The sequence below is a fragment of the Schistocerca cancellata genome, chromosome 5, assembly GCF_023864275.1.
Source record: "Schistocerca cancellata isolate TAMUIC-IGC-003103 chromosome 5, iqSchCanc2.1, whole genome shotgun sequence".
In the NCBI taxonomy this organism is placed as follows: Eukaryota; Metazoa; Arthropoda; class Insecta; order Orthoptera; family Acrididae; genus Schistocerca; species Schistocerca cancellata.
The window spans coordinates 194,992,325-195,064,413 of NC_064630.1; the positions used below are offsets into that span (position 1 = coordinate 194,992,325).

The 72,089-nt window shown below is 38.3% G+C and overlaps 1 protein-coding gene across 1 annotated transcript; it reads right to left on the bottom strand.

The window, feature by feature from the left end:
* Positions 1-24,150: 24,150 nt before the first annotated feature.
* On the bottom strand, positions 24,151-60,565 carry LOC126187566 (transmembrane protein 179). Its single transcript, XM_049928723.1, has 4 exons — positions 60,205-60,565; positions 59,942-60,118; positions 45,136-45,264; positions 24,151-24,999 (listed from the first exon to the last, which is right to left on the bottom strand). The coding sequence occupies exons 1-4, from the start codon at positions 60,312-60,314 to the stop codon at positions 24,717-24,719; spliced, it is 699 nt and encodes a 232-aa protein (XP_049784680.1). The 5' UTR covers positions 60,315-60,565; the 3' UTR covers positions 24,151-24,716.
* Positions 60,566-72,089: the final 11,524 nt, after the last annotated feature.

Consider the following 72,089-nt stretch of genomic DNA (forward strand, 5'->3'; position numbering starts at 1 on the left):
TGTACAGTGATGGTGTCAAGTGCATGGGAATAAAATTATATAATCATCTTCCAACTTTTATACAAGAAATCCAAGAAATAAATAAATTCAAACAGACAGTGAAATCTCTTTTAATAAAAGAATGCTTTTATACCATCCAGGAATATTTGGAATCAAAATTGTCTTAGTGCATGATAAAGTATCAAAGCTGAATGTTGTTAAGTCAGTTTTGTCACATCATGTAACAATTCTCTGTAAAGCTGTAACTTTAAGTAACATAATTTTGTAGGTAATGTAAAATAATCTTTCCTCTGTATTCTTGTTTACTATCTTAGACTCCTGTAAACTGTATATTTGTATTGACTTATCCCATATCAGTTGTACAAGCCATTGTACTGATTTGATCCACGGGACAAATAATAAATAAATAAATAAATAAACAAGGCCAGGGGAGATCATGACAGGTTAAGGAGGGAGAAGGGTAAAGAGAGGTGGGAAGTGGCAACAGACAACAGGAGAAACAGGCCTAGAACTTTGTCTGACAGCTTCATGGTGGATGTGGAAAATAAATTTGACCTGTTGCTTCAGTTAGAAGCTGGTGAGCCTCAAGCAGTTGCAGGTGATGACAGGGCACAACAAACTTTCAGCAGCATATTGAAAAGTAAGAATGTAGGGAAATCAGTAAGGAGAAAGAAAGTGTTGTTGTTAGGTAGTTCCCATGGAAGAGGTGTTGGCCAACTTTTGCAGGATGAACTAGGATCAGAATACCAGGTCACCAATTTTTTTAAACCTAGTGCTGGTCTGGAGCAGGTGACAGAGGATTTAGGATCACTTTGCAAAGATTTCACTAAGGAAGACACCGTGGTTATAGTGGGTGGGACAGGTAACAGTATTGACAGAGATCCTGGGTACAGTATAGAGTGTGACCTGGCGAAGATTGCATCAGCATCGAGGCATACAAGTGTTGAGTTTGTATCTGTTTTTGGGCGCCATGACCGACCTCATTTGAACTCTTCTGTCAAGAGAGTTAATTTGGAGCTGGAACGGCTGCTCATGTCGGGTGCGGGGTCACACATTGGTGTAGTTCATGTTGATTCTCTCAGTAGGTGGGATTATACTAGGCATGGCCTTCACCTCAACAGGAAGGGGAAGGGTAAATTGGCTGGGGAAATAGCAGGAAAGTTAAAGGGGGGAGGCACTGTCATGAGTGGTAAAATACCAGTGGTTATAGGGTTCAGAAAAGACCCTTTTTTAGGGTAGGGAAGACAGAAAGAAAGCAAATTTTAAGAGAGATTAGAACTGAGACAAACCTTCAGTTTGAGAAAGAAATCAAAAAACATAATTCCAGCTTATTACATCAGCATAAACAGCCATTGGTTAAGAATTTTCAAATGTCAGCAGATATTTTAACTCCACCCAATTTTAACTCAGTCAATGTGAAATGTCAGCTATCTTTATTGCATCAAAATATTTGAGGACTGAGGAATAAAATTAATGAGTTAATTATGTGCATAGATGAATTAGAGTCTTCAAAGCCAGCTGACAATCTGCCTCTCTGAACATCATGTGACCACTGGTATAGAACTTTTAAGTGTTACAGGGTTTAGGTTAACATCTCACTTTTGTATATCAGAAATGGAGAAAGGAGGAGTTGCCACATTCACAAGGAACTGTCATAAATTTAGAACATAGACATTCATAAATTTTGCCTAGAACAGCATATGGAAGCATGTGCAACAGAATTAGAATTTCACAAAAAATCCTTCATAATATTAAGTGTATATTGAGCACCTGCTGGTAACTTTAATCTGTTTCTAAACCACCTTGAAGCTGTACTGGCCCATTTAACAACCAAAAACAAAGAAATAGTGGTTGCTGGTGATTTAAATGTAGATTTCCTTAAAGAATCTCCCAATAAGAACTTATTTGAGTTAGTAACACTATCATTCAACTTAATTCCCACTGTAAAGTTCCCCACTAGGATAGCCACTTGCTCACAAACAGCCATTGATAATATCCTTATAGAAAAGTCCAATGAACAAAATTATATTACAAAACCAATAGTCAATGGCCTCTCAAACCATGACATGCAGTTCCTTCTGTTAAATGTTAATACTGAACAGGATATAAAATCTGTTAAATCTGAGCTCAAGAGGGTAATCAGTAAGCCAAAAATTGATTATTTTAGGACAATCCTCAGAGACATTCACTGGACTGATGTTTACAGTGCTCATGGCATGAATGAAAAATATAACATTTTTACTAATAAAGTGCTTACCTTATTCGAACACTGCTTTCCCCCACAACTTACCAAGGTAAGAGCAAAGTCTACAAAGAAGCCATGGATTACTCGAGGAATAGGGGTATCTTGTAAAACAAAAAGAAAACTGTATCTGTCAATCCGAAACATTTCCAATGTTGATGCTATAGCACGTTATAAGAAATACTGCAAAATATTAAAGACTGTAACACGGATGTCAAAGAAAATATATTACAAGGAAAAGATAGTCATATCAGATAACAAAATAAAGACAATATGGGATATAGTGAAGGAGGAGTCCGGTAGAACCAGACATGAAGAGGAACAAATAGCATTAAGAGTAAATGATACATTGGTGACAGACGAGTATAGTGTTGCAGCATTTTATAACTGTTACTGAAAAGATGGGGTTGTCAGGTTCGGTAGATGCTGCTGTGGATTACCTTAGACCAGACATATCAAGTAACTTCCATAATATGAATTTGACCCTCACTACCCCAACAGAAATAATGTCCATCATAAAATCTTTAAAATCAAAAACATCTAGTGGGTGTGATGAAATATCAACAAAGTTAATTAAGGAATGTGATTCTGAGCTAAGTAACATATTAAGCTAACTGTGTAACCAGTCGTTTATCAGTGGAATATTTCCTGAGTGGCTGAAATATGCTGAAGTTAAGCCACTGTTTAAGAAGGGAGATAAAGAAATAGCATCAAATTTCCGTCCAATTTCACTGTTGCCAGCATTCTCAAAACTTTTTGAAAAAGTAACGTACAGTCGTCTTTATAACCATCTTATCTCACATAACATACTGTCAAAGTCACAGTTTGGATTTCTAAAAGGTTCTGATATTGAGAAGGCTATCTACACTTACAGTGAAAATTTGCTTAATTCATTAGACAAAAAATTGCAGGCAACTGGTATATTTTGTGATCTGTCAAAGGCATTTGACTGTGTAAATCACAATATCCTTTTAAGTAAACTAGAATATTATAGTGTAACGGGAAATGCTGCAAAATGGTTCAAATCTTATATCTCTGGCAGGAAACAAAGGGTGTTATTAGGAAAGAGACATGTATCAAGCTATCAGGCATCATCCAACTGGGAACTAATTACATGTGGGGTCCCACAAGGTTCCATTTTGGGGCCCTTACTTTTTCTTGTGTATATCAATGACCTTTCATCAGTAACATTACCAGATGCCAAGTTTGTTTTGTTTGCCGATGATACAAACATTGAAATAAATAGCAAATCAAGTGTAGTCTTAGAAAGATCAGCCAATAAAATATTTGTGGACATTAATCACTGCTTCCTAGCCAATTCTTTGTAACTAAACTTTGAAAAATCGCACTACATGCAGTTCAGAACTTGTAAGGGGTGTCCCAAGAGTATATGTCTAACATATGATGACAAGAAGATAGAAGAAGTGGACAGTGTTAATTTCTTGGGATTACAGCTTGATATTAAATTCAACTGGGAGGAGCACACCACAGAACTGCTGAAGCGTCTTAACAAATCTCTGTTTGCAATGCGAACTTTGTCAGACATAGGGGATATAAAAATGAAAAAGCTGGCATACTATGCTTACTTTCATTCCATAATGTCATATGGGATTATTTTTTGGGGTAATTCATCAAGCCAAGCTAAAGTTTTCCAGGTGCAAAAACATGCAGTAAGAGTTATATGTGGTGTGAGCTCAAGAACATCCTGCAGAAGCCTGTTTAGGGAACTAGGGATACTAACTACTGCTTCCCAATATATTTATTCCTTAATGAAATTTGTCGTTAAAAATATATCACTTTTTCAAACCAACAGCTCAATTCATGGAATCAATACTAGAAATAAGAATAATCATCACAAGGATTTAAAGTCACTTAGTCTTGTATAAAAAGGTGTGCATTATTCAGGAACACACATTTTCAATAACTTGCCAGCAGCCATAAAAAGCTTAACAACCAATGAAATTCAGTTTAAGAGAAGCCTAAAGGATTTATTGGTGGCCAACTCCTTCTACTCCATTGATGAATTTCTTAGTAAAACCAACTGATTTGTATATAAGTACAACATAACTTCTGCACAATTTCAGTGCAGTAATGTGTTCATTGAAAATTTTGTGTGTGTGTGTGTGTGTGTGTGTGTGTGTGTATAATCTAACTTCTGCACCATTTCACTGCAGTAATGTGTTCATTGTAAATAAGTATTACAGTAGTTGTATTACATGTTTATTACCTTATAAATAAATAAATAACTTTTTTATTTTAAATTCAGTGCATTAGTATTTGTAAAATGATTCTTAGTGTTCATTAAAAAATGACGATCATTCCACTTGGGACGTGTGGAATGGTACATTAGCTTACTTGTTTTAGTTGTAAATATTTGTTGTGTATTGTTGTTTTTCTGACATGTTCCACATCCTGGAGGACCTCCTCACTACGGATCAATTGGAATGAAAGTAAATCTAATCTAATCTAAAAGGAAAAAACCTCAAGGCCTAAAAGCGATTCTCACAACAAACTGAACGACAAAGTATATAGTGGGACCCAAATGCATATGCAATAGTGCAACAAAGCAATTATGGTAATGTCATGCTATGCAACATCTGGTATATTAATCAGCAAACTACAATTGTGCAAGCATCACTTACCTTGACGGTTGGGTGTTGATGTGCAGTGTTCACCCCACTGAAAATAAGCATATGACAGAGAAGATCCTTCCCGGGGCATTTCAAAGGTGAATTATCTGCTGCAGCATCAGTTCTTGGAGAATAAATGCACTTGCACCGCACTCACAACGGAAGACCACGCCACAGCAAATTATTCGACTGATAGTATGGTACTCAGAGAGAAAATTACACTAAAAGTGCAAGTGGAAGTGCGGATGACCGTACCCAATAATATGTGGAACATATTGTTGTTGGTGCGCAGTCCACAAACATATTTAGCGTGCATGCGCACAGACACTAGCAATATTGCCGAAGACACAAGTAACCACTCTTGGAGCCCCCTCATGTAAATATGTGGTAAATTATTATTCCATATCTAAGTCAAGTGTTTTCCTTTAACATAAGGTATAATCAAAACAAGCTGACATATCCAACCCAAAAATACGAAGAGAAATACACTGACAAATAAAGGTCATTGTACCCCCTTCGGCACAAACTTAAATTTAAGCTGTACAAGTGTATACAAAACACTGTGCCTCCATTGCATGTCACCGCACAGTGCGGAGGCAATTGTATAGGTACATAAGGAAAAGCCCCAACAAGCTATGACAAAAATTTAAAACCAACGATAATAATTAGTAGCCCAGCCACTATAAGCATCAATATAGATATATTTTGCTACGCTGGAAGGCAAATAACAAATGATAAAAGAAACTCCTTTCAATTTTTTTGTCAATCTTTAGAGAGACTCTGTCTTTAGTTCTCGAGTGGAGAAGACTTATTTTTGTAAGATGTGTGTTTGAATAATTATTATTTGTGCAAAACCACAAAAGTTTTCTTTTCTTCCATGCATCATCTCAATGTCAGGTCCACAAGCGGCCTGCATTTGGAAGAAGCAGCCCGATTAAGAACTGTTATAGACACGGTCAACAGAAAAATATTCATGGTGGAAGAAGATGAATATAACCAAGGACATCAGAAGTAAGTTCACGTTAAAACGGACTCAAAGGAAAGAAATTATAAAAATCCAAAATTTGGGCATTTATGTACCCCTTATTATTGTTATTGCTATTTATATATGTATATGTATATATAAGAGGGAAACATTCCACATGGGAAAAATATATCTAAAAAGAAAGATGATGAGACTTACCAAACAAAAGCGCTGGCAGGTCGATAGACACACAAACAAACACAAACATACACACAAAATTCAAGCTTTCGCAAAAAACGGTTGCTTCGTCAGGAAAGAGGGAAGGAGAGGGAAAGACGAAAGGATGTGCCCCACCAACAAGCAACAGTACCTCCATTATGACAGCTGCCACCCATTCCACACCAAACGGTCCCTTCCCTACAGCCTAGGTCTTCGTGGCAAACAAATCTGCTCCAGTCCGGAATCCTTGAACCATTACACCAACAACCTGAAAACAGCTTTCGCATCCCGTAACTACCCTCCCGACCTGGTACAGAAGCAAATAACCAGAGCCACTTCCTCATCTCCTCAAACCCGGAACCTCCCACAGAAGAACCCCAAAAGTGCCCCACTTGTGACAGGATACTTCCCGGGACTGGATCAGATTCTGAATGTGGCTCTCCAGCAGGGATACGACTTCCTCAAATCCTGCCCTGAAATGAGATCCATCCTTCATGAAATCCTCCCCACTCCACCTAGAGCGTCTTTCCGCCGTCCACCTAACCTTCGTAACCTCTTAGTTCATCCCTATGAAATCCCCAAACCACCTTCCCTACCCTCTGGCTCCTACCCTTGTCACCGCCCCCGGTGTAAAACCTGTCCCATGCACCCTCCCACCACCACCACCTACTCCAGTCCTGTAACCCGGAAGGTGTACACGATCAAAGGCAGAGCCACGTGTGAAAGCACCCACTGATTTACCAACTGACCTGCCTACGCTGTGAACCCTTCTATGTGGGAATGACCAGCAACAAACTGTCCATTCGCATGAATGGACACAGGCAGACAGTGTTTGTTGGTAATGAGGATCACCCTGTGGCTAAACATGCCCTGGTGCACGGCCAGCACATCTTGGCACAGTGTTACACCGTCCGGGTTATCTGGATACTTCCCACTAACACCAACCTGTCAGAACTCCGGAGATGGGAGCTTGCCCTTCAGCATATCCTCTCTTCTCGCTATCCGCCAGGCCTCAATCTTCGCTAATTTCTAATTTCAATTTGCCGCCGCTCATACCTCACCTGTCTTTCAACAACATCTTTGCCTCTGTACTTCCGCCTCGACTGACATCTCTGCCCAAACTCTTTGCCTTTACAAATGTCTGCTTGTGTCTGTGTATATGCGGATGGATGTGTGTGTGTGTGTGTGTGTGTGTGTGTGTGTGTGTGTGTGTGTGTGTGGGCGCGCGCGCGCGCGAGTGTATACCTGTCCTTTTTCCCCCTAAGGTAAGTCTTTCCGCTCCCGGGATTGGAATGACTCCTTACCCTCTCCCTTAAAACCCACATCCTTTCGTCTTTCCCTCTCCTTCCCTCTTTCCTGACGAAGCAACCATTTGTTGCGAAAGCTTGAATTTTGTGTGTGTGTTTGTGTGTCTATCGACCTGCCAGCGCTTTTGTTTGGTAAGTCTCATCATCTTTCTTTTTAGATATATGTATATATATATAAAAACAAAGATTCTGTAACTTACCAAACCAAAGCGTTGGCACATTGATAGAGACAATAACAAACACAAACACACACACACACACACACACACACACACACACACACACACACACACACACACAAAATTCAAGCTTTCGCAACCAATGGTTGCTTCATCAGGAAAGAAGGAAGGAGAGGGAAAGACGAAAGGATGTGGGTTTTAAGGGAGAGGGTAAGGAGTCATTCCAATCCCAGGAGCGAAAAGACTCACATCCTTTCGTCTTTCCCTCTCCTTCCCTCTCCTGATGAAGCAACCGTGGGTTGTGAAAGCTTGAAATTTGTGTGTGTGTGTGTGTGTGTGTGTGTGTGTGTGTGTGTGTGTGTGTGTGTGTGTTTGTGTTTGTTATTGTCTCTATCAACGAACCAACGCTTTCGTTTGGTAAGTTACAGAATCTTTGTTTTTATATATATTTTTCCCCACGTTGAATGTTTCCCTCTATTATATATGTATATGTATATATGGTTATAATAGAAGGAAACATTCCACGAAGGAAAAATATACCTAAAAACAAAGATGATGTGACTTACCAAATGAAAGTGCTGGCAGGTCGACAGACAGACAAACGAACACAAACATACCGTATTTACTCAAATCTAAGCCACACTCGAATCTAAGCCGCACCTGAAATATGAGACTCGAAATAAGGGGAAAAAAAATTCCCAAATCTAAGCCGCACCTGAAATTTGAGACTCGAAATTCAAGGGGAGAGAAAACTTTTAGGCCGCACCTCCAAATCGAAACAAAGTTGGTCCATTGTAATATGAGACACAATTTAGGTCGAATGAATGACGATACAGCCACAGTCCAACATAACGTTAGACTGTGATACAGCTACAGTAGTTTGGTTCGAGTCGAAAGCTTAGCAGTTAAGCTTTACAAGGTAGCCATTGCTATGCGTCAGGCACTCCGTCCGTATTTATACGGATACCCTTCCTTTTTCACGTGCTTCGTCTGGTTTGAATCGATTGCTTATTTTGCTTTGATCTGATAAGTGCCGCTTTCAATGTTATAGGTGTTTATGTCAGTCACTCTAAGCTGAAAATGCATTACTATACTGTGTCATGCATTGTTTGTCGCATTCTGATAGTGCGTGTTTACGGCCTGTCGCTGCTCGCGGCATGGCTTGCTTTTGTGCGTGCTACCGCCGCCTACAATTAAAAAAAAGAGAGGAATCGTCACATTAGCGAAAAAATGGCAAGAGACTGCTATTTGTTGTTACTTACACTGCTGCTTTCTTTGATAATGATCAACAAGAACCAAATAATAGACTGCGTATGATATAACATGTTCTGAACGAGAGTTTGGCGAAAATTTTTCTCCGTTTGAAAATCTTTGCGGCCGCGTCTTTAGTACATCAAATTCTGCACAGAAATTAGTCATCTTAGATTTAAAAATCTAGTCAATTGCCGTGCTTCATTTCTGACTGTATCACTATTAGGCATAAGAGTAATACGAATATAAACATGACACGATACGTATATTCTTCCGCGTTTGCTGTTGTCTCACTCTAGTTTCGTAGTTCATTTGGCAGACAGGATTTAAATGAGATAGAAGCAAACACGAAAGAATACATGGCAAAATGTTTATATTCGTATTATTCTTGTGGTGAAGAGAATACTGCATGTGATTCAAATTTCATCAGGTTCCTATTAGCAACCATCTCTTCTCACAGGTAGGAAAAAATTCAGAACGTAGAGTTGGTCATATTGACAAAAATCCCAGTATTACCAGTCAGATTTTCGTAGTACATTGAAATTCGAAGTTGAACAATACGGAATTTGTATTTACTTCATTGGATAATGTATGAAAATGCAGTGGTCGAAACTCAGGCGGAGAAAAATGCTCGTCTTCCAATTTTTTTTTTATTTTATTTACTGACGCAGAGGTTTTGGCGCCAGTATTCATCTTTGTGCCTACAAGGGATGCCTGTGTAGCGCTACATACATTCGACGGCAGAAGTTAGTTGTGGCGGCACCTATGAACATTTTTCAGAACTTCCGCTTGCTTTGCACTCGATTCTAAGCCGCAGGCGGTTTTTTGGATTACAAAAACCGGAAAAAAAGTGCGGCTTAGATTCGAGTAAATACGGTACACACAAAATTCAAGCTTTCGCAACAAACTGTTGCCTCATCAGGAAAGAGGGAAGGAGAGGGAAAGACGAAAGGATGTGGGTTTTAAGGGAGAGGGAAAGGAGTCATTCCAGTCCCGGGAGTGGAAAGACTTACCTTAGGGGGAAAAAGGGACGGGTATACACTCGCACACACACACATATCCATCCACACATATACAGACACAAGCAGACATGTCTGCTTGTGTCTGTATATGTGTGGATGGATGTGTGTGTGTGTGTGTGTGTGTGTGTGTGTGTGTGTGTGTGTGTGTGTGTGTGCGCGCGCGCGAGTGTATACCCGTCCCTTTTTCCCCCCTAAGGTAAGTCTTTCCACTCCCGGCACTGGAATGACTCCTTTCCCTCTCCCTTAAAACCCACATCCTTTCGTCTTTCACTCTCCTTCCCTCTTTCCTGATGAGGCAACAGTTTGTTGCGAAAGCTTGAATTTTGTGTGTATGTTTGTGTTCGTTTGTCTGTCTGTCGACCTGCCAGCACTTTCATTTGGTAAGTCACATCATCTTTGTATATGTATATATAAATTTGCACACCAAAGAGTAGAGCAAATGAGACAGATTGCCCAATACTGCCCACAGATGGCTCACTATTTCCGAGCAGTGCAAAATATTTCAAAAGTTTTTGATATTCTCAATATTATTGCAGAGTTTCTCAATCTCACACCTACACATTCAATATTACTACGCTTCAGGAAATATCGTGCAATAGTATTGATCATCTGTGGTCCACTTAATGCCTTGCATCTCTCAATCTTCATTTGTTAAAAGTTATTGATATTCTCAATATTATTGCAGAGTTTCTCAATCTCACACCTATACATTCAATATTACTACACTTCAGGAAATATCGTGCAATAGTATTGATCATCTGTGGTCCACTTAATGCCTTGCATCTCTCAATCTTCATTTGTTAAAAGTTGAAATGCACCCATCACATGCAAAATTTCAGTGGGCTGGGTACGTAGCATACTACCAAGAGTCTGAAAGCAAAACAAAGTGAATTCAGTGTGCAAGATATTAGGTAAAAATTCGGAATGTGAGCTTCGGGTGAAAGTGAAGGAATCAGACCAATTGTGTGATTGGATTGAAGAGTTCCTAGATAACAGAAAACAGCATGTCATTCTCAATGGAGAGAAGTCATCTGAAGTAAGAGTGATTTCAGGTGTGCCGCAGGGGAGTGTCATAGGACCGTTGCTGTTCACAATATACATAAATGACCTCGTGGATGACATCGGAAGTTCACTGAGGCTTTTTGCAGATGATGCTGTGGTGTATCGAGAGGTTGTAACAATGGAAAATTGTACTGAAATGCAGGAGGATCTGCACGAATTGACGCATGATGCAGGGATTTGCAATTCAATCTCTATGTAGACAAGTGTAATGTGCTGCGAATACATAGAAAGATAGATCCCTTATCATTTAGCTACAAAATAGCAGGTCAGCAACTGGAAGCAGTTAATTCCATAAATTATCTGGGAGTACATATTAGGAGTGCTCCCTCCTACGTATATCTCGCGAAGAGACCATGAGGATAAAATCAGAGAGATTAGAGCCCGCACAGAAGCATACCGACAATCCTTCTTTCCATTAACAATACGAGACTGGAATAGAAGGGAGAACCGATAGAGGTACTCAGGGTACACTCCACCACACACCATCAGGTGGCTTGCGGAGTATGGATGTAGATATAGATGTAGAATTTGGAGTCAAACCTGATCCATACATTTATGAAGAATTAAAACAGTGCAAATCCAGGAAAGGGTATACAAATTGTTACATTTCCCAACATTTTGTTGGAGAGATTGACAATGTGGTGCATCATTTAAATTGCACGTATGCAAGTATCTGTATGAAGATCGACAAATATTGCATGCTAGCGTCAGAAGTACTTATATCACCATGGAGGCTGCTCGATTTGCTCCTGTCAGACAATCACAGGATATAACTGTTTTGTTGTCCAAACTTGTATACGCCACTGAAAAATATTAAAAATCTCAAGTTCAAAATCGAAAATACTAAAAATATTGCACATGCAGCAAAGCTAACATAAGCTGCATTAAAAATATCTGTAAAATGTGTCTCTTTCAGGATGGTCTGTTTAGATTTTATTTGGAGTTAGCTTTTGTTGTTATCTAGTAGTTGTTTATGAAAAAGAAAGTAGATATAATGTGTAAACAGTTTAGAGCACTTCATTAGGGAAACCTCAAACTGCACCTGATCCAGACTAATGGAGAAATCTCAGCACTTGAAAATGTAAATAAAAATTTCTAGAAAATTGGTAACAGTTCCTCTGGATTGTCACTGAAATTTGGACCAAAAACACTACATGCAGTTCTATACTGCACACTATCTGGTCACATTAGTAGAAATAATGCAGTAGTACTAATCAGTAAATGAAACAAAATATTCTAAATGTTTGTGTGTTTATACTGCTAAGTATTTGAATTAGAAATCAGATTTTATATATAATCTTAAACGCTTAAGCTCTGTAACTTTTGCTTTATGAATACTAGTATACTTTGGTGATGAAAATGTAAAGTAGTTCACATTTCCTACTTTCATTCATTACTACCTTATGATAGCATTTTGAGGCAACTCTTCATTGAAGAAGAACATGTGTATCCTCCAGAAGATTGTAATAAAGGCAATATGTAATGGCTAGTTTTGTACCTTTTCCAGACAGCTCAACAAACAGTTGTGCTTGCTGACAACGGCCTCAATACATTTACTGCTTATGAAGTTTGTTAACAATGAATACAATTAGAGGAAAATAGTAACATACATCACTATAACACTTGGAGAAATAACCCGCATTATCCATCACTCTGTCTTTATGTGGTACAGAACAGAGTAAGGTACTCAGCCATAACAATCTTTGGAATCACTCAACCAATGTAAAATATAGGTTGGAATAATAACAATATAAGGAAAAGGATAGACTGCTATTCACTCTAATGATGATATGCTGAGTTGCACATAGGCACAATGAAAATACTAAACAATGGAAATTCCAGGTAGGAAAAGATAGACTGCTACTTACCGTAAAGAAGGCATGTTAAGTTGCAGACAGGCACAATTAAAAGACACTTACACAAAACTTTTGGCCCCAAGCTTAATCAGCAAAAGAGAAAAACACACCATTTGTACACACAAGCAAGTACACTTCATGCACATATGACCGCCAACTCTGGTGGCTCGGCCAGAATGCAACTATCGCAACGGATGGAAGGAGTGACCTGGAGGGGGTGAGGAAGAGCTAATAGTGTTTGGGTGGGGTGACAGTGGGATGCTGTCTAGTAGAGGGTGCAGGGACTAGAATGCCAACAGGTTGTGGGGCAGGGAAGTGTGGAAAAGCGGATGAGTGCACTGGCAGAGGGCAAACAAAGAGTGTGAGATGAGAATGGGGAGCAGATGATAGGACAGAGGGATTGAAACTATTGGTTGGAGGGTGTGGGGACAGTATGTTACAGCAGGCTGAGGCCAGGATCATTATAGGAGTGGAGAATGTATTGTAAGGACAACTCCCATCTTCAGAAATGCTTGTGGTGGAACCCTAAAACAGACAAGCCTGGATCTAGAGCACAGGCAGTTCACATAGTGACAGTTGCCTTTGTGAGAATTTCTGAGAAGTCAGTCCGTAGAGATTCACGTGAGCTGCAGATTCTGAAGACATTAGTGTGCCACATCCTACATAAACAACTTCTTTTCCATGCACACCAAGTTCAGACTGTGCAGTCCATCCAAAAAATGGATTACAGGCTCATTATGACTTAGCTGTTGCCATGCTGGCTGAGATTGAGGTAGATGATGAATATGTGAAACGTGTCCTTTTCTCAGGTGAGGCTACATTTCATTTGAGCAGCACTGTCAACCAACACAGTCCTACGATCTGGGGATCCAAAGATTCACACGCTGTTTTTGAGACCATCAGAAACAGCCCTAAGCTGAATGTGCAGTGAGGTCTTATGTACAGCAAAATCATAGGACATTTCTTCTTCAGTGAAACATCACAGCCAATACCTATGTTGAAATGTTGCAGTTATTTGTTGTGCTACAGATTCAGGATGTTCTGGACTTAATTTTTTAACAAGATGGTGCACCACCCCATTGTAAGTTAGATGTTTGTGCCTATTAGGATACAAAATTTTCGGGAAGACGGATTGGGCATCACGGTTCTCAGCAACTGGCCTCTGCAATCAATGATATAACATCATTGGATTTCTTCCTTCGGCATTATGTCAGGGACCAGGTTTACCAAACAGCAGTGAACGGTGTCGCAGTATTACTGGTTGTGTAATATCTATGTCTCATGAAATGTTGACCAACAGATAGGTGGAATTGCAATATTGCCTGGATGTTCTTTGGGCAACGGAAGGAGCCCACCTCAAACAAAATGTACACAAAACTTTAACACAATACATGCACTTTGAGATAAACGTGTGTGTGTGTGTGTGTGTGTGTGTGTGTGTGTGTGTGTGTGTGTCATACGTTATGCATGTTTGTAATCAGGGAAAGACTTCTGGGACACCATGTATTATTCCTACTTTGGCCATTGTCAGTTACTTTGCTGCCCAAATATCAAAATTTATTTAGTACTTTTAGTTCTCATTTCCTTATCGAACTACCTCAGCATTGGCTGATTTTATTTGACTACATTCCATTAACATGGTTTTACTTTGGTTGATGTTCATCTTAATTTCTCTTTTTCAAGACACACACAAAATCTCTTCCAGGTTCTTTGCCAGCTCTGCCAGAATTATAATGTTCAGCATATCTCAGTTTTCATTTTTCCTCCATAACCCTAAATTCCACTTCCAAATTTCTCTTCAGCTTCCTTCACTGCTTCTCAGTGTGCAGATTGAATATCATTGGGGAAAGATTATATGCCTGTATCTCTCCCTATCAACTACAACTACCCTTTCATCTCCTCTCACTCTTATAACTGCAGTCTGTTTTATGCACACGTTGCAGATAATCTTCCAGCTGCGTGTATTTTATGTGTTTCATACGGAGAGGACGCGTACTCGTCATCACCAAATTTGTCCAAATTTATGGTACATGTAGGGTGTGGTGAGCCATGAAAGTGCCCCAAGTGGAAGCTCCAGATGGCCAAGCGTTTAGGAAATAAAAGGAATTTTGATACGGATCTATCACAATATGCACCTTATCAATTGTCCCTGCGACAATGTGTTTAGGAGGCAGAGTTAGGCTCAGCAGTAAGAGATCGGATTCGCATTGAAAGGGTCACAGCTTCAATGCTGCCCGGTGGCAAATATTTTTGTCCTCCTTGGCAATGCGCACACTAATGTCATCACTATTAACCGCAACATCATATAGGTTATTTTATTAATTTATATAGGCACAAAAAGTATAGGCAAAGGTTGAAATGCAGGACTGCAAACATTTTCGACCAAATCTTGCGCATGTTACAAATGCTGCCTTTTTGCAGTGACATGGTTTTTCTTTATTGTCTCCATAGAAAAACAAACTTTATTGACATTCTGAAAACAGCTTCTTTCTTCACACAGTCCAGCAGCAAACCATAAGTAATGCAGCATGTTACTGAATACATGCGAGGATAGCTGGTGATGTATAATGGAATGTAGTTTGATGCAAGCATCTCGGGAAGTGAATTCTTATTTCTTCTTCTTCTTTCTCGATGAAGTGCAGTTTTGACTTTTTTTATTGGGTTTTTTACCTGACAATAAAATATTACATCCCAGGCATGCACTAGTGGCATACATTTTGGGGGCGTGGAATTACTTTGATACTGCACAATGGCAATCCGACTTCATCTTGGAACAGTTCATCATAAATTTGCCAAGGAGCACAAAAATATTTGCCGGGGTGGAGTTGAACCCGTGACCCTTTCAATACAAATCCATTCGCTTACTGCTGAGCCAAACACCGCTTCCTAAACGTCTTGTCACAGGGACAACTGATAAGGTGCACATGGTGATAGATCTGTATCAAAATTCCTTTTATTTCCTAAATGCTTGGTCATCTGAAATTCGCACTTGGAGCACTCTCATGTCTCACTACGCCCTACATGTACCACGAATTTGGACAAATTCAGCGATGGCGAGCAGGCATCCTCTCCTTGTCAGGTGTATTCCAGTCAAGATTGTCAAAAGTGTTCTCTAAATCTGCACATGCTATAGACACAGATTTGCCTTTCTTTAACTTACTATCTAAGTTAAAGCATAGGGGCAGTACTGTATTGCAAGTTGTTATATTTACTTGGAGCCCAAATAGATCTTCCCTGAATCTGGTTTCCACCAATCTTTCCACTCTTCTGTAAATAATTTGTGGTAGCGTTTAGCAACCATAACTTATTAAATCAATGATTCTATAATATTCACACCTTGCAGTGACTTGCAGCTGTAATTATTATGTTAGACTTGAAGTCTGATGGTATTTCTCCTGTCTTGTATTTTGCATATTGGGTGAAATATTTTTGTAATGGTACATTCCCTCTAAGATCTCAATGATATCATCTCATCCAGATGCTTCATTTCAGTTGAGTCTTCCAGTGCTCTGTCAAATTTTTCTCACAGTATCCTACAACACATCTGATCTTCATTTTACTTGGTCCACCACTGCTCCTATACAGTAAGGGAATATCTAGAGAAAGAAAACTGCCTCACCAATTAAGACTGTTTTTATGAAATGTGTAGAGTAAGAAAATATTACATAATTTTATCTTTTGTTAAAATGACATATGAAAAAAAATAATCAAGGAATATGTACTGTAATTAATGAATGATCCAATATCTTTTGTACACTGTTCAGTCCTAGATTCACAGGACCAATAAATAAATAAATCTACTTCCTTCTCACTTACCATAACATTGTCTTCCAAGTTTGTTTCCTTTCTACGAGTCATCATATGTAAAACAAAAAAAGGTAACTTTAGAGTAATATAAATGATAACCATGTTGCCTTATACACTACTGAGAAAACAACTGCAGGCTGCCTCATTCCAAATCACAGTGAGAGACTGCAATCATAATCCATTAAATATGTGACTCATTAAACAATTTTTCAGTTCTCTGGACAGGCAAATAATATTGTAGTATATGTATTAGTAAACCAATTAAATCAGTTTCCGCATTGTCAGGGATAGCTTAGGGGTAATTAAGTGGCTACTAAGATGACAAAGATTGATTTTTAGAAGTTCCACATATAAAATAATTGTGTGGTGTGACAGAGCAGCAGCAGAATGTGAAATGGTACACAATCTTTAACTTCTCAGTGTTATGAACAAAAGTAAGTATGAAAATTATTTGAAACTGTAAGCTCTCCCATTTGAAATTTGGATGTATTACTGTTTATTTAGTTGTTTGGTGATTAGGCTATTAAGGGAGATGATTTACAGCACATCACTTCAGACACAAAAATAAACCCTAACTATTGTTTGTAAAGTGTCTGTAATCAATGGCCATGAACTTGATAATTATACTTGGTCGGGCTCTGTTATAAAAGACAACACAATGTACATACATTTACACAGGAATGGCCCAATTCAGCATGTTGAAACATATCCCAAAAAGTTTCATGCAGGTACAATACACTGAAAGAAATGCAATGGCAAAATTTTAACTGTTACAGCACACTGCAGTAATTTTAAAAAATGCTAAAGTTACTCATTTTTGATACTCAAAGAATCACAGTCTGTACAGTCCTTCCTGCCTGGCACTTAAATCAGCAAATAAGTAGTTGCAGCCATGACAAGAGGACGCACAATGTCCAAAGTACACACTCTTAAGCACTTAAACCATTCAAAGAAAGTCTCATTTCATTAATTTTTGGAATAAATTGCAATTCATACCAACAGCTAAAATGTTGCAGAAGTAATTGTTACATAAGTGACTAGAAGAGAAAAGAAAATCAAGGCAGAGTATGATTTTACATTACAGACAACTTCCATCAATTGGAACATTAATTTATTGACATTAAATATTTTATAACAATTCCTATAGCATAGTTCTTATGATAAATTTTGAATAATGTATATTTCGCTAAAAAGGAACAGTTCCATGTTTATTTCCTGTAGTTGTCACAAAAATATGAAGTGTCTATTGGATGACAAAAACAAACATTTTCCTTACACCACACACGTCATAAAAAAAAAAAAATCAATACATTTAAGCACTTTGCAGTAACTATTAGTTCTATTTTATGGAGTAACAAATGGTCATGGATGTTGTTCTGTAAATTGTGCTGTGTACCAAGCATATTTTATCAAATTCGTGAAATGTGGTGATGCAAACCGACAATGCAGAAATGACTTAAGTTTAATAATTCTGTTCCACTGATAAACCTGAAATGACAATGAGATACTGGAAATTATATTGTCTGACAATTTCCTAAAAAATGCTTTACACTGTTGAAAAATTTTGTTGAACAGAGGCTGAATCGCACTATTACTTCCAGATGTAATCCGAATTATATTAACAGTTTCATTGGCATCATCCTAAAGATGGAAGAATTATGTCTAGGTCAAGAGTCCAACAGAAGCAGTGAATTATTCTCTGCGAATGGTGAGAAGACATTTAGGATGTAACACTGAAAATTATTCTCTCCCATTTTTCCAGATTTTGCTACATTGATTACAATGTCTCTTGTGAGTAAACAGTGGTTTTTAAACATTCTTGGTCCTAATTTGCATTTATGTTCTGGAAGACAGAGATAAAGCTGCAGAAACAGTAATTTACTGATACTTATCGTTGGCTTTGTTGTGTATGTGTTTCATTGACTGCTCAAGTGACTGTCTTGTCTTTGCTCAAAATGACAAAGTGCAGTTTGTACTAAACCTGACTGACTGGCTATATATGCAGCTTTTAGGGAATAATAAGGAGCTCCATCTTCACATCAGCTATGAATTTCTCTAAGATATTACCTATTAACGACATCTCTACGTGTTTACCTGAGGTAAACTTCATAATTTTGTGACTTCCTCTTCCATACACTTTACCAAGTCTGTTTAACAAGATCAAACAAGCCTTAAATCAGTAATGTTCACATCACTTGCAATTCAGAGTGCCCATCTCATAGATCTTCCTTGGTAACTGTGCACTGACTCATGAGCAGTTCTAAATCTTTTGAGTAGTTTCTCTTTCTCACTTTTGTGAGTTTCATTTTGATGCATATTTAGTACTTTGCGTAAATCTTTCTTCCATTTTATCAATTTGTATTCAGATTTTACGAAATGAAACCGGCTTTGCACACCGCTTAAATTTAAGTGTTCTCTCCCTCCTTCATTTAACAAAAGCTCTGCATCCTTTGTCACTGAAAGCTATTACTACAAACATTTTCTATTGTTTTGGAAGGTTTTTTAAGGGCTTTAATTAGCACATCATCATTCTAACCACAATTCACAGAACTGTCCAAGTTATTTCCTGTTTCTTTAATGTTACCACAATTTCTAATGAAGTGTCAAAATCATAAGAATGAATATCTAAGAAATTAACTAATAAATAACACATACGTAGGTCTAGAGTAAAAGTGGGCGATTTCAATTGCATACCATGTTTATATTTTAGCTTTGGAAGATTGAAACTTATCAGTAGTGAATGCACATGCATCAACAAAGGAAAAAGAGGATATAATTAAAGAACAGTTCTACGAAGACTTGGAAAAAGTATGCTGTGCGGTGCCTATATATGACCCGATGCTAGTAATAGGAGATTTTAGTGCAAAAATAAGGAGGAATTAACATCCACATGGAGTCTCTGGAAAATATTTATGACATGAAGAAAACAACGAGAATGGAGACTTACTATGCCAATTCACAGTATGAAATAATATGATTATTAAAAGTATCTGCTTCTCACATAAAAAGATCCATATGGGTACTTTGACGACTACACTCAATGGAGTAATCAATCAGATTGACCATATTTTAGTGATTGTACACCACTCCACATCAATTATGGATGTACAGAGCTGCAGAGGACCAAACTGTGACTCAAACTACTTTTTCATAAAATCAGTCATGAGATAGAAACTGTCACTAACAAATGGTAACAGAATAGGAAAGAGGATGAAATGGAATACTGACAAACTGAAAATCCCTTAAAAAAAAAAAAAAACACCAAGTAACACTAAGCAGAAAGTTGAGCAGTGAAGAGACTGCAGTAGGAGTAGACAAAAGGTGGAACAAGATTGAAAAAGTTGAGAACAGAGGAACCCAGGACTGATTTGGTGAAGACTGCAGGTCAGCAATAGAGTAAAAGAAGAGGGCAAGAACAAAAGTGCTACAGAGAGAAACCAGAAATAATGTGGAACAATATAGAGATTTAAGGAGAAGAGCTAACAGACTGTGTAAAAGAAAGAAAAGAGAGTGGACTAAGAAGAAATTTCAAGAATTAGAAAAGTTAAAGGAACAGAATGAAATAAGAAAGTTCTGTCATGCTGTAGACAAAATGAAGAATAGATTCCAGCCAAAACTAATGGCCTGTTTCAGTAAAGATGGAAAAATGATAAGGGAAGAAGAACGGATAGTGAGAAGATGGGCAGAATATTTCAAAGATACACTAAGCACCAGCCTATATGAAGAGAGAGCTGCATAGGAGGGAAGAGTGGAGCTGGAAGTAGACAATGATGCCAATGAGGCAAGAAAGCCAACACTACAACAGGTCTCCCAGGCTGTGCGCAAGTCAGAAAAGAATCAAGCCCCTAGGGAAGACAGCATAATCCCTGAATTAATAAAAAACTGGTAGTAAGGCCATAACAAATGAACTGCACCCATTAATATCAGATATATGGGAAACAGAAACTATGCCAGATGATCGGAAAACTGGAATAATAATCCCCATTTATAAGAAACGGGACAGAACAGCATGTGAAAACTATAGGTGTTACACTCCTAAGCACAACTTATCTTCACAAGCATATTAAACAAAAGGCTACAGAAGTACACAGAAGTGCGCAGAAGGCATATTAGGGTAATATCAGTGTGTCTTTTGACCAGACAGAGGAACAACTGATCAAATATTTGTGACAAGACAAATGATGGAAAAGTTCTATGAATGTGAGATAGATCTGCATTTCCTATTCATCGATTTCAAACAAGCCTTTGACAGCATAAACCAGCAAGAACCATGCAGAGTACTGGAAGAAGTTGGTATATGTGCTAAACTAATAAGACTAATCAGAATGACAATGACAGAGAGAAGAGCGAAAGTAAAGGTCCTTAGCAGAACAAGTGAAAGCTTTGACTTTAATAAACTTGTGAAGCAAGGTGGTAGTCTCTCCACTGTCCAATTCAATATAACCCTGCATAGAGTATTAAATAAAATCAACAAAAGAGGCACCATATTTATGATAACTAACCAGATATGTGCATACACTGATGGCATTTGCTATAATAGGAAGAAATATCAACACACTCCAAGAAACATACCAGGCAATGGAAACAGAAGCCTTAAAAATTGGCCTCATAGTAAATGAAAACAAAACAAAATGTATGGTAATATAACAATCTGAGGCCAGAAGAACCACTAAAGACCTAAACAGCAATGGGAAATGCTTCAAAGGAGTATCCCTCTTTAACTACTTGGGAGCCCTAATAACAAGTGATAACACTATTGGAAAGTCTATAAGGGAAAGAATACAAGCAGGAAACAGAGCTTACTTTGGAAATATGCAACTTTTCAGAAATAGCCTTGTTACAAGAAAAACAAAACTGCTAATACATAACTCCCTAGTCTGGCCAGTTATCACACACGGGTATGGACGTTGGCAGAACATGATAAAAATGCACTAAGAACCTTTGAGCAGTAAATAATACACAAAATCCATGGGCCAATAAGGGAGGAAGAAGGCTGGAGAATACACTACATTGCCAAATTAAAAGAGTTAATACAAGGTATGGACATAGTAAAATTTGTGAAATCACAGCAAATACAATGGCTAGGAGACGTGGAGAGAATGGCAGGCGATATAATTCCAAACACAATGATGAAAGGGAGACATAGAAAAAGATGGATTGATGACATAATAGTGGATCTCACCAGTATGGGAGTCCAGGGGTGGAAAAGAGCAGCAAATAACTGAGAAGTGTGGAAGAAGATTGTTGAAGAAGCCAAGGCTCACCAAGTGCTGTAGCACTACTGAAGAAGAAGAAGAAGAAGAAGAAGAAGAGGGTTGAAAACATTAATTGTAAACCACATCACTGTGAAACTCTGGAACCAACACAAAGACAGTTGCTACTAGCAAACATATGCCAAGAAATTACAAGGAAAATTAATTCAATTTTATCTCCATTGTCAACACTTACAGATATGACAAAGGCAACTGCTAATTATAATGGATTTTAAATGATTTGCAAATTTGAGCAAATAATTGTGAATAACTGTGTCAGGGAAACTACCAACGAAAAATTAAATTCTCTTTACAAATTACAATTGGGTTGTGCCGTATTATCTGCTTACTGATGTGCCATCAATCACAGATGTGTACTTGCTGTGTTGCACATGCACTGTATGCTATAGCTACAGCAGAGATGTACCTTTCCCTGGCCCCTGGAGAATTAGGAATTTGGCAAATTTAAACATTTTTTTTAAATTACTTGCAGTGTGTCTTAGCAGCTAAAATTTTGACATTGTGTTTTTTCCTGTATTAAAAATTCAGGACATGTTTTGACATGTTGGATTGGGTAGTTCCCTCGTTAGTTTATTGCTTCCTAACTGTTAATGTTCTGCCTACCCCTTCCGCATACACACTTTTTAAATCTACACTGATAATTTTTCATTCCACAGAAATTACCATTTAATTAATCTTAATATTTTCATCGACACTAGTTTCAACCTTTACTATAGTCTCCTATAGCACATTAATTCAGAAAATTCTAATTAGTAACTTCAGCTCTATTTGCACTGGAAAGGCTACCACTCGCTGCTTCTGTCTAACTACTTGACTTCTTTAATACAGTTCTTTGTCTCAACACAGTCTTCATTGCAACCAATCCCAATCTTTATGATAAAATCAACATTTCTACCTCCCAACACCTAATTACTAACAAGCCTGCTCTTTATGTACTGGAACAGTGCTGGTGCAACTTGACAATGCTTCTGTCCCTCAAGAAATTGATGTATTCTAGAATGTCAGATTCACTGGCTAGTACGTGCTAACCAGAGTATGAGTGTAGGAGACCAGTATTCTTACAAAAAACAGTTGGGAAAACATTATAATTACCTTAGGACTTTGTCTTCAGGAAGGTTCACCATGAGAGGCTGGACCACAACAGGAATATGTAGAACATTGTACTGTTGATATCATACAATTCACATAATTTCCACATAAAGATATAAAATTTTGAAGAGTTTTATTTATTGGAAATATGATTATACTAATTATTATTCTAGTTCTTGTGGGCAAATGTTAAATCCAAAGATAAAAAATGTAAAAGTAAGCTAAATGAGGACTCTTTGGTAATTTCATCTAGGAAGGAAAATGTTGATAAAAGTCATGATTGTAAATGCTTTAGTGTTGTCAAGCAAAACTACAGTGTAACCATGAGAAATCATTTGGGTTATAAAACTGTAGTTATATCTTAAGAAAGGAGTAAACATCCTCTCATTGTTAAAAGGTTATACAAGTGATCATGGCTACAACCATATGCTTAGTTAAGAACAATATTTGGTCAGCTTTATGCTCGGTCTTGGCTTAATGACGGAGGTATTTGTTTGGCATAGAGTATTATGCTTAAATGCGGGGAAAATAATCATGAGTGTTGGACTTTTATTACAAAAAGTAAAAGATTTACACACAAATCCAGTGCAATTCAGGAAGTTATGAACCATGGACTTTTGCAGTGAATGAGAATAATATAATAGCTCATTCAATAGTCTTGGACACTTTTAACCCTTTATGAATTGGCAGAACTCAAAAGTCCTGGACGATTTTGTGAGGAATTCTGTAATGCAACAGGTCATTGGACCTATAATGACAAAGTTCCCATTCCACACAGCGTGTGCTTCCTACACAGGATGTCCGCATGGCCTGTAGACCATTCCCAAGCCTATACATCTGCCTGGGATGTGAAAAGCTGTATTGCAAATGGCTGCTGGTGTGCAAAACAATGCTGCAAGGTTACGTAAATAAAAGTAAGATATTTGTTGACTGAGACCTAGTGTACACAATTGTGAACAGAGTATATTTTGAAAATAAGTGAATATATTTTTGTAAATATTGCTTGTAAAATCATAAAATAGCACCTAAGAGCATTAGAGTATTAAAAGAAAAGTCTTTCTTCCTCCCCCCCCCCCCCCTAAAAAAACAGGTCTGAAAGGTTTAATATGTAAAGATAAGCATCAATGTTTTAACGCATCATTTCCTGTTCAAAAACTATGTGCCTATCAGTTTCAGTAACCACACCAATAATTTTAAATACAATGCAATGTGCAAACTGAAATCTTACAAATGCAGGTAAAAAATGATAACAGATTTTCAGACGTTTATTACAAAAACTGAAATATGAACAACACTTTGTAGGATATCAAATTAGTTAGCCTATTAAAATAGCTTAACACTGAAAATTATCTATGTCACACACAGTTACTTTTGCCTCATTAAAACAAACGTTATTCTTTTCTGTACTCCAACAAATAATTCAGTTCAGCATGGATAGCATGACATGAATTATGTAACAAATGACCAGTGATAGTTTTAAAACTGTGTCATTTTTATAACTGTGTCTGGAGTGTTCCGAATTCTAAATTGAAACTGTTCCAACTGCACTTTTACTCAATGATATGTTCATTCTTCTTATGTTTTATACTCTTTAAGCATACTAGGGGTTATGCCCAAATTTTGGGGCTAACTAGTTGACACGAGTTTATAACTGACATTGCTGTGCAAGTTGTTAAATACTCCAGGTCTTTGATTTTACTCCGCCTACTTGTGTCAATTTTGTGTTAAACATTACTTATGAACATCTTTTAACAAATCTGTTGCAGTAAAGTATTCTTAATAAACACATTTTAAAACTGCTTTACATCACAAATATTATGCCCTAGACAATGTGGAAGGCTTTGATCCATTGTCATCTGTCCGATCAAGAGTAGCAGCATTTTCATTCACCAGTCTTTGACGTTCACGGAACATACTAACTCTCATATTTTCAATCTGGTGGTAACGACACATTTTTAGAAGTGCTAAAACAGCGAGCCCCACCCAGCATGCCCATGATGCCCATGCTCCAAACTGTGCTGTCCCCATCTCAATGTGAAAACCTGTTGTATCAATGTGGTCTTTTTTGTCAATTGCTTTTCCAGCAGCAACCTCACACCTGCAAACAGAAATATATGTTTCAGGCTTATAAAACTGAAAAAAAGATAGTAAGATATGAAAGCAGTAAACATGAGTGGACAGATCACACAGAAAATTTTCCTCTTGGTGAGGTTACCAACAGCACATGTAGACTGCAACTTTTCTGACCACTTTTGCTTATTTTACTACTAATCCCCACATACAATTTTTAGAAAGACAATATGACATTTATAAGCAAATTTTATATTTCGTTCAATCATACTTTCCATAAAGAAAGCAATGTTACCACCAATAACAAAATCTGCAGCCATCACTAATTATTTTACTATTCTGGCTGAAAACTCCCAAGATATAGTCATAACGAGTCTGTGACTGGTATTTAAGGGGGGGATTTGTTACTACTTATTCCCTGAGATGCCAAGACGCTCAAGTCAAAGATGACCTACTGCGAAATTCAATGTTTGTCTCCAGAAAATGTCAGTCATTGACTCTCATTTGTGATATAAGAGGCAATGGAAATTTTTCATTTGAGGGTACTGCTGCAGCATATATGAAACATAATGTGATTCCAATGCTGGTATACAAACACGGGCATGTAGGCAAGGGATTAGTGTGACACTCACATCTTTCCAATGTGCATGTGGTAAATGTGGAAATGTAAACTATGGTGACTTTATTACCAAATGCATCCAAACAGGACCAATGTGCTGTTATTTTTTTCTTGGCAGACAAAGGTGAAACACTGATAGACATCTGTTGGAGAATGAAGAATGTGTATGGAGCAGCACATCTGTCAAAAATCACCAATGCAGATTGCTGCATGAAACTGAGGTACCATTTAATCCAATGTTATACATTTGAAGGAGACCAAATTTTTAGCAGATTTGCATGACATGACGGCTGAGGTACTAGACCTAATTAATTCCACTTATTACATATATTACAAGGATTAAAAAAATATCACACCTTACATTTTAATTTTTATAATTTTTTTCCTAATAACAATGTTATTTTTTCTATAATTTAGTTGCTTCTGAAATAAAGCTTAGGTCTACTACATAAGTACATACTACTGCAAGTTACAGAAAAAATTAGAGCAATGCTTTATAAACTTTAGGAAATATTTGTACCTGAATTCTGAAAAATACAACTTGTGGGAAAATGTGAATGAAGATATGAGTCCAATTAAACTGTGCTTCAGAATATTCCTGAAGCATAGTCTTCATCCTGAAGCATTTCTTCATCTTCACATTCCTTTTAGCATTTCTTGCTTCTTTGGTAACTTCAAGAGCAAATCTTTCAGCTTCATGCACCCACTGTTTGTCACACGCAAGTAATTGATCTTCCATATTAGAGCCTCATTTTATGCCTAAATTTCTCAGGACTTCCAACCTTCCTATCACTCCACCACTGAAACATATCACTGCATCTAGCACACCAACTTCTAATGTATTTAGTCCTACAAAAACATTCTTGGGTAATCTTTCCCATATGCAATGGTTGAAACTTTCATTTGTATTCTGAGTGCCTACATGAAGACAGCTCCCATGAAGACATTTACTAAGCAAAACAGGGTCACTCAGGTCTCTAAAAATTAGTTTCATTTCATTCTTAACAGGCTCAGGAAGAGAATGCTTATGATGGTATATTTGACCTCTTTGTTTTGCTTTTTGGTAACCACACCAATAATCTGCTCCTTTAGGGCAAAAAAGTCCATGAACAGGGTGGTCATCTATGGACAACTTATGAAAGTAGGTGGTCCATACGGCTTTTCTCATTGCTGTAACATCATTCAGAGGTGCAGTTTGTCTAATGGCCAGGATCTACACAGAACAACTAATTTTGATGCTAAACCGTTCCTGCTGCTTTGTTGTTCAGTTATTTCCAGACAGCCTACACCATCACACTGTCTACATTTCGCCACTTCCTTTATCAAAGGAGATAAGATGCCCACATCAACAATAACAAAACCACTACAAACAGTGTCATTGTTAACACAAAAATTTGAATCACCAGGAGGGGTGCCATGTGGGAGAGCTGGAGAGCTGATACATAGGTTACTTTCAGCAGTGTGGCTTGCTTTGTTTGTGAGCTGGTTTCCACGGAATTTCCTTTTATTGAATTTCTCGATGCATGGCATAGTTCGTATTTATTGCACACTAAAGGATATGTACTTCCACAAATATATGTAGCACCTGAGCAACAAACATTCAGTAACATGTGAACAAACATCTTAAGCGAAACAAGAGTAAATACTAGCAAAGGTAATCATTTACAGACACTAGAAACCTGCACTGTTAGCAACATATACAATGTATCATATGTGTAATCACTGGAAACAGAAAGTTCACAGTTCTTTTCAAAAGTAATACTGCTTTCTGTAACAGAAATGAAGGGGGCATGGCGGCATACATGACTGTAACTTTAAAATTTGGTATATATACGTCATTTTTCATTTGAAGCCTTATAAGCTATATATCAATGTAATCAGGAAAGACAATAGAATTTAATAAAGTCATAAAAAACTTTCAATTTTTCCACCTTTTATAAGTACCCTGTATCCTTAAGCATACGAATTTCAAAATTCCTTAGCTGTATCAGATTGTGACTTACATCTCAGTATTAAAATAAATCTATAGTCTTATTTTTGTAGCCTCTCTAAAAGATTCACACAAATGTAATCACAATGACCACTAAATGATTAAGATGAAACACACACATGTAATTTAGTGTAACCTTAACACTTTCAAGTGATACGAGTCTGCAATCACTGAAAAGTGTACAGGCCAGTCTTTCTGCTCCCATAAATTTTCAAATGTAGTTTTTACATTTAAAACCACAGCATTATCACACTTTGTCAGTTTCAATTCATTCCTTGAAAATTTATTTATCAAGGTACTGGCTGTCAGTATTTTGAACAACAAGCACATCTGCAAGAAAAATTCACAGCTAGATGCTATGCCAGCAGTACTTTACCCGCTGGCTTACACATTTTTTACTTTCATTCACGAACATCAGTATTTTGTTACAGTTGATTCTCTAAAACGAAGATTACTAGTGCTAATTTAACTGAGATACACTAGTCATTTTGTTTCTGAAAGGGCTATTTTTTCTTCTTGTTTTCTTCGAGGCCCGATTGGCAACAAAATGGAAACCACAGTGAAAATGAAAAATGTTTTATCTGCAACATTTAGGTATACCTCTTGGCTACTTCTCTACACAGTCGCTGCTTCAAGTTAGACATTTGTCATAGCATAGTTCAAATTTTCCAATTCCCTTGCCATAGACAGCAGGTGCATGTGCTTTTTGCCAATTCTCTATGTTGGTCTGTAGGTCATTATCAGTGTCAAAATGATGTCTATCTTGCCAACCCAACACCTCCCTTCAAAAACACTGCTGAGTGCCTTTGTTGCAGCTGCAGTGTGCACTCAAGCACTGTCATGAGGGAGGACTATGCTTGATGATAATGTTACTCTTTGCTTGTTGCATATTATCCTTCATAGGTATTGAAGAGTCATGCTGTATGAAGCTGAGTGATGGTCATGCCACATTCCATGAATTCCACCAACAAAACTCCTTTTTGGTCCCAGAACATGGTAACCATACACTTTCTCACGGAGCTTTGCTTGCAATTCTTTGGTTTGCTTGGGCAGTGAGAAAACATCTACTGTTTGGATTGCTCTTATTTTTCTTCATTTTTGAAATGGGTCCATGTCTTGCTCCTATGACACATTTGTTCAAAATATCTTCTCTTCATCATGATAGTGCTGGAGAAACAATAAGGTGACACTCGCTTGCTTTGTTTTGTGATGGTCAGATAGCATATTGGGAACCCATCTCACATGGAGTTTGCAGTACTGAAGTATCTCACTCACAATGTTATAAAGAGCTGACATTGAAATTTCAGGACATGAATCACTGAACACAGACACTGTGAACCTATGATATTCTCAAATAAGCCAACTCATTCACTGAACAAAATTATCAGCTGATATTTGCTTCCTTCGCTGATTGTCTGCATCATGAACATCTGTATGTTTTGCTTCAAAGTTCCTGCACCATTGCCACACTTTGCTGTCACTAATGGAAGTTTCACCATGCACGCGACTCATTCGTCGATGAATGTCAGCTACTCTGCGGCCCTCAACATGAAGAAATCAAATGGCATCATGCACTTCACACTTGGTGGGAGACACTATTCTTTTAGACATGTTTAAATGCTCACTGTGCTCTCAGAACTGGTATGTGTGACATGACGCAATCGATGGGCACACAAGAGATACTGTGCAACACATCTGCGCAAAGCTCCATTGGATTTTCACTGTGGTTTTAATTTTGTGTCTGATTGGACCAAACGGCCCTCATATACGTCAAAGGTAAATGTCAACTAATACATATTAACTTTATTGATTAATCACAATCTTGCAATTTTTACATTGTTATAACTAGCTTTGACTGCCATGCCAACTTCTGACATACTTCTTTCATGCTACTAGTTTCATATAAATCACTCAGAGATAATGTCCTGCATGTTAAACATGGAGAAGCAGTTTCAGTGACTGTTTACTTATTGAACATTGTACACATTAACCAAAGAACTGATTTGCCACAAGTTTTTTAATCATTTTTTTAGACTCATCACATGAAGTGTGTTTGGAATGACAAATTAATGATGGTTTCATACACCAAATAGTTCACGCTTATCAGTGTGTTTGCTTTATATGAATGTACTACACCCATGACTTTTCTCAAAACGAAAGTGATGTAAGTGGTAGGTTACATTATATTCTGATAGAGTTACACATCCTAACAAGGGTGTTAGGTGAATGTGTGTGTTGTAAAATATGTGGAGGGCCAGTTAGTTCACATGAAGACAGTGAGGTATCAAATGGATTAGCCATGAAACTTATCATTAATTGTGCCAGTTGTAAATATACTCATTCATTTTGGAATTTGGATTAGTGTAAAGATAATTATTTTGAAGTAAATGTTACATGGTTTTATGGATTGAGAGCTATTGGCAAAGGACACACTGCAACATAAACAATGTGTGCCGTGATGAATATGCCATGCCCACCTTGTAAAATCGACAAGTATGCAGGATTTATTGGAGCTGCTGTGGAATCTGTTCGTGTGAGTCAATGAAGGGTGCTGCAAATGAAGCTGTTGAAATAAATGATGGTATGACCAACATACCAAGGCTTTCGATGGCACTTGGCAGAAGCATGGCTACAGCTCTAAGAATTCTGTTGCTACAGTGACCAGTGTGGATACTGAAAGGTAATACATTTCCAGATTTTAAACAAACATCATTGTAAGTGTAAATCAGGGAATGAAGAAGGACATACCTGTGACAGAAATTATGGAGGAACAAGTGGTGGTATGGGTGCTTCTGCAGCTATTGAAATTTTTAGTCGATCTCTAAACGAAAAAGGAGTGTGTTACACTGAGTTCTTAGGTGATCGAGCATATAACAGTGTAGTAGCTGCTCAGCCTTATGGTGAGAAGATCACCACAAAACTGGAATGTGGTGGTCATGTCCAGAAGAGGATGGGCATCAGGTTGAAGAAGCTGAAACAAAGTTTGACAGACAAGAAACTTTCTGATGGTAAAACCATAAGAGGCATGCTGACAGACAAAATGATTGATGAACTACAGCAGAATTATGAGATGGCTATTAGAAATAATACTGAGGATTTGTTGAAAATGAAGCAGGCAGTATGGGCTACCTTCTACCATAGACTGTCAAGTGATAAAATGGCAGTACACCACCTTTGCCCTCCTGGACCTGTTTCATGGTGCAATTACCGCAATGCCCAGTACTGAAACAGTTCACACAGGCCATAAACATTCCATCCCAGCAGCAATCATGGTTATCATAAAACCTATTTACAGAGACCTGGAAAACACTGAAGTACTGAAGACGTGTCTGCATGGCCAGACTCAAAATCCCAATGAAGTGTTCAATAATCTTATATGGACTCGCTTACCAATGTTTTTGTTGGAATGAAGACACTAAAGTGGGGGGTCAATGATGCTGTTATTGCTTTTAATGATGGCAACATTGGTAGGGTGAAAGTGCTACAGCATATGGGAACTAATCCTGAAGCAAACTGCATCAGAACTTGAACAGATGGACAAGGTTTGCATTGATAAAGTGGAGTACGCAGCACAACTGGCCGCTAAGGAGTCCAGAAAGAAGGAAAGACTTGGAAAAAGATCAAGAGGATGATATAGAGTATGGTGCAGGGTGCTTCTGAGTGACTAAAAATAAAAAATTAAGCATATATTGAGTTACAGTCTTCTGAAACTTTAAGAGACTGTTCCTGAAAATTTACATCTTCTGTTGCATTTTTCCCTAAACCTCAGAAACCTCTTCAAGTAGAGTATTCAAATTTTCAGGGAGTAATAACATACATGTCCTGAGTCTACTGAACTAAAAGAACAACATACTGTTATATTTAATTAAAATTATTTAAGATAACATAAAAAAGTACACAAAATTTTAACCGTGTAATTAAAGAAATGTATTTCAGAAAGCAGTGGCTGAAATGCAATTATTGTACTTCAGTAGACTCTGAACATATAGTTTAATGTCCTGTAAAAGTTTCATGTCAGTGGCTACAGTGGTTCCTGAAATACAGGGAAGCCAAGTCACTAAATTTAACATAATTGGAATAGGGCGTTCCAACACCCCTTAACCTGGAGCACCAGTACTTATGCCTATTCTACATTGGTGACCCCACATCAAACAACTTTATCAGCTATGAATTATTCTATGTTTGACTCATCTTGCTTGTAACAACAATGGAGACATCTTACAACCTTAGTGTCAAGAGACAAGTTAATACAGGATAGTGAGTCATATGGTATTGTGTTCAGTGCTTTGCATCAGCAGCGACAACTCGTGCCTTTGGTTAAAGCTGAAAATGACATTTTGTTCAGTAGTGTAGTTGGTGTCAATAAGTACCCACATGAATCCAAATGATGTGCATCAACTACTGATCTTCTGCCTGCCTCTGGTGATGAATGCAACTCATTCATATACCAGCAAGATGCATTTCAACAAACTGTCTCTGACAGACCCGGAACAACATCTCTCAATGGTGTCACGCCTACCACAATGTGTACAGATCTGCCAAATTCTTTCACACTGCAAAGTGGAGTCCACTCATTTGAGCCACACACAAACACTTTCACCGGATTTCCCTCTGCATCCCAGTTTTCACATGAAAGCTCATCCGCTGTTGCTGTCTGTCCAGCTGTGGCACTACAAGCATATCAGAATTCTGACTATCAAACTTTTCTGCCACTTTTCTGGCTGAAACAATCAGCTTTGTGGTTAGCTATTTTCGAGTGAATTCTCCACAATCACAGCATTTCTGATGACAGCTCCATGTTCGTCACAATACTGTGCCACCTTGGTGAACAAACCAGCCTCATTAGTGGTGTTATTTCGTCACCCCCAGCTACCTACAAATACGAATCGTGACAACAGTGCTCATCCAGAGTCTAACACAAATTCTGGAACAACAGTTGCATCAGGTTATTTACAATGAACATTTGGAGACCAAGATGCCTTCACAACTCTGGAGATGTCTCTGAACACCTGAACACTGACTGATGCAATAATCAAGCCAGTTCACACACCATATGGACACTGTGGATCATACAGCTACCTCCCCAGTTACAGTTAGCAATTATTTCACGTGAGAATGAGCCATCAGAGAAATTAATTTTAGCAGACAGAATCTTATTGTGTTACAACAATGACAGTGCGTTAATTCACTGAACAACAATACAAGCCCTGCCTCAGTCAGGAACCACGTCACGATCCACAACAGCAGAAAGCCAAAAGATTCCAGTGCGCACAAACAGTGTTGAGGATGATGTCACATGCACCTGCCTGGGCAGTGACCTCCAACCAGCCAGAGGAAATACACGGCTGGCTAACACCAACACACCACTCGCCGACAAGACAATGTGACAATGCCTCTGTTGGTTTCATGGCCATTTCAACAATAAAGCACACAACTATAGAGAACCTCGGAAGCATCAACACAGTATAAACACTCCAGATCATTGCACCAATTCAAGTCACCTACTGCCTCGACACGTGAGTCAATCTCATTGCACACCGTCCACCTGCAGTTGACTCTACATCCTGGATCAAACCTGCAACCAGTATTTTCTTGTTGACAATAAGTCTGAGGTGAGTGTAATTCCATATGAACTACCATTAATGGAAAAAAAAAACTATTGGCATTTAAGATCTGTGCAGCAAACAATTCATACACTGCAGTATATGGAACATGTCTCAAATCTTAGACTTCAGGTTAGCAGATACATTCTTCAAGCAATTTTTCATGTTGGCATCAATGAACCAGTATTGGGGGCTGACTTTTAAAAGACATTTTCATCTCTCTCCTGATATGGCATGTAGAACTCTTCTACAGCAAAGCCAGAACATTCTGTGACTGGAATCGGCAGCAACCCACAATCCCTCATGCAACCAATGCTGTGGACACCAGCTTGCGGACACACACAAACATTATCAACAGGTACTTGCAACACATTACTCAGTGATACTTTGACATACAGAAGGACACGCTTCACCTACATGAAGAAAGCCACACTATACTAACAAAATTTACGCATCTACAGCCAAGCTCACCACCACACATACATAGGTGAAACAACTCAGTCAGGAGCAGCATCGTCTTTCTGACTATACCATCACAAATGAGGTAGCAGACATTGAGCAGTGAGCAGCAGTCTCCCACACACCATCAGTACAGCCTTCAACAGCTTAACAAGCACCAACAAAGGTCAGTCCAGTGCTTTCTTCTTCTGGTACCTGTGCACTTCTTGTGTGCATTTCCACCAACCTGCCAGATTCATGTGTGCACTTCAGACAGTGTGTTATTAGTATCTAAACAGTTCATAAAATAAATACCATGCCAGGCTTGCCAGCCTGACTCTAGGCACCAACGTTAGCTCCGGATAAATTTAGTGTGTCTAAGTAGGTTATATAGGAGTTACTGCAAGCTGATATTGTCAGACAGTCCAATAGTCCTTGGGGCTCACTCATCAGGGTCGTACCAAAGGAGGTCAGCACCTATAGACTGTGTGGCGACTACTGGACTCTTAATTCTTGCACGATACCAGATAGTTATCCCATCCCAAATATCCAAGACTTTGTGGATTATTTGGCAGGCACCTCAGTGTTCAGTGTATGGTGTTGCAAGAAAGCATATCAGTAGATACTTATGAACCCACAGGACATTCCGAAGAAGTCTATCACCACCACTTTCAGAATTTATGAATTCCTTTACATGCTGTATGGACTTAAAAATACAGAAAAGACTTAGCAAAGATTCATAGACAATGTCCTTTTCAAATTTCCCTTCTGCTATGCTTACTTGAATGATAATTTGGTCTTCTCTACTTCCCAAGAGGAACATGATGAGCATCTCAAACTAGTTTTCAATAATTTACACAAACTTGGCATCAGCATCAACAATGATAACTGTCTACCGAAACAGCCTCAAGTTAGATTCTTTGGCTATTTGGTTTGCAGTGACAGCATATGGCCTACACTGTGATGTATCACACTCATTTGTCACCTACTGCAATCACAGCCACAGACGTTTCTGAATTACACCATTTTCTTGGAATGATAAATTTTTATTGTAGGCACCTGCCATCCAGGCACCTCTTACAGATGCATTAGATGGTAAGCACACCTCAGGAAAAAAATATTAACTGGACCCCACAGATGGAACAAGCATTTGAAAAAAATTAGAGACTGTCTTTCTCAGGCTACAACTCTGGCAGACCCACTCCCCACTGCCCATCTGATGATCATCTCTAATGCAGATGATTCTCCCCTACAGTCAGTAGTAAGCATCCAACAGCAACTGTGCTTCTTTCCAAAGAGTTGAAGTATTCCCATTGAAAGTGGTCAGCCCATGACAGGAAACTATTCGCAGTGTACAAAGCAATACAGCGAGGGCAACTCTTTAACACTCTATATGGACCATAGTTCCCAAGCAGATTCTATCAGCAATTCAGCAGAAAGACTGCTGCCCATGACACTTCCACCATTTGACTACATCGTGAAAGTTTCAACAGACTTCCAACATTTTCCTGGCAGGGACAATGTCGTGGCTGATTTGCTTTCACAAATCAATACTCTCTCAGTAGTCACTGTATTTCATGGAGTACAAGATGCACCTTAGTTTTTAAGCAATTTTTTTAAGAACTAAAATTTTTATCATTTTTATTATTAGATTGCAAAGCCAAAATAAAAAAAAATCTTAGTTCACAAAATGACCTTGAAAATCCATACAAATAATCCCCTGAACTTTTTTCTTCCTCCTCTTCGCATCATCATTGTCCTCTTCATACACAAGATGGCTTTCACTGCCACTGAGAACATTACTTATGCCGCACTTCTTGAAAGATTTAACGATATGACTGATTTAACTACTGACACACTTGTTGATTGTAGGTCATTTGAGTTGCCCTCAGTGTGAATTCATGCTGGATTTCATCCATCATCTATTTTTCCACTCCTCTCTCAGATACACCTTAAATGGTTTATTTATTGTGACATCATGAGGTTGCAATTATGAAATAAGTCATCGCAGAATGACAGCAAGCTCTGTATTTCCATCCCTCTATTTCTCTTTCACAGAATTTTTCAAATGACTATTAAACTGATCTAGCATAAGAAGAGATTTCTCCTTCAATAAAGCATCTTTCCTTCTCTCCCATACTATTTATTTATTTTATTTTACACTTCTAGTTCCACTGAACCAAATTGAGGAGGAAATCTCCAAGGTCAGGGAACATGTCGGTCCGTGAAATTACAACATAAAAGTAATAGCAGATAAAATAAAATGTTTATGCACCCAAAAAAAGGCAAGCTTTAAGATTATGTAAAACCAATCAACAATGTAACACAGGAATCAGCTTAATTTTTCAAGGAACTCCTCGACAGAAGAGGAGTGACCTATTAAGAAACTCTTCAATTTCGATTTGAAAGCAAGTGAATTACTAGTAAGATCTTTAATTCTTGTGGTAAATTACTGAAAATGCATGCAGCATTACACTGCACTCCTTTCTGCACAGGAATCAAGGAAGTGTGATCCATATGCAGATTGGATTTCCGCCTAGTATTACCCAAGTGAAAGCTGTTAATTCTTGGGAATAAGCTGATATTGTTAACAAGAAATTACAGTAAAGAACATACATATATTTTGAGAGGCCAATGTCAGAATACCCAGACTAATGAACAGGGGTCGACAAGACGTTCACGAACTTACACCACTTATTGCCCGACTCACCTGTTTCTGAACCAAAAATATTCTTTGAGAATGGGAAGAGTTACCCCAAAATATAAAACCATACTCCATAACTGAATGAAAATATGCAAAGCAGATTACTTTTCATGTTGAACTATCACTTACTTCAGATACCATTCCAATAATAAAAATGGTAGCATTAAGTCTTTGAGCAAGTTCTTGAACTTGGGCTTTCTACGACATTTCACTATCCGTCTGAACACCTAGAAATTTGAACTTTTCACTTTCATTAATCACATATCCATTCTGTGAAATTAAAACGTCAGGTTTTACTGAATTGTGTGTTAGAAAATGTAAAAACTGATTCCTCCCCACTGTCAGTATCACAAAGGATTATTTTGGAAATCAATCTCAGAAAGGCATTTTCCAAGAGAGTTATACAATTCCCTGTAGAAACTAAGTTTTTATTTAATTCGCCAGCAATGCTCAGAAATTAATAGTTAAATACTGTATATATATATTTGACTTATCAGTAACAGAAATGTGTTTTCTATGAACTTTGTGCTGCTGACCAGACACTTCCCTCGTGACTGACCATATGGTTTTAATTTTATCCTGTAAAATTAGCTGTTCTACTTGTGTACCACATACTCTTTGCCTTCCTAATAACATTTTTAAGCACCTTACAATATGTTTTGTTATGGGCTTCTGTAGCTTGATTGTGACAACTTCTAAAATTTTGAAATAATTGTTGTTGGTTGGTTGTTTTGGGGAAGGAGACCAGACAGTGTGGTCATCGGTCTCATCGGATTAGGGAAGGATGGGGAAGGAAGTCGGCCGTGCCCTTTCAGAGGAACCATCCCGGCATTTGCCTGGAGTGATTTAGGGAAATCACGGAAAACCTAAATCAGGATGGCTGGACGCGGAATTGAACCGTCGTCCTCCCGTTGAAATAATTCCCGCTTTGTTCTACATGATATCATTATCCCTCTAGTCAGCCAGGCTGCCTTTTGCTACTAGTATCCTGTTTAGAATGTTCTAATGGAAAGCAGCTTTCAAAGAGCATAAGAGATGTGTTAAGGAAAGCATTATATTTGTCATCTATGATATCAGACTATAAACATCCTGCCACTCTTGTTCCTTAACAAGATTAATTATATATAACATGTGTGAGTACAAAAACCTTTTCGTGTTAAAATTTGTAAATCATTGTCTCAAAGGACATTCACCCTTTTACTAACAGAATGCCCATCTAGTAATGAAGAATAAATAAAAATTCTGTCTGTGGCTGTGCTACTGTTCCCTTGCAACTTGATTGGAGAAAAACAATCTGCATCAGCTCATATGAATTTAGGAGATCTTCCAACATTCCTTTTTCTTGCATCATCATATACAAAATTTATTCTGAAATTAGCACATATAACTAATTTCTCGTACTTTGAATAAAGTGAATCAACAACCCTCTCTAACTTGAGCAGAAATGCTCTGAAGTCAGAGTTAGGAGACCTACAAACAACAACAATTAGAAGCTTAGTTTCAATAAATTTAACTGCCCCTGCACAACACCTGTTCAGTGCAGTGCTGAGATAGTATTCCATTTGAGATTATAGACTGTTTTTTTCGTACATGGCCACTCCCCCACTCCTCAAGGAACTCCTTGAAAAACAGCCAGCTAGTCTGTATCCTGCTAAACGAAGCCTCTGAATTGTCAAATTATTTAAGTGGTGTTCTGATATACCAATAACGTCAGAGTCAACATCTATAAGCAGTTCACTAACTATCTCTAATACCTCTTATATTTTGATGAAATATGCTAATTCCTTTACTAATTGGATACCTGGCCTCCTTTGAAGGCGATTCCTCTGTTAGAGGGACTTCCTTTAAGCAGGGATACCCGTCAGCTGACTTCAGTCTAAAAAAGGTGCAGCTCTAACACCAACTACTACAGGAATTTTTCCCATGAATGATCCCACCACCGCCCACTATACTGTCACCTATAAGCTTTGCAAGCCTCCCCTTCCCATTCCTATTGAGGTGCAGGCCATGCCAAATGAAACCTGGTCTATTGACAGACTCAACTGGCAGCACTGCAATGTGAGCCATGCCCTCCACCATCAGTGCCTTCTCCAGCCACAAGTTAACACACCTAACAGCAGCATTAAAATGAGGTTGATCATGACGCTGAAACAGTTGCACAGAGTGCACATTAGTGCCACCAGTTTCAGTAGCTATCTTTACCAGGTCACCACCTACATCATACCTCCTCTCCCTATGAAGACTATTCCCAACTCCACCCACAATCCTTACATGATCCACTTTCATGAAGTTCCTATGTAACTTCCTCACGTTAACAGTCACCTGAGCCAACCCTGCACTAGGCTTCACAATGCTGGTGACCTGGTACTCACTCCGCAACACTTCCTGCAACTGCTGGCCCACACCTCTACCATGCAAACTATCTAGCAGCAGAGCCTTCTTCTTTCTGTTAGAATTTGCAGCTGACTTAGGCTCCCTAACTGCTGAAGACTGCTGCACGTTTCCTATGTCTATAGCTACAAGATGCTCCTCTTCACTCAACTCTGACAGTTGGTTAAATCTATTGGTTATACACAAAGTACAACTGTCTGAATGTATCCTCCTCCTAGCTGTTCTCTTACCAACTGCATTTCTCATTCCCCAGCACCCTTCTCCCTTCTCATCCTATATAGTTTCTCTTTTGTGTCTTGTAAATGCACATGAACAGCACACATCCTATGCTCCTGCTCCTCTATCAACTTATTTCTGCTACAAATTCTGTATTTCCTGGTGACGATCTCACTAGAATGCCCACTGAATTCACCACTGCATTCCCCCCAGTAAAAAGACTTTGAACAAATCTCACACCGGAACCCGCGTCCCACAAACCTATGACAAAGGCCACACTTCTCACTCACGATAAAATTTTAACAGATACTGAAAAAACTAAATGTCTACATTACCTAAGTTCAATTACAACAGTAGAACTATTTAAAGAATTAACAATAGTGATCTCGTATTTCACTCTCTAACAAGAAAGCAACTACTTCTGTTAATATTACTAAACCACAACTAATACCAATACCACAAAAACGTCACGCAATTCCTTATCTAAAACCAAAAATTCAAGTGATCACTGTAACACTCAATGAAACGAAACACAGTGAACGAAAGTGTTACTGAAATATTCCACTACAGACAATAAGAAATGTTAGCTGAAAACTACCACACTAAATTTAATAAACAACAAACAACTCTAAAAAGCACAGTAGGTGAAAGTTTCTGAAAGTTTATTAGTCCATTATTTCACCAGAAACAGCACGAGACACAATTAAAAACTACTAAATTTAATAACTGAATAACAGTGCACAAACAACTTTGTCAGGACTTAGCTTTAGAACTCCTGCAGCTGCAACTGTATGCCATGAAATATAAACAACTGCTCAAATCTGTTAAGCCATAATTCCATATCAGCCTCATCCATCCAGCCCTTATAATGTACATGACCAACAACGCTTGGCAGTATTATAAAAGGTTTTGGCATTGTTTTGTACTCGAAAATTGTCATTGGATTGAGTTTATTACCATCAGTACAACATGAAAGGGCAACACTATAGTGTATTTTTTCATGTCCACATGTTTTTATAGTTAACAGTTTTAGCACCTTTCATGGCAACTGTTGTTGTACTCCACACACTAATGTCAGAGGAGTTTCATCCATATTCACTATTTGGCTTAGTTCCACACTAGTTGTATTTCAGTGCTGAATAATAAAGCGATGGAAAGATAATATTTTCTCTTCATATTCTTGTGGCATTTTCTGAGATATTTTGGTCTTGGTTTGTCTGCTAAGTCCATGACGCTTCATAGGCCTGTAGCACCAACCAATCCTACCCTTAAATCCCATCAGATTCCACTGTAGCACTTGCTTACAAGCATGTATTTAAATTATTTTTGTATTAATCTCAGTACCATTTGGGTTATGCCTTTGAATCCATTCCAATTCGTCATCATCTAGTTTTGGCAGTTTCGCATTCAGTGCTCTATTTGTGCATTTAGTCTTCCTCTTTTTTTTGTTTTTTTTTTTCAGTTCTTCTTTACTAGCCCACCAATCACAAATAGTTTTTTATGTTGGTGGAGGACCGAAATGCTGTTCAGCTGCTCTGCTCCCATGTTGCTCTGCGCATATTATTACTTTCAATTTATAGGCCACATCATGTGAATACCTTTTATTTTTTCCATTACGAAACTAGCTACTAACAAAAATATTATACAGTCACTGATAACACAAATCTCTGTCAATCCAAGTTCACTGGCACCATAGACCGCAATGACGCATCCTAGACTAGACAGTGCTCTAGGTTTTTGTTGGCAGAGTGGGAGGGAGGCATTGTTAGCAAGCTTTTAAATTCCCATAACTGATGTTTGTTGCATTGGTGCACTGTTGCTGTCGGTTGAATCCAGTGTTGCCATATACAAATAGGTTTCCCGCAGTGTCAAGCGGTGCCTGGAATTCAGAACTGGCTGCCATTAAATCAAAACAGAGAAAACATGAATTTCTTATTCATGATTCAATGCAACATACTGCTTAAATTTAATTCAGCTTTTAAGCACATGAATGTCTGGCAGCACAGTCACTGCCTACAGTGCACATGTGGATGGCCTTTCTGTGGCTCCCAACAGGGGGCACTAGAAGCGCCACTGTTCTCCAACTGTGAGCATCTTCCCACACATGCATATTGTCTGCTCCTAGTCTAATAAATTTCAATGCCACTGCGTTATTATCATCAGTCAGGTCTTGCAGTAGTGACAGCAGCAACTACACCACCTGAACATGTCATGCAGTTGCTGTGACGAAATATTACGCAATAATATCCGGCAACAAACCCGAGAATAGTATTTGCAACAGATCCGTCGATAAAGCCTGGAAAGTCACAATTTGCATGTTGTTTCAATTTCTATCTCAGTGAATTTGAGTTTCTCTTCTATTGCTAGGAACATACCACCTCAATTTCTCACTGTCTGTCTTTTGGTATACGTGCACTTAAATTTTCCCCAAAATCTCACTTCGATCAAATTTAGAGTGTTATACTTCACTGAAATTCTACAAGCGAGGCTAATCTTCTCAACCTTTCCTGCCATACGTTAGTGGAGTGATATTAGCATTACCTAGGAGCCCAGAGACAGGCATTGTTTCTTCCAACATGCACCAAAAACTGTAGTTGACTGCACCCCATTCCTTCAATGGTTGTCTGAATACCCTCTAAAATATGTGGAATGAGGCCTTCAGGCGTACACAATGAATGCACCTAGTGTTCTTTTCAATCCCTTGCTGCAGTGGGGTACCATTATGCACAATATGTCTGAATTGCCAATGATTAATGAACCACTACTCTTTTGCTCTGCATTCCTCTAACAGGAGGAACAGCATATTTACCAATAGGTGAAATGTTTGATGATCTTATATACAACCCTGATTTGGTTCCCAGTGATTACTATCTCCAAAAAATAATTAATATTTTCTCAATCAAAATGTTAGTTTGAACAATTTAGTGCTTTTCTAGTCATGGTCCCACTACAGGTGATATGTCTGTGGCCTCCATCAGTGTTTGAACTGATCAGCTAAGCCTGTTATAAAGAGATCTACAGTTTCATGTGGACCCTGAACCATAGTGCTAATCATCAGAAGAGAAAAGAACGCTACTGACAGATGACAATTTTTTTTTGGACTGACTGGAGATTGAACCCAAGGCTTTTGGTTCTTAGTCTGGCACTCAACCATCGAGTCCAACATACATAAAATGAAAGAAAAGCTATTGTCATAGTTTTCCTTAAAGACATCTGACTTTTACACACCGTCTTATTGTTTTTAAGCTTTTTGGTGCTGAATTCTATGAAGAGGGTATTCAGAAGCTCATCCACTGAAACAATAAGTGCATTAATGCAGTGAGAAATTATGCCTCATAGCATATAAGCCTGCAAGGGAAGAAAGACTGATATTTAATGTCCTCTTGAGGACAAGCCCGTTACAGATGCTGCATAAGCTCAAATAGAGCAAGTATGGGGTAGGATACTGGCTATGTACCTTTTTTGAAGAAGCTATTCTGACATTTGGCTTACTCAATTTAGGGAAACCATGGAAAAATTGAATCAGGACAACTGGATGAGAGTTTGAACCCCACTCCCTTCAGATGTGAGTAATGTCTTTATAAACTCAGTATTTCACTCAGTCTTATTGAAGTAACTCTAATATGAAACAATAAAAAGTCAGTACATGTATCAGTGACTTAATGAACAAATATAAGTGGCTTTCTAAACTACCCTCATGCAAGGATGAGTTGAATAATCCTACATTATTAAGAGCCTTCATGCTCTTAATTTTCCAGTTCTTTGCAAAAGTCAAAATTATTGAACAGCCACTCATGTTTTCCTCTGACAATGGGATGAGTGTCTGTCTTGTTAATATTTCAACTTAATGAGAGTAAATGCAGACTCAAAAACAAAATGCTCCATTATTTCTGTTCTACCTGCTCCACATGTCACTTGAACCAAATCTAATCCATAAAGTGTATAAATTTGTTAATATCTTTGAAAAATAGGATATTTTATATAAATTTCAGATTCATTTACAGAACAGGGTGTAATGGGTAACATCTACATAATACTCCACAGGCCACCTAACGGTGTGTGGTAACACTAACTGATCCCTCCTTCCACGTTCCACTCGCAAATGGCATGTGAGAAGAATGACTGTCGGTAAGCCTCTTTATTAGCTCTAATTTCCTGAAGTTTCTCATCATGGTCTTTTGCGAGATGTATGTGCGAGGAAGTCAAACTGTCAGCTCTTCCTGAAAACAGCTCTCTCAAAATTTCAATAGGAAACCTGTCCATGATGCACAACCCCTTTCTTATAGCATCTGCCACTGGAGTTTGTCAAGTATCTCTGTAACGCTCTCACACCGACTAATGATCCTGCGACAAAACATGCCGCTCTTCATTGTATTTTCTGCATATCTTGTCAGTCCTACTTAGTAAGGATCCCAGACAGATATACTACACTCAATAATTGGTTGAACAAGCATCTTGTGTACCACTTCCTTCATGGATGAGTTACATTTCCTTAATATTCTTCCCATGCACTTCAGTCTGCTACCCGCTTTTCCCACTATCTGCTTTTCATTTGATTTGATTTGTTGATCCATCTTCAAGCATTTTCCATGCAACTGATATCATTTTACATACATCATATAGCTACGTAGTAAGTCATACATTTATGTGGTCATTCCACTTAAGATCACTTTGGATAATTACTCCTAGATACTTTATGGTAGATACTGTTTCTAGCAATTTGTCATAAATAGTGTATTTGTGTAATAGTGGATTTCTTTCCTATGTACATACAACATGTTACATTTGTTTACGTTTAGGGTCAACTGCCAGAGCCTGCATCATTCATCAACCCTCTGCACGTCATTCTGCACATTGATACTATCTGCTGGCATCGCTACTTTCTTACAGACAACTGCATCATCTGTGAAAAGTCTTAAGGAGCTTCTTATGCTTTCTACTGGATCATTCACATACACTGTATGCAGTAACTGTCCTATCTCACTTCCTTGGGGTAATAGCGTAGAAGGTACCTGTCAACCTGTGTAATTTGGTTCCAGGAAGAGTTAACTGTGACAATACAAAAGGCACATAGAATGTCCACTGAGAAGCAAGTGAATGTTACTCTTGTTTCCTGAAGGCATTATTTTTGGTAGTAGTTAGCAATGACTTAGCAAGTGGACAATCTCTTTGGTGAGCAGCGCACAAAGGAAATTTTAAGACAGCTACTTTTGTTGAGTTGTTGGCCATTGCAGGGTTACCTGCAGGGTTATGGTTAAAATTAGATGTTGACAGTTTTGAGTATTTCTAGTATATGAAACTGATCACATTGGAAAAATATAGTCTTGTGCCAGAATGAGTACTGTTGATTTCATACTACTTTTAATAATCCTCTCTTGATGAAGATTTTCTCTACTTCCCCTATCTGGTACACTGTACAAGTTAAATTACCGGTAGCTACTCAATATTCAATATTGACAGTTGAGTCGTCTCATAAAAGGTAATGACATAAAGACAATAATAAGTACTGTGAAATCTAAGGAAAAAAATGCAAAAGCTATAAATTTTCTTTGCTGGACACACAGTGAAAACTCAGGGGAATGAACCGGCCTTTGTGGAGTGAAATGAAGGGTCATGTGACAGTATTTTTCAACCAAAGGGTCACTGACAACCAATACTGATATAAAATACAACTACCAAAACAATACAAACAGACTTCACTACCAGGAAACATCGGTTGATCAAGTGTTCCACTCAATAAATCATGACAAAGTAATCTGGTAAAAAATAAAATAAGACTCATACATTTCTGTATCTCTAGATTTCACAATTACTGTGCGTGTTTATTTAAAAACAACTGAAACGGCATTTTCCTCTACCAGGTACAAACAATACTGTAATTTTATCTATAACCACAAAAATTATTTATTTCAGACACTACAATAATTCCTTCCTGACTAGTTTCGGTGATCAGACAGGTACAATAGAGTGGGGACTACCAGACAGTCTACCTTGGCCAAAGTGACATTTCATAGTGAAATAACATTTTTGGGAGGTTTCCTGTGGTAAGAGCTGGAAAAGCAAGGTACTAGGTAAGATAGTATCACAAAATACAAACAAAATTTAATTTTTTCAGAAATAAAAAGAGAAAAAGGTCTGTAAATCAGTCAACTTTGTTACTACTTGTGATGGAAATTTAATCAGTCAACTTGGTTACTACTTACGATGGAAATCTTTTTGTCATTTCATCACACCATACTAGAAAGCCCAGAGTTATCATCAGTGCAGCTATGATTGTCATAATACACAATATTGTACTTGTAACAACATCCACAAATGCTGATACAAATGAGCTGTAAAGAGACAGACAAACACAACATTAATTTTTAAAACTAACAGTTACGCACGTGCACACGCACACACACACAATAAACAAGAAGTCACAGGTTTTGTCCTTGTAGAAATAGTGTGTGGGACACACAACTGTCAAAACTATTGTCCAAGTGTAAAAATGGCACAGTTTCCACAACATAAGATGAGGTATATGAAGATGGCACCTGTTTGTTCCGACTTGTCTGAAAGAACAGATACCATTGGTGATCTTGCAGCTCTTGAAGAATGAAATTACAATGAAATCCAGACCTTTAGCTACTTAAAGGCGTTAATAAATATCAACAGGGACAGTTGAAAATGTGTGCCCCAACCAGGACTCGAACCCAGGATCTCCTGCTTACCTGGCAGATGCTCTATCCAACTGAGCCTCTGAGGACACAGAGGATTGTGCGACTGCAGGAACTTATCTTTGGCATGCTCCCCGTGAGACCCACATTTCCAACTTACTGTCCACACACTGCATTTGTAGTGCCTGCCTACTATATTCATTCGGACACATCCGAAAGAATAGATACCATCTTCCTACAGATAAAGCTTAGCAGCCAATGATCTTCTTCAGTACAAATGCACTCACATTGGCTCAACTCCTATGGGAATTGGTAGATTGACTGCCGCGAATAATGAATTAGTGGGCAGGGGCACTACAAATGTAGTGTGTGGACAATAAGTTGGAAGTGTGGGTCTCACAGGAAGCATGGTAGAGATAAGTCCCTACAGTCACACTATCTTCTGTGTCCTTGGTGGCTCAGTCTGATAAGAGTGTCTGCCATGCAAGCAGGAGATCCCGGCTTCGAGTCCCGGTCGAAGCACACACTTTCAACTGTCCTCGTTGACATTTATCAATGCCCATAAGCAGCTAAAGGTCTGGATTTCATTGTAATTTCATTAAGCTGAGGTAAGTTAGTGAGACAAATATCATAAGTGATAATGAGAACCAAAAAAAGTTAAATAAACTGTTTTCTGTTCCATAAAGTTCATAAATGTAAATAGTACACAGAGTGATAAAAATGACATATATAGCTATTACATGTATTTAATCACTGGAATGAAATCAAAACACATGTGCCATAGGGAAACTTCTTTGTAATCAGTTTCACTTTTGAAGCAAACAATTAGACCCAATAAATGATAAAGTATTTTTTTGTGGTTTGTAAAAAAAAAATGTGGTTTCTATAGATGCAAATTCCAAGAAGTTTCAGCTGTAGTGATTTCAATAGCCCAACTACTATAAACTTGTTGGAAATTAAAATTATGGTTCCACTGGGGCTGTAAGAGTTGTCAAATAAATAAAATTTATTTCTATAATGGCACAATTAGTCTGTTTCACCCTTACAGGCCATTACCAAGAAGTGGCCACATCATCATTTCACAATTACAGAAACAACACAGCACGTGCACCACCTTCCTATTAAAGCTGCCAAATGTGTCAACTTGTACACCTTGTCTTTAATACAGCCTCACAAAAAGGAGTTGCATATGTTCAGATTGGAGAATATGGCAGCCAATCAACGCCCATGCCAGTGGTCCTGGGTACCCCAGAGCCAGAATGCGGTCCCCAAAGTGCTCCTCCAGGACATCAAACACTCTCCTGCTTTGACGGGGTTGAGCTCCTTCTTGCATGCACCACATCTTGTTGAAATCAAGGAATATCTCACAAATTATTCCGTGACTGGACACTGCACACCACACTATCACCCGTTGAGGGAGAAGAGACTTCTCGATTGCAAAATGCTGATTCTCAGCCCCCAAATGTGCCAATTTTGCTTACTGGTCAACACACCCAAATGAAAGTGGGCTTTGTCACTAAACCAAACCATACAGTGCATAGTAATTCCCATCATGCCCTGCAGCTAACCGTGCAGTTTGAACATCCCAACGCAAACCATTCAGAAGTTACGATTTATTTTATTTTATTTCATATAGTTCAATAACTGTCACCATGTACATACTGTTTCCCCCACTTTTCTTGGTCAGAATAATTATACTTTTTTACTTGATCCCTTCAGATTCACTTCACTTTCACTGCTTAATCTCTGTAGTAATGCACATATTATAGCTATCCTTTTCTCTACTAACTTTGTTCAAATTTTTTTTTCTTTTCTTTACAAAACTATGCAAGTTTGCTTGTATTTGTGTTAAGCTAATGTGTGACGGGTATCAAAGTCAATGAATAACATGGAAACAGCCCGAGATCTAAGTAGCACTGAGAGCAAATATTTGTTCATATTTATTCAACAACCATTGGTGATAACAAGATGTTACTTTATATTTTACATTAAAATTAAATGTTTGGTTTAGGATATCATACTATTATAGAATTCTTCTATGTCATGAACACAGTGGTCAATTAGTAGGTTCTCTACATACCTTTCAAAGGAATTGTATGGTTGGTCTCTCACTGCCAGGGGTAGTTTACTACAAAGCTGTCTGCTAGTATATTTGAAAATATCATGGGACTAACTTAATCTAGTATATTCTGAAGTCTCTATTATATTTCTATTCCTTATTCCATAATTGTGGACAGAATTTTTGCAAGTTAAGGTCTTTGGCATTTTGTTTTTAATTGAAAAAAAGGAAGATTCATGGTCAACGTCCAATTTCGCAATGAGGTCATTACAGACGGAGCGCAAGCTTGGACTGGGGAAGGAAATCGGCCATGCCTTTTCAAAAGAACCATCCCGACACTTGCCTTTAAAGATTTAGGGAAATCACAGAAAATCTACATCTAAATGGCCGAGCGTGGTTTGACCGTCGTCAAACTGAATGCAAGTCCAGTGTGCTAACCACTGTGCCATGTCACTTGGCATTTTATTGAGAAGAGACACACTTTAATATAAAGTGCAGGTACAGTTAATACAATCAAATATATAAAAACAAGTAATAGATCACAGATAAATATTCCCAACATCCTGAAAAATAACTTCCAGTAGAAAACTAAAACACGACAAGAATAACCTGTCACCACATCAGAGTAACAGAAAACCCAAGACTATCCATCCCATTGAAACAAGTAACAGAAGAGGAGCATATATAGGTTGTAAAAGAGCTGAAAGGAAGCAAGTCTGCTGGCCATGATGTAATGACAAACTATCTAATCAAGCAGGTGACGTTATTCATCATCATCATCATCATCATCATCATCATCTAAGACTGATTATGCCTTTCAGCGTTCAGTCTGGAGCATAGCCCCCCCTTATACAGTTCCTCCATGATCCCCTATTCAGTGCTAACTTTGGTGCCTCTTCTGATGTTAAACCTATTACTTCAAAATCATTCTTAACCGAATCCAGGTACCTTCTCCTCGGTCTGCCCCGACTCCTCCTACCCTCTACTGCTGAATCCATGAGTCTCTTGGGTAACCTTGCTTCTCCCATGCGTGTAACATGACCCCACCATCTAAGCCTGTTCGCCCTGACTGCTACATCTATAGAGTTCATTCCCAGTTTTTCTTTGATTTCCTATTTGTGGACACCCTCCTGCCATTGTTCCCATCTACTAGTACCTGCAATCATCCTAGCTACTTTCATATCCATAACCTCAACCTTGTTGATAAGGTAACTTGAATCCACCCAGCTTTCGCTCCCATACAACAAAGTTGGTCGAAAGAGTGAACGGTGCACAGATAACTTAGTCTTGGTACTGACTTCCTTCTTGCAGAAGAGAGTAGATCGTAGTTGAGCGCTCACTGCATTAGCTTTGCTACACCTCGCTTCCAGTTCTTTCACTATGTTGCCATCCTGTGAGAATATGCATCCTAAGTACTTGAAACCGTCCACCTGTTCTAACTTTGTTCCTCCTATTTGGCACTCAATCCATTTATATTTCTTTCCCACTGACATTACTTTCGTTTTGGAGATGCTAATCTTCATACCATAGTCCTTACATTTCTGATCTAGCTCTGAAATATTACTTTGCAAACTTTCAATCGAATCTGCCATCACAACTAAGTCATCCGCATATGCAAGACTGCTTATTTTGTGTTCACATATCTTAATCTCACCCAGCCAGTCTATTGTTTTCAACATATGATCCATAAATAATATGAACAACAGTGGAGACAGGTTGCAGCCTTGTCTTACCCCTGAAACTACTCTGAACCATGAACTCAATTTACCGTCAACTCTAACTGCTGCCTGACTATCCATGTAAAGACCTTTAATTGCTTGCAAAAGTTTGCCTCCTATTCCATAATCTTGTAGAACAGACAATAACTTCCTCCTAGGAACCCGGTCATATGCCTTTTCTAGATCTATAAAGCATAGATACAATTCCCTGTTCCACTCATAACACTTCTCCATTATTTGCCGTAAGCTAAAGATCTGGTCCTGACAACCTCTAAGAGGCCTAAACCCACACTGATTTTCATCCAATTGGTCCTCAACTAATACTCACACTTTCCTTTCAACAATACCTGAGAAGATTTTGCCCACAACGCTGATTAAAAAGATACCTCTGTAGTTGTTACAATATTTTCTGTTTCCATGTTTAAAGATTGGTGTGATTACTGCTTTTGTCCAGTCTGATGGAACCTGTCCCGACTCCCAAGCCATTTCAATTATCCTGTGTAGCCATTTAAGACCTGACATTCCACTGTATTTGATGAGTTCCGCCTTAATTTCATCCACCCCAGCCGCTTTATTGCACTGCAATCTATTTACCATTTTTTTCCACTTCCTCAAATGTGATCCTATTTCCATCATCGTTCCTATCCCATTCTACCTCGAAATCTGAAACATTACTGATCGCATTTTCACCTACATTGAGCAACTCTTCAAAATATTCCCTCCATCTACCCAAGGCATCCACAGGATTCACCAGCAGTTTTCCTGACCTGTCCAAAATACTTGTTATTTCCTTCTTACCTCCCTTTCGAAGACTGCTAATTACACTCCAGAATGGTTTTCCAGCAGCTTGACCCATAGTCTCCAACCTGTTTCCAAAGTCTTCCCAAGATTTCTTCTTGGATGCTGTAATTACCTGTTTGGCTTTGTTTCTTTCTTCAACATAACTTCCTCTGTCTACCTGGGTTCTGGTATGTAGCCATTTTTGATACGCCTTCTTTTTCCTTTTACAGGCTGCCTTGACTGTATCATTCCACCAAGCTGTTTGCTTCATCCTACTTTTACACACTACTGTTCCAAGACATTCTTTAGCCACTTCTAGTACTGTGTCCCTGTACCTTGTCCATTCCTTTTCCAATGACTGTAATTGACTACATTCAACTAACTGGTACCTTTCTGAGATCGCTGTTATGTACTTGTGCCTGATTTCCTTATCCTGAAGTTTCTCCACTCTTATCCTCCTACATATGGACCTGACCTCCTGCACTTTCGGCCTCACAATCCCCATTTCACTGCAGATTAAATAATGATCAGTGTCATCAAAGAAGCCCCTGAATACACATGAGTCCCTCACAGTCTTCCTGAATTCCTGATCTGTTATTATATAGTCAATGACAGATCTGGTTTCCCTGCCTTCCCAAGTATACCGGTGAATGTTCTTATGTTTAAAAAAGGAGTTTGTGATTACTAAGCCCATACTGGCACAGAAATCCAAGAGTTGTTTCCCGTTCCTGTTGGCCTCCATATCCTCTCCAAATTTACCCATAACCTTTTCATACCCTTCTGTTCGATTTCCAATCCTGGCGTTAAAATCACCCATGAGCAGAACACTGTCCTTGTCCTTTACTCTAACAACTACATCACTGAGTGCCTCATAAAAACTATCCATCTTATCTTGATCTGTCCCTTCACAATGCGAATATACTGACACAATCCTAATTTTCTTGCTAGACACTGTCAAATCTATCCACATCAGTCATTCATTTACATACCTTATTGCAACTACGCTGGGTTCCATTTCTTTCCTGATGTAAAGCCCTACACCTCATTGTGCTATTCCTGCTTTGACTCCTGACAGGTAGACCTTGTATTCTCCCACTTCCTCTTCTTTCTCACCCCTTACCCGAATGTCACTAACAGCTAAAACGTCCAGCCCCATCTTATTTGCAGCCTCTGCCAGCTCTACCTTCTTCCCAGAGTAGCCCCCATTGATATTAATAGCTCCCCATCTCATTACCATTTGTTTGCCAAGTCATCATATCTTAGGAGTCCCTGGTTTGTCAGAGGTGGGACTCCGTCACCTCCAAAGGTCTGAGGCATTTTGCTCTGATTGTTGCCAGCATCATATTTAAAGTACCAGGGAAGCAGGTTGCTAGCCTTACTTGCCCCGAGTCCCATTGGGTTTTACCCCTAACAACGGCTGAGGGACTAACCGGTGGATTTGGTAGTCTTTGCTATATGAGCACAAAGGTGACCACAACTCAGAATATGTCCGAGATGCCCAGCCTTATTCCAAAGTAACTGGTATCCCGACTGTCGGGACCACTTACTTGGCCACTCATACGTTGCCCGTGGTTCATGAACTAGGACATGACTACAGGAACCCACACCATGAACCACGTTATTGAACAACGTTATTCTGAGAGACTGTTTTTCTGTATCAGCTTCAATTAATCAATGTAATGTCTGTGTGCAAAAAAGAAAATAATAACTACTCTAATAATTATAGACCAATATCTACTATCAGGTTTTTGGAAAATATTGGGTCATTCCATGTCAATTCAACCAATTTTAGAAAATGTTCCAGCTGATAGTCTCAGATTTGGCTGAAATTTGGCACACCAATGCTACCAAGTGTGGAACACTCATGTCCAAAATTTCAAGTTCCCCTGTCAATTAGTTACAGAATTATGGCTTGTGAAAAAAGGTGGCGTGACCTGGAAACTGCAACACACATCTGGCAATATATCTTCAGACCCAACTTCAGGTCTTAATAACTTTGGAACTATTCCACACAGTCCAGTGAAATTTTTACAACCCAGTAACATCCATTTAGAGAACACACACTATGAATCAAAACACCAACAACTTATTTCTGAGGGAAAATAAAAAATTCCAAAATGTGATTAAAAAATGTAATAAGTTAAAAGGTACTTATTGTAGGTGCCCTCTATGCCAAATTTAATTCATTCAAAAAGGGTATAAATTTTTTTGTGGTAAGCTTAATGTGGCCTAAGCACACACAAAACTCATCATGCCCATATCAGTCACAAAAACTGAGTTACATGCACACGAAAATACAAAAATTTGAAAAATTACCTGAAAAACACGGATTTTCTGAGTGTGGTACCACAAAAGGGAGAAGTGATATCCAAGCCAAATTTCAAACACTGCATAAGTAGACCATAATATAATATGTGGCAAAATTTCAACTTGTTATTGCAAGGTATTTGTGTACAATAAACGTTGACAGATGTATTTGGTTACGTTTCTTTTAACACGATTTAGCAAGTGATAGTGAAGATGCAGACAGGTTGTTTCAGATAAAGCTGCAGCAATTGTTGGGAACCATTACGCAACAGGAAGTTAAACAATGGTAGTTTTCAGGAACAGAATGAGTCATTGTTAGGCAGGAACAACAAAGGAAACAAGCAACAATGGTCAGTACTGTTGTGGAAAGTCATTATGGAGGCAGAAGAGTGTACTAGTGGTGCTTTTGTTCAAACAACTTGCAGTATTGGTAGAGCACAAGCATCTGAATGTCATAAAACAACATATGGAACAAAATGTGGCATTCGCTTTGTACTGTATGATCTGGATGAATCTGACCAAGATTTGTTGCTATGGAGATCCGGGATACACCTTATGGGCAAAAGAAGTACAGTTCCAGGAAACTTTTGTGTTTGTTATCATCATATGAAAGTGTTTCTGGATAAGTCTTCTTTCCTACACAGAAGTTATTTTGATCCATTTTGGATTCATAAGAAGACAGTGAAGTGCAGCCTCAAAGAACTTGGTATAAAATCAGTATTGAAAGTGAATCAGTGCATGGGACTTAACATGAAACCAGGGAAAAAGCTATGTTCCAGGTGTGTTACACTGCTAAAAAATGAAGAATATTCTGATAATTTACATGACAGTGACGAAGAGTATCAGCCACCTACAACCACAGCGGATGAGCAATTAAATACTTCAGTGACTGCTCTTGGCTTGTCTCCCATGAAGACACACAAAGTTGGGAAAAGATACAGGCCCAGCTATGGTAGAAGAAAACTACAAGAAGCTCAAACGGAATTAAAACACAAATTAGCTGCCACACTAATGGTGGAAGAGGAAGAACTATCTACTCCAAAGGTTCAGAAAACATGCCAGAAATGCTCTGATTTGGACAAAATTGTGCATGATTTGAAAGAAAAATGTGCCATATCCACATGTCAGAAAAAAAAGTAGCTATTCTTACCCTCGCACCTTCCAGCTGGTCCATTGACTACTGCAAAGGAATTCAATGTTTCTACATATATGGTAAAGCAAGCTAGGAAAATAAAAGCAACCCAAGGAGTGTTTACACAACTTCAGCAGGTTCAGGGTGAGCAATTGAGTTCAGAAATAAAGGTGCTAGTGTTGGAGTTTTATGAAAATAATGACTACAACCGAATAATGCCTGAAAAAGACAGACTATGTAACGGTGAAAATGGGAAATGTACGTGTACAGATGCAAAAAAGACTGTTGCTATTCAACATATCAGAACTATATGTAGAATTAAAGGAAAAGTATCCCAATACCAAAGTAGGTTTATCACCTTTTTTCAATCTTTGGCCAAAATGGGTTGCGCCTGTAAGTGCAAGGGGCACACACAATGTTTGTGTATGTGAGACCCATCAAAATGCTAAGCTGATGTTTGCTGCTATAAAGGATTCTGGTCTGATGCGATTCTTGAGTTTCTCCCGGCGTATTTGATAATCAAAATATCCACGGGTGAACTGCTGGTCTAGAGTGTCCAACAGGCCCATTGGACACTGTAGACCGTCAGTTCATCTGTGGATATTTTGATTCTGGTCTGGATTACAAAGGTGCAATAAAGCTGCTAGTGTGTGACATCAGTTCCTACCATTGCATGATACACAGGTGTGAAAAGTGTCCTGGTAAGGCAAATCTTACAGAACACATGAATAACTAACTGTATGGTGAACTCCTTATGGATAACGATGAACTTGTTTCTTATAAACAATGGACACACATGGATCACACAAGTCTTGAAACAAAGCAAAGTACAGTGGAAGATTTTGTTGAAATCTGTTGTCAAAAATGGACAAACTGACCACACACAGCTTCACAGCAACAGCACAGTCAGCTTATCTCCAGTTTTGTAAGGATAATTTGAAACAAGATGAAATTATAGTAATATTAGGCTTTTCTGAAAATTATGCATTTATAGTTCAAGATGCCATCCAAGGATATCAATGGGACAACAGTCAAGCAACTCTGCAGCCATTTGCGATTTACTATAGAGGTGAATCGGGTGATGTGTCTGTCATGAACCTCTGCATTCTTAGAGACTGTTTAATTCATGGTGCCATTGCAGTTCATGTCTACATTCGCACTGTCATGGCATATGTAAAAAACAAGCTGCCTCACATACATTTTTCAAAATATTTCAGTGATGGGGCAGCTAGTCAGTACAAAAATTGTAAAAATATCAAAAATTTATGCATGCATTACCATGATTTTCAGATTAACGCAGATTAGAATTTTTTCGCAACAAGTCATGGTAAAAATGTATGTGATGGTATTGGTGTTACCATTAAGCGCATGGCATCACAAGCTAGTTTGCAGCGCCCTACAGAAGGTCACATTCTAACACCTCTTCAATTATTTACCTGGTTACAGAAAAATATCACTGGCATACAATCATTCTATGTTTCGAAAGAAGAGGTGAAATCAGTCGAAGAGTTGCTAAAAAGCAGACTAGAACACATTAAAACTATTGCAGGCACAAGGAGCCATCATCCCTTCTCTCCAGCAGACTGACAATGAGCAGATGAGCAGACTGCCCGATTATAACTATAGGTTCATGCACAACATGTGTCTTCACAGTGTGTCTGACTCAGGATTCAGAAGCAAAAGTAGCAACATAGAACCAGGTTGCTATGTTATTGCTGTTTACGATGACAAATGGTACTTATGATGTGTTGCAGAGTGCTGTGAAGCAGAAGGTGATGTATTTGGGAACTTCATGGCACCAGCAGGACCAGCAAGATCATTTCATTGGCCACGTTTGGCAGACAGCTGTTGGAGGCCTTTTGAGCATATTCTTATGACAGTTCCAGTTCCTACCACAGTCTCAGGAAGACAGTACAATTTGCCACTCAATGTACAGAGTACAGTAGCTAAAGTGTGGGAGAACTTCTGTTCGAAGCTCAATAAACTGGTTTTTAGCAGTTAAGGTGCAGTAAACATTAATTATAGGTTGTGTTAATTTGTCTATATGTTGTTACTTAGTGATTAAACAGTTGTGGGAGAGGATAAGAAGAGGCAGAACAGTTTACGATATGGTTTTACAAAACTGTTGTGGAACAATGGCCACATCACCAAATACATCTGTCAACTTCCATTGTACACAACTGTCTTGCAATAAAATGCTGAAATTTTGTGATATGTATCATTATGGTCTACTTATGCAGTGTGTGAAATTTGGCTTGGATTCCAGTTGTCCCTTTTGTGCTACCACACTTCGAAAATCCATGTTTTCCAGGTAATTTTTCAAATCTTTGTATTTTCGTGTGCATGTAACTCAGTTTTTGTGACTGATATGAGCATGATGAGTTTTGTGCGTGTTCAGGCCACATTAAGCTTACCACAAAAAAATTTATACCCTTTTTGAGTGAATTAAATTTGGCATAGAGGGCACCAACAATATGTACCTTTTAACGTATTACATTTTCTTAATCACATTTTGGAATTTTTTATTTTCCCTCAGAAATAAGTTGTTGGTGTTTCGATTCATAGAGTGTGTTCTCTAAATGGATGTTACTGGGTTGTAAAAATTTCACTGAACTGTGTGAAATAGTTCCAAAGTTATTAAGACCTGAAGTTGGGTGTGAAGATAGATTGCCAGAAGCGGGTTGCAATTTCTGGGTCACACCACCTTCTTTCACAAGTCATAATTCTGGAACTAATTGGCAGGGGAAACTAATACTTTGTACATGAGTGTTCCAAACACAGAAGAATTAGTGTACTGAATTTCAGTCAAATTTGAGACTATGAGCTGGAGCCCCTGGTTGAACTGACATGGAATGACCCTATTAGAAATGATCATCCTCAACAGGCTAATTGGGCCTTAGAAAACAATGTAATAACTCAACCACAACACGGACATCAAAAAGGGAAATCAAAAGACAACAATTGAAGGTTTAACTGGATTGATTGAGCAGCCTTTGGATTAAAAAAAAAACACAGTATCTGAAGTTTTCCTCAATTTATCCAAGGCATTTGAATAATTTATCACATAGTCTTGCTGAAGAAACTAGGGATGATGGTATTTGTTGGTATCTCAGCAATGGCAGATAAAATTTAGGTTAACTGAATCCTCTGATACTGCTCTGTCAACTCTGAACCAAAATGTGACATTTCAGTCTGAAATAGACCCCAGGCTGCCCTACAAATCACACTGTCACCACAACCTATACACCAAAAAGTAATTTAGATGCAAAACAAAGGCTGCCAATGTACTGTTCTCTCTTTTATTGTGCACACATGACATTACATGACGTAATTACATTCATGTGCCATAATACCATCACCTTCAGTCTGGTATCTGTAGACTCTACTGATCTTCATATAGCAGCACATTTTTAAATTCTATAGTAATTACCAGACCTTACTATGAATTTGTGCTGGAAAATAATGTTTTATACATACTTCTCTATATACTGTGTTGGCTATCATACATATAGCCAAACCTGGAAGCAAGATTACTTTGCTGGCATATGTACATAATGTAATTTACATGACCAAGAGCACCACAATTTCATTTATATATATATTTTATAGTTTCATTAATGCCCCATCTAAATAATGTACATTTGTCAGGTGCTTCGAAAACATCTCTATGAGCCTATTCTTTGCTGATCAAATTGTGTAGTTATTTGAGACTATTTTCACATCAGACTCTTTCAGAAGAAGATTATTCTTGATTTTCTGAAACTGTTTCAGAAAATACTGAAGCAAGTAATCCAGAAATCTAAGCTACTTTATTATGAGAAAATGATAATTACATCAGGCAACAAAATAAAAATTATATTGAATTTAGTGAAGACAGAGACAGGTGTGGCCAAAAGCAAAGAGCAATAGATAGCTCTAAAAATTAATGAAGCACTGATAACAAGTGCATGTAGTGTTGCAAACCTCTTACCCAAGTACTTTGTTTCTGTTACTGACAGATTGGGGATATCAGGTTCAGTAAACAGGGCAATGGAGTTGAGACCAGTCTTTACAAATAAAATTAGTAAAATGGAAGTGACACTCACATCTCCCAGAGAAGCAGAATCCATCATAAAATCCTTAAAATCTAATAAGTATTCTAGTGGTTATGATAACATGTCAATAAAATTAATCAAAGAATGCTTATGTGAGTTGAGTTCTATCTTGAGTTATTTGTGTAATCAATCTCTTATCAGCAGAACGTTTCCAGCCTGTCTAAAATATGCTGAAGTCGAGCATTTTTACAGGATGGGGGATAACGAGATACCATCAAACTATCGACCAATTTCACTTTTGCTGGCTTTTTCAAAAATATTTGAAAAGGTTGTGTTTAAGTGACTCCTTAAGCATGTGACTGCATATAATATATTGTCCAAGTCACAGTTTGGTTTCCCTAAGGGTTCCAATATAGAGAAAACTATTTACATGTACAGTGAGAATATATTTAATTCATTAGATAACAAATTGGAGGCTGCTAGCATTTTCTGTGACCTGTCAAAAGCCTCTGACTGTGTGAATCACAGCATTCTCTTAAGTAAATTAGAATGTTATGGTGTCACCGACAGTGCTGCAAAATGGTTTGAGTCTTACCTAACAGTAAGCAGTCACACTTCTGATTGTGAATTAATTACATGTGGTGTTCCTCAAGGTTCCACCTTGAGTCCATTGCTTTTTCTTCAGTGCATTGGTGACCTCTTGAATGTTACATTTCCACATGCAAAGTTTGATTTGTTCACAGATGATACAAACATTGCAATAAGTAAAAAGTCAAGTACAGATTTAGAAATGGTTGCTCATCAAATTTTCACTGTTGTTAAGGAATGGTTTGAATCTAATTTACTATCATTAAACTTTGTAAAGATCCACTATATGCAGATTGAAGAGGTTGACAGTAATAAATTTCTCGGATTACAACATGCTAATAAACTCATTTGGAAAGGGCATGCCACAGAACTGCTGAAGTGCATAGACAAGTCTGTATTTTCAGTGAAAATGATGTCGAATGTAGGGGATAAAAAATAAATAAATAAAAATAAAAAAATTCATACTTTGCTTACTTTCATTCTATTATGTCATGTGGGATCATATTACGGCGTAACTCATAAAACTGAGCAAACGTTTTTAGTGTGCAACAGCTTGTAATAGGAATCATTTGTTGTGTAAATTCACAAATACCATTTAGAAACCTGTTCAAGGAACTTGGTATTCTCACCACTGCTCCTCAGAAAATTTATTCAACGAAATTTGTTGCAAGTTATATATCTCATTTCCAACCAATAGCTCAATATATGGTATTGATACTAGGAATAAGAACAATCTACATGAGGACCTAAAGTCACTTACCTTGGCCCAAAGAGGGGACCAATATTCAGGAACACACATTTTCAATAAATTGGCAGCAATGATTAAAAACTTGGTTTTAGATAATGCACAATTTAAACAGAGTTTGAAAGTTTACAGTGGGCCACTCAGGTGCAGATGTTGGCAACACCTATGCAAGTACGATTAACAGCAAATGTGTAATTACTTTTGACAATAAAAACAGGTAATTATGTTCACTCATCCACCTCCCCAGCCCCATGTTTTAATTTTAAAAAATCATATGAAACATTGATTCACAATTTAACTGGTTCACCATCTTAAGATTTCCCTGGGGGCTCTTCGTAGTTTTACCAACTTTTGGATAGCCAGCTCCCCCTACTTTACTGATGAATGTCTTAACACGGACTGTTAAACCAGCTTAATAAAAATGTCTTAGATTTCAGTTCTGACAGCACTTGGTTACATCAATCATTATTTTATGAACGATAAATTTATTAAAAGAGCGTAACTATGTTTCATTCCGGCACTGTATTAATTCTGTAAATATTAGCAGCTTCAGATCACTGTAGTGTATTCACCTATTTTGACAATCTCCTGGCAAGTGATCAGGGTAGTGTTGTTATATTCAAATGTTTTATGTTTTTTATGTTATACTTTCTGACTTGTTCCACGCCCACAAGAATTATCTCGTTTTTGAGTCTATGGAAGAAAACTTGAACCGAATATAATCTAATCTAGGGTGCCCTACAACGGGCAATTGTAATTTCCTTCCGCAAATAAAATGAGCAGTTTCTGCACAATGACACTGGCACCTATGAAAATTAATGAACTATTTTCCCTATTTCTTCATTTTGAGTCGAGCTACTTCCTCATTATTTGATCATCTGTGATGATCAAGTTTTTAGTGTTCTTTACCTCTTACTCAAGTGGTACAAGTGTGAGTTTCGCGTGTATATTGGCACTATAATAAACGTTAAATTTCGTACAGCTTACCTGTCGATTCCCCTGTACATGAACATCGACAGCCGATAAATCTGAATAGCTGAAGTCACAAATAGCGTCACACCAACGAAAATGCCGTAATTACAATATGCCTGCGAGGCCCAATCTACACTGAACTGTCCGTCGTCCTCTTGCCAAATCCCAGTGGAAAACAACAGGCAATGCCCTCTAAACAAATCAAAAACAAAAAAAAAAAATAGTATATTTCCTTTTACATGGGTATTCCAACGGGAAAAGACAAATGCAATACGTACCTAAATTCATCCTGGTGCATGCTCAACGGCACAGTCATACACACTGACAGTATTAAGGCGATTACATAGCCAGCAATCTGACTAAGTAATGTGAGGTTTGACAATGCCATGGCAAAATAAAAGGCTACCAATGGTGTGTTCTTCACTGTATCATTCAAATAAGGCCTCTGTGTTCAGTAATGCTAATGATGAAGTATCCAACAAGCGCCAAGTTATTAAACAGAGACTGGTGTATTCTCAGAAATCAGCACGCAATGAAAGCAATTGAGATTCATTGCCGCAATTTCCTACATCACGCAACAACTGTCATTCGGTTTGTTTTTGTTTACAACTCAATCAGTGCCTTTTGCTTGCATTGCTGCACGGTGTACCAACATTTGACATTAACACTCCCCGTCGTGTAGGCTTAAGTCGAAAACTACCTTAATGTTTCTGTGGCTCAAATATAGCTACAATTTTTAAACTGTATAAATCTGCCTCAGAATCTTCTAACGAACAATCGTGATGTTAAATAGTTTAGGTGTTTATACCGGCGCATTACAAAAATATGAAGTCCAGCGATACACCTCATTATAAACATCTCTCCTGCAGGCGCCATTTTTGATACGATTTGTTGTGTTACAGTGGCAAAAGTGCGATGTCAGTCACTACGTTTACATGTGACACATCTTCCGAAAGACGAAAACAGAATTTCGGAACCCGTTTTTCGCTGTTGCGTTTAATACATGTGAAGGCCTGAAGCGGATTTCCTATTCCAGCTAAATATGGAGCCCGAAAAACAGCAGTCACAGTTTGTGATTTAGTCATCGCAATCGCTATTTATCTTCAATTAGACGAGGAGTAAACAGCTCCAGTCCAATATTTCTCCTTATCCTTCAGTGTGCGAAAAGGCATTCCGTCCATATAAGCAGAAAATTTGTTAAACCAGTCAGTCCAATCAAGTTTCAAAACCAGTCGCGTTTACATAGGAGAGAAAACCGGTCGCGGAACTGGAAAACCGGAAACCAGAAGCGGATTTCCAAAATCGACTTTGAAATGTTTACCTGACCACCGAGAAGAGGTATTGGGGAATGGGTTTACTAAATCCGGTTTTGGGAGCCCAATGTAAACACGGTGTCAGAGAAACAAAATGGGACAGAATAGGCAGTTAAAAACATTCCACAATGCATTTCAAATCGTGTCTTTCACACAGACACTCACCGGAAGTTGGGGGAGGGGGGGGGGGGGGAGGAGGGACGTCAGTGATAATATTTCTCCAGAAGAAAGGTTTAGATGTAAAACCGGGTACAGACACACATCTAATGTGGTGCCATAGTCTATGACCTGCTGTAGTGGCATAGTGAGCTACTGTTCACACAGTGCGCCATAGATTCTGTGTAGTTGCACAGCTTTCAGTATGGCGTCAACTGAAATAATATGGGCGGGTATGAATGTTATGGTGCAGGTTATGGGCTTAAATACAAGGAACACGAAACCTAAATGTCCGATCCGAAAATAAATATCGCACAGGGATAAATCAAGGGAAATAAATACATTTATAAAAGTAATAACACTCAGACATGAAAATGTTGTCTGCAGTGGCAAAATAACCAGCAGCTGCCATGTAAATATCATCTGCAGACACGCCATTGTTCCAAGAATCTTACTGTATTCATTGATACAGGCATTTTGAATAATTAAGTTTTAGTTTAACAGCTGCTACATCACACTCTGGAGATATTTCCTGCATATAATCCACAATTTATACAATGCTTGGGGTGACAAATTACGAAGTTGATATGACTCGCTTTTTTGGTTACATATATGAAGTTTGTTTATTTGTTCCTTCGTGAGATATGTAAATGGTTTACACACACACACACACACACACACACACACACACACACTGCTGCGGAAAATCAAAGGTAGGTTGCTGTTCTTGTAGTTTTAGAAGCCGAAAATGAATGGAAGATGAAGTAAAGCAGCAGGTACTGCACGATAAATGCGACAGAATGCTCGTGTTTCGGAATATTGCCACCAGGGAGAGCAGTGGTCCTAGGAAAGTGTCACAAGAAAGTGGAACGAAGCTAAACTTTTCGTGGCGTGGCAAAAGTTGCGTCTCTCATGTTGTGCCACTAAAAACTGAGAGTTCACACATGCAACTCCAATGTAACTTCAGTATGCCACTATCTGTGGCGACACTTTTGTTGTGTGTGTGTGTGTGTGTGTGTGAACCCTACTCAATGTTGGTGGGGAAGCACGGTGTTGGCATCTACTAACATCGGAAATTAAGATATTTTCGCCACGCTCAGTCATGTTATGGGTTATGGTAATGAATTTACTGCTTTGGCGGCTCTTAGTCTTTATTTTTATTATTTTGCTTTGTTTTTGCGACACTATGCAATTTTTTCATGGTGACATGGACATTTTTTACACTGGGTGTGCTACTATAAGAGGGGCCAGGTATCAGAAAGCAAAGAACTATTTATGTTTTATACTAACTAAAAAATGCTGATCGCTACTCAGTATATAGAAAAGAACATAAATTACTAAAGCAATTTTTATCAAATAAGTTTTCCTGACTGAAAAGGTCAGCCCTATTAAAGAAAACTACAGTTGTTTCTGATGTTATTTCCTAGACAGAACAAAAAACCACAGTGGGTCAGGTAAAGAGGATTTATGTGTTCCCTCACGAATATTGATCGATGTGTTTTTACGTACATATTTTCAGTAGCAAATAAGTTTATTTATATATTTATTTATCGCTGTACATCTGACTCCACTGTCTTGTGAGTCTAAAGTGGGCCTTATATTCTGTAAATTTGAGATTAACGTTAAATATGTAGTATTAATGTCTACAACTAACATCTTCAACTGTTTTAATATAAAAATGTAGAAAATAAAGAAAGCAGGAAAAGTGAAGAGAAAATCAAATAAAAAGGAAAAAAACTCAACACCACATGACCCTCTATCCCTAATTAGTTACAACAGTGACCAGCAACCTTAGAATTGCTTAAGAGGGCTGGCTACATAATTACATCTAAGTTCATGCATATATTAAACTACTACCAAAAGGTCTTATGTGATGCCACTGCACTTGAGCCTTTGCATTAGCTTTGGATTCCTATAACTAATTTCCTGTTTTTCCTTTTTTTTCCTCTCAACTGTGCACTGGAAATGAACCCATTACACTGTTAATTTTTATGCAATTTATAAAATCCTATAAATGAACACATAGCATCATTAATGTACATGTCATCATCCCATTCCAATTCATACACGTCATCATTCCATTCCCACTCATCATCGTCTCCTTCAGAACTTAGAAAGTTTGAATAGCTTTCCTCAGCACTGTTCCATTGTTGAGCTCCTTCTTGAGGTTGTCCTGTTGCAGTTGTTCTTCTTGTACCGTTATACTTCAAACTTCATTTACATTTACCCTCTTGGTTACCAGGTATATTAGCCCATTCTTCATCATTAATACCCCTATGCTCCCCATTGTAAAACTCATACTGCAGTGTTGCTGAAGTAAGTTCCATCATTCGGTATTTTGACCTACGCTGCCCAAGTTCAAATTATCCAATCTGCTCCTTCTTTCTAATTAGTGTAAACTACAGTGAAGCACTACACGTTCAAACATCCCTATTTCTCCATGGTCACCAAGATCCATTGCCCTTGTCCCTATTTTGTGTATGTGGGTAGGATAAGGACCCTGACCAGTGTTTCTGTGCACCATTCCCTTAGTTGGTTCATCTAGGCACATGCATAGTCTGACTTTAACATTTGTATGCATACATACCGGTGGTCATTCCTGTCATCTGCTCTCCCAACTGGGAGCTGTATTTTATTATTGATATTTTCCCCTGTAATCATTTGCGCTAAGTCAAGTCTGTCTCAACAAGTAGTATGCTACTCTGTATTGTACCTGAATACTGATGGGTCAGATCCCCAGTATACTCAGTAGATGTTATCCCAAAAGCTGCAATAAGCCTGAGGAGTACGCTCCTCTGTGCTCGCCTAAAGATGAATCTACAGTTCTTGAATCACAGGCTGCAAAGCCAACTATAGCATTGAAGATGGTCTTGTAGTACATACCTATGGAATGCAACAGCAGCTTATGGCTCATGACTCCAGCTTGCACAAACTTGTGCGTAATTTCCAGTGTGTTTTCGGTGGATTGCTTAATATTTGTCATAAAATTCCTCCTTCACCCAATTGCCATCCCAAATACCTAAAGATCTCGCTGTGTGATATAGAGGGGTCGCTAATCTAAATTGTACGATTTCTAGTCTTAGGTAATTGGTCATGGAGCAATGTATACGTTCTGTTGTGAATTTCTAGGGCTACTTTATTATCTGAACATCACCTCTGCATCTGTTCGAGTGCTCCACACTCCTTTTCCTCGAGCTTCACCTGAGAGTCTGCAGATACCATCACCAGGACATTGTGTACCCCACTATCCCACTGACAGTTTTATCTTTGGTGAGGAGAAAATAAGAGGTTCAGTAGTGAAGTCCCAAAAGACAGGACCACCTATGGAGTCTTGCGGACAGTCTTTAGTTTCCTTTTAATAACTTATTGTTTTCCTATGCACCCCTCAATACTACCTGTTGCACAGACCCCTTGGGATCCAAAGATCCCTGAGATAGTTAAACTATGCAGGCCACCAGTGACTGTTGAATGTGATTGCAATGTCAATCATGATTGCTATGTGTACTTACTTATGGAGCCATCGACAGTTTCAAGGACTCTGTTGATAGTGTCACCAATGGATCTGCCTTTCTGGAAACTGTATTGGCACTGGCTCAGCCACAGGTGCTCCCCATTGGCCTACAATAGATCACACAACAGGTGCTCCTGGACCTCAGCCAGACTTTTCATCAGATATATCAGTTTGTAGCTCTTGTGAGTAGTTGGAACCTTATCTGTACCCCTGTTGAGTATTAAGCTTCTGACACTTTCCAGTGTGAGGGACTCCTTCCCTGTACTAAAGCTTCATTAAAGAGAGATGTTAAGCTCGTCACTCTAAGTTATCATATCTTCCTTATGACTTCAGGGTATATTCCATCTGGACCTGGAACCTAGTTATTCTTTAAGTTCATTATCGCAATTGCTACAGCCCCCTGTTCAAAAGGCGTTACCACAGTTTGGTCGTTGTAATCCAGCTCAAAGACTTCCCTGAACGTTCGTCATTATCGATGTTAGCGACGTGTAAGGTAAAAACGAGCCAACCAGGAACTATGCTGAGTCCTCCCATCCATGTGTCACATTAACACCTGTTCTTCTGATTGTGGACATACCGTTGGACCACAAACTTTCTCTATAATGAACCTATATGGCTGCGCCCATACATCAAATCAAGGGCGACTATTTGGTAGTCTGTAGAGCGGAGCGGGGGGGGGGGGGGGGGGGGGGAGCAAACCTGGGAGCATGAAATATTTTGAAAGACGAACGGTGACTTACAAGTAGACACAAAAAGTTCCAATTCCTACTCTGTTAAAATACTGCATAATAACTTTTTTTAAACCAATTTCTTGAAACAAGAACACCTGAGTACACCATATTTTTCCTTTCCCAAAGAAATAGGGGGTGGGGGCGCCCCCCTCTTTGCCCATAGAGATGGATGCCCTTGCATCAAATTGTATTTTGCCCCTCATATTTTTCCATTGTGTTCTTTTTGTTTCATACAGCGCTGTTTTATAGTCTTCTTTAGTTCTTCTGTACGTGTGAAATCTTCTACTTCTTTCCATATGTCCTATTGAAAGTTGGTACAATTTTCTTCTGGCCCAAACCTCTGATTTAAGTGCGTCAGCCCTGTGCTCCACGGAGTTTTAGCTGGTATATCCAGTCGTTTCCTGGGGATGTAGACTTCTTGAATCTTTTGAATGTGCTGTGTAAGCAGCTGTGCACCCAAATCAACGTGAAGAGGTATCGATCTGAGAAAGGCAGCAACATCGACACAAAGCCCTTCCTAGTCTGATTAATGAAGATCAGGCCTTATCGGTTGCTCTGTATTCGAATCCATAACATTGTTGGCACATTGTACTTACATTTAAGCATATTGTGGTCGCTCGAAGTTAAGTATTGAAGCACCTTGCACCCTGTAACTCTTGCTGCTGCTGAATTGCTAGCACTTGTTATACCTATGTTAGTGGTCACTCCTGCTCACCCTTTGCATGCATGTAGGGGACTGTCGCGCTTCGTTCAGCGCTATTTGGTTTGTCTAGTGTATTGCCTTTCACAACAGTATTCCTGTCTCTTCAGATACACTACTGTGCACACAGACTTAACATTGCATTTGCATCAGCTGTACGATGAAAAATTCATTTCAGCTGTAATGTACAACTGACTTTATTTGATTAATGTGTCGTTTAATACTACGTGAATATTGCATATAATTACTTGAGAGAATCAACCATGTAAGTAGGTACTGAATTTTTGTTCAAGAGTGACCATGTGTTTATCGCACATCTAAGCTTTCATGGCTACAATACAGTAAATATTAAGTAAAACATAGCTGACATTGGCCTATTATCATCCGCTATGACCATGGTCTTTTTAGGGAAGCAGGTATTCTTCAATTTACAGAATAGGGCTCCTGAAAGCATGCTACTCGCACTCCCTTTTCTTCAAAGAAGTTGTCCATTTTATTTATTAGCAGTGAGCTCCTCCGAGCATTCAAATGTAGTAGACTTAACACACCAAGTGTTTCAAAATGAGTATTGGGGGTTTTAGGGTTTGTAACATTTACTACATTCAATTTACAAGTATAAATAATACATCAAAGAGCAACCCAAGCAGTTTTGTTTGTGCGCCTGTGTGCAAAGGGAAGAGTACACGACAGCCAAGAAGAGCATGTTGAATGAGAGGGAGATTCTTTCACCCATAGCCCCAAGAAATCAGTTTGGAAGGCTATTTGTGAATTAGCAATTCCAGTGACATCTGTGTGGAGACTTATAAGAAGATATGTACAGCTACGTCCTTATGGTTTGCAGCAGTCACACGTTCGAGAGCCCATAGGCTAAAAAGTTTATGTACCAACTTTGCAAACAAAATGTTGCTGCATGGTGATGAAGATTTTCTGTATTGTGTCGTCTTCAGTGATGAATCGACATTTCACCTGAGTGGAAATGTGAACACACGTTCACACGATCTGACACCATGCTATTTTTACTTTTGGGGTTTTTTAAAGGACCATTGGTGCTCCCACTACCAGCTGAGCTACCCAATTTAAGAAACAGAGTTGAAGCAGTTGTTTCACCAATTACTCCAGACACACTGATCAAGGTTTGGGAAGAACTTGCCAATCGAGTCGATGTGCAGCATGTGACAAATGATGCTCACACTGAACACTAGTAGGAAAAACTGTGTGAGTTGCTCTTTCATTTGATATATTATTTATAATTGTAAGTTGAGTGTAGTAAATGCTACAAAGCCTTAAAACCCCTACATTCATTTTGAAACACCCAGTACCAGACGTATCCGGCATATACACAGCACTTCGGTGCCTCTAGGGATGGATCAAAGTACACTCATTCACAAAGTTCACATATATTCTGTGTAAAACCAAGGTTCCTCTCCCCTGTCAAAAACCTGTAGAAGCAGATTGCTCAACTCTTTTATTTTGGTCAGTAGATTGTGCGCATGAAGTATTATTATGTCTGTAGCTTCTGGTGTAGGGTATGTTACTGATTTATAAGGAGCAATCAAAAACTTTCATTTGAATGCCACAAAGTCCAGAATCGCTATGTCAATCAGGCAAAACCGCTGTGAACATTGAGGCAATCATCCCACAGATGCACCACTTTGTAAAGCACCCTGTCCTGCTGCATGAAGAAGTCGTTAATTACCTGCTGCACAGCCTTGTCCAACAGCAATCGTCGACCCTTCTACGCCTTTTTTAATCCATCAAAGGGGCGACAATCACATGAGACGAGATTATGATTAGAGGTTGGGTCCTCGAGTGTCTCCCACTTGAGTTGATGTAACTGCTGTGTTATGACTTTTGCTGAATGGAGGAGCGCACGTCCATGCAACCCGCATGGAAGTCAACACACTGTTCCACATGCTTCGGGAACTAAATGGGAATTCTTGAAGAACACTATTGAGAAAATGTATAGAACCAGCATTTGAAGCTGACGGCAAAACGATTTTACTGTCACCAACATACATTTCTTGTAAGAAGCAGAAACATAATATAGGAGAAATTAGGGCTGATACAGAGGCATATAGATAGTCGTTTTCCCTCGCTCCATTTGTGAATGGAACAGGAAAGGAAAAAACCAGTAGTAGTACAGGGTACCCTCTGCTAGCCACCGCACGGTGGCTTACAGAGCATTTGTTTAGTGTGGATTGCTGGGTTTCAACAGACATGCTGCTGTTTACACATTTTTCATTCTCCAATGGATGGCTACCAGTGTTTGTTTTTCGGCAGCTAATAATAGAGTAACAACAGGCTGGGTCTGCTTGGATGCATTTAGTAATAATATCGCCAAATTTTGCATTTTCGCATTTACTATGTTTATGTCGGAAGGACCACATGCAGCCCAATGTTTGTGTTAATGGATAAACCTGTATATGTTAAGATCATTACCACATATTGCCTCCTTAATACTAGGTGTTAGTGCACTTTTAGCCTGTAGTGGGGACGTTGTGCCCCCAGTCCAGTATTAGATACAGAACACACCATTTCCCCATATATGAAATTACCATATGTACAGCACACTCGCTATTAGTGGTACCCAATGATACATTTGTAGGCTGAAAGGAAAGTGCTATTGTGTTCTTTCTATCACTTGTGCATCTAGTATCACGTATTGATCCTACTCATATACAGTCTCCTCCTGGAGAGCCTCTAATTCTAATCTGTTTATCCTAATGCACCTTTTAACTGAACAATGTTTGTTTCAGAGATAGTGCGACTTCGAATTCATTTCTGGCTTGGAAGAACAACTCATCAATACTCTCTCTCTCTCTCTCCCTCTCTCTCTCTCTCTCTCTCTCTCTCTCTCTCTCTCTATATATATATATATATATATATATATATATATATATATATATATATATATATGAGTTTAATTATATTTGTTCTTAGGCTGAAAGTGTTTCTTCTGCTGAAGGCTATCAAAGAATGGTCCATTGGTCCATGTGACCCTAACTGTCTGTGCCACTTTATAGCACAGCACCAGTTCCTAGCTATAGTACATGTGGATTTGTGCCTTCGTCTTTCTTGCAACATGCTGATGCTTGTATATGAAAATCATGCATCACACGATGTTATAAACGAGAAGGGAATAGTTTTATTAGCCATGGCCATAGTCGGTCCTCTGAATTTCTCGTTGAAATAAAAGCATATACATTAGACATACCGTACCTACTCCACAACAAGGCTTGATCCTGTATGAGCATGGAATACACACAGGTTTCTCGCATTTCTTGGGACAGTCGTTGTTTAGGTGTCCTGCTTTGCTACGGTGAACACAAACCTTGTTACTTATACATAATTTAGTAGGGTGTCCTAGACTGTAACATTTAAAGCATTTGGGCACTGTATAACATTCAGTGTCATGACCTAACAAAGAGGTTAGCCCCGTCCAGCAATATGCTCTAGACTCTGGGAAATATCTCTAATACACAATGTACTGAGGGTTTGTATTTATGGACCATTTTAAATCATAGCTTAGCCTCACCACTGAATTCACTTTTTGTGACGTGTTGCTAGATTCAATACATAAATCTTATCTAAAAGGTCTTCATTATTGATGTCTGTCGTTTGTTGAAGCAACTGAATATCTCGAAAATGACGCATCAAACGAAAAAAAATGTTCTCCATGAAAAGAACAAGGTAGGTTCGAAAAGTTTCTGGCCTGACAACGTTTTAAAGTCGTAAAAATAAAACAATGATGTTAATTTCCAACGTAAATCACTCTTTATTTCAATATACTTTTCACATCTGTGAAATAACAGTTCTATGTCTTTCAAAATGTAATCTGACTCTTTATCTGCCAAATGTCCCATTACAACAGTTTTTACTTCACTGTTATAACCGAATTTCCTTCTCGAAGATCTTTCTTCAGTTTGGAGAAGAGATAATGCTCACATGGGGCTAGATCTGGACTATAGGTTGGGTGGTCAATCTCCTGGAAGCTACTTTCCTTTACTGCAGCCTTCTCCAGTGACAGCGCTAGGTGAAAATTGAATGCCAGCGACGAATCAGCTTTGCGAGGCCACTTTCACTTCTCAGTCAGAAAGAGAATGTTAGAGTAAATAAGCTAAATTCTACACTAACAATAATTATACACAAATTTTATTATTATAATATACAAGGATCATTACAATGACAAAAATTACATTAAACAAACACAAACCAAAATAAACGAACTTCCCGGCTTTTTGCCTCACTGATTTTTTTAAAGATTACATCATAGTTATCACCAACCCCTATGTCGACTTCAGTTGATAGTACCAACAACGCAGGTAGTCTTTTTTGGCACATCATGTTTCTTAATTTTGTCTTAATCAGTTTAAACTTTGAGAAACTTCTCTCGGCAGAAGCTGAACTGGCGAGAACTCCGAGCATTATTCTTCCTAATTATTTTCTAATATATACTGAAAAGTTGTTTTGCTTCTTTGGTTGAGTCCTGTAGGATGGGTTTTAAAAGTTGGAGTTCCTCATAAAGTTCGAAAGGCTGTATGTCGCTATTTTCGCCTTCTCGTAGTGTTGTACCTAATTCATTACAATATTTGTGAAGGTCGTCCTTGGTCAACGATTTCGTTGAGCACTTTGAATCGACAATCAGTGTTGACTATATAACGTCTATTGTTATGTTAAAAATGCTAACTCTGTAATGTTTTTCAGCAGATTTTATAGGTTCTTCAATTTGTTTATAACCAAACATTCGTTTTCTTTGTGCTATTTTTTAAAACTGAGACCCAATTTTGTAATTACTTTTTCTACAAATAATGGAGCCTCTGTAATGCTTGTTTCAAATCCCGTGTTAAGTAATTCTCGAATCCAGTCAAGAAATGAACGTAAAGTATCAATAGCGACTTACAAGTACACTTGAACCGATAATTTACTAATATTCTCGACACATAGTAAAATCTCATACCACACGTATATTGCAACAATAAACTCGAAAGTTAACATTTCCTTCAAGACTGCTTCACAGTTGCTTAGAGTTTTGGAGTCATCAGTTCTATTTTTCAGCTCAATCACACTTTTGATGACATCATCAAATTGCAAAAATATCGCTTTTACAGCTCCTATTATGTTTCAGACAGAGATTTCAATGTCCATTTCAGTTTAGTTTTTATAAGATCCCAACTCTTGCTTGGCTTTGTAAAAAGCACATAACATTTATTGATGAAGCCAAAAAACGTTTAAGCTATTGTAGATGTGTTAGTGGCATCTATCAAAAGTAAATTCCAACAATGGCATCCAAATGATGCGAGCAAAGCTCGTGGATTAATATTGAGTATTCTTGTTCTAACACCTTTATTTATGCCAACCCTATTGGCACCATTATCATGTCTGTGTCCTCAACAGTTTTGGACGTCTAGTCCATTTTTTTTAGTTCCTTTAAAATGGCATTTGTTAAATACTCTCCCATTGTCCCTGCAATGCATAAACCCAAAGAAATGTTCCTCTATTTCTACAGTTGAGGAATTAGAAAATCTTAATATTCTTGACAATTGTTCCACACAGCTAGAATCCCTGGTACAATCGAGCATGAAGGCATAATATTTTGCTTGTTTGACACTGTTTATTACTTCATTGATAACAGATTCGGACATTAATATAATTAATTCATTTTGTATGTCGTGGCTTAGAGAATGATGACAAAGCTTTTTTTCGTTAATATGTTGCAAGTGCTCTTTTAGTGTTAGATCATATTAGGATAACG

Bases quoted from the DNA above. Each gene is read 5' to 3' on its own strand.
- LOC126187566 (XM_049928723.1), bottom strand. From the start codon at position 60,314: ATGGCATTGTCAAACCTCACATTACTTAGTCAGATTGCTGGCTATGTA. The intron at 60,119-60,204 runs GTACGTATTGCA...TGATTTGTTTAG, and splicing joins ATGCACCAGGATGAATTTAG to AGGGCATTGCCTGTTGTTTT. The intron at 25,000-45,135 runs GTAAGTAGTAAC...TTCTGTTTGCAG, and splicing joins ATGACAAAAAGATTTCCATC to GTGTGAGGTTGCTGCTGGAA.